The sequence below is a fragment of the Hyla sarda genome, chromosome 1 (genome assembly GCF_029499605.1).
Source record: "Hyla sarda isolate aHylSar1 chromosome 1, aHylSar1.hap1, whole genome shotgun sequence".
Lineage (NCBI taxonomy): Eukaryota > Metazoa > Chordata > Amphibia > Anura > Hylidae > Hyla > Hyla sarda.
This window is the reverse complement of record NC_079189.1, coordinates 215,717,743-215,783,791: the sequence shown is the minus strand read 5'-3', so window position 1 is coordinate 215,783,791 and position 66,049 is coordinate 215,717,743. Positions and strand designations below refer to the sequence as shown.

Genomic DNA, 66,049 nt, shown 5'->3' with positions numbered 1-66,049 from the left:
TAATATGCTTACTCCAGTGTTGTGCCTGTAGCGCATCACTAAAAGGTGAGTCTAACCGCTCATATCTATATGTCACATCTGCTATGCATGACAAGCACCCAACCTCAGTAATGGCACTTAGATAGCGCCACCTCTGTTTCCTTTCTTTTTCTTTTTATATGCTACAAACTTGATGTAATAGGGTTTAAATGATAGTAATAAAATTATGTGTTTTATCTCAATGTGGATAGTGTTTTGGTCGAAGTAGCTAACCGACACTAGTGTGTCAATTTTGTGAGTGATAGTGTAAATGGAAAAAGTAGTAAAATTCTCAGCTCACCTGGGTAGTGCACAGCAACCTCCAAATGCAGACAGGAAAAATAGTAGAAAAAGGCAGCACACATAGGATAAAAACATGAAAAATCTTTAATGAAAAAATTCCACAAAAGTCATAGGGACGGCAGAACAGTGCAGACATACAAAAAATGTGTATACAAAAAAGCACAAGGAGAAGAACCCCAGACTGCAAAAGCTGACGCGTTTCAGGTCCAATGACCTTTACTCATAGCATACTTCACATCAAATGCAGAATCTTTATATACTAAAGGTAACACCCTATTCCAACAGCAAGGGGAGGGGTCTAGAACAATCTAGTCTTGTGCAATTTACAAAAAGCAAACAGGGCAAAAAATTATATAAAACAATACTGGGGGAGATTAAGGGAAAAAAATATTAATAATGCAGTATCAGATCAGCTTTACTGTTTAAACCAAGAGGTTGAATGCAATTCAATAACTAAATCCACAGGATCTAAAGATTGCGGAGAGACCACAAACGATCACCCCCTCTTTTCCATTTATGTACCTTTTCGATACCTGAGAAACAAAGGCATGATAAATCTGAATTATAGCATGTCAAAACGTTTAGAAACATTGGAAATGTTAGTGGTCATAGGACCTGCTGCCTAAAGGATGTGCTCTTGTAATCTTTTTTCAGAGGTTTTTTTGTGCTCCCGATATATGTAACATGACATTCCGTGCCCTGTTTGCTTTTTGTAAATTGCACTGGTGTGTTCTAGACCCCTTCCCTTCCTGTAAGAATAGGGTGTTACCTTTACTATATAAAGATTCTGCATTTGATGTGAAGTATGCTATAAGTAAAGGTCATTGGACCTGAAACGTGTCAGCTTTTGGGGTCTGGGGTTCCTCACCTTGTGCTTTTTTGTATACACATTTTTTGTATGTTCGTTCTGTTCTGCCGTCCCTATGGCTTTTATAGAATTTTTTCATGTTTTTATCCTGAGTGCTGGCCTTTTCTACAATTTTTTCTCTTTCTTTATATTAAACCTATGAACTTCCTCAGTGCTTTGTTTAATCATAATCCTCTGTCTTGCATAATAAATTCCAGTTTTTGACTGCAGTATGGACTATATCCAGTGGAAAGTATATCAGAAAATTTGTAAGTTTCCTGGTACAAACAATGAGACAGGACAAAATAAACCCTAACATTTACGTGGCAGCCAAAGGGAGTGCAGATCTTGCCGAGGGAGAAGAATGCCTTTGGTATGGCTGGAACCTGTGGTTGCATGCAGGCTTGGTGCAAGGATTTTTGCCACCCTAGGCAAAAGCTAATTTTGCCACCCCTTGACCTTGCCCATTGGCTCCGCCATTTGACATAACCATTTTACTATTGGGGTGACTGTAACAAACCACCTCCTCATGTAAACACCTTACTACTGGGGTGACACACCACGGATGTATGGAGACGTGTGCGATGTCACCTGATCTTAGTGATACCACCAGTCTGCCTAGGAGGTGGTGCTGTGCTCCTCAAGCAGGCTGAAAAATGCAGATTATTATGGTATCGGGGGGGAAGTTTGTTGGATGGGCGGGTTCATCGATTACTGGCTAACTTTATTGCAGAAGGCAGAGCGCCACTCCCATCAGGAGAGCACTCTAGGTGGCTGCCTATTTTGCCTATTGGCAGAACCGGCCCTGGGCTGGCATAGGGAAAGTGGGGCATAGATGGAGATAGTTCCCCTGGGGCATGCCCTATAAAGTTCCTGGCATCTTCAATGCTTTTATAGTTGTGGTGCAGTTATCAAACCAGACAAGAGGATTGTAAAAAGGAAATTGTCTTTAAGTAGCATTTGGAACATAAGAAGATATTTTAATGGCAGCACTCACTGTAAAGTAAACAATCTTTTATTAAAGCATTAGGTCAGGATACAATGATAGAGGATTGCAACACTTTTAATATTTACATTTTTCATGAAAAAGGTTACACTTACACATGTCAAATGAATTTGATTATAAACTCTCTCTCTCTCCTGAAAGAAGAAAAGTTTTTTTTTTCTTTAAACTTGAAAAGAATGCATTTAAAAAACAAACTTACCCACTAGCATAATAATATACCCTATACTTAAAATAAGACTCCTGGAACACAGTAAAAATACCACACAAAAGTTTACAATCATGTATTTGTGCATCAAAGTGTATAAAAACAACATTAAATTCATGTTTGTTGCTAAAAGTCCATACACACATGCACATGTTTACATGTTCATTGGAACCTAATAGACCAAGAAGCTTTCCATTAAACTTGGTAAATCCTGCTGTATATATTAAAGGGGTTTTCTGGGCAAATGTAACCCTTAACCCCATGCCTTCCAGTGCAATGAAAAAAATAAAAGAAGAGATGTATGCCTTCTTTTGTTTTTTATTACACAGGAAGTCATAGGGTTAAAGTGGTATTCAGGTATCAAAAAATTGTATTTAAATATGACTATAACACCAAGAGAAATAACTTACTAATATATAGTTATCACAAATTCCATTGGCTTCAGTATATTTTTCTGTGATTCACTTATGGCAGGAAGTTATGTAGTCCTTTCCTTTTCAATGTGCTATTGTCTCAGAAGCTCACTGACTCATCCCTCTCTCACAAGATGATGAATTATTCTCTGCTATTTCAGGAGGCATGGCTGTATCTTGTCTCAAAACTCAAGGTCTACCCCATGAGTGATGTTACTACGTCTTGCTAGCCCCTACAGCCTACATAACCATCTCCCTCTCATATACATTTTTATCTTCATTGTGACAATTAGGAAGAATGAGATATGTTTAAAGCATGCTGACTTGTAATAAACAATGCCACATGGCACAAGAGTAGCAGACAAGGAATGAATAGAAGGTGCTGCAACCTCAACCTGCTGTGAAATCAGATGTTCTACAACAGCTTTGGGCATGGAACTGGCAGGGGTGCTCTGGAAGGACTGTGATGAAGAGCTTAGGGAAGGCAATGTAATCTGGCAATTTTTGCACTGAGCAACTTCTCAATCAGGAAGTACAGGATTAGACCCACAAAACCAATGGATTTTTGATCATCTTAGAACTGGGGCAATCTGTTTGTGACAAAAATGTGTCTGATTTTCCTGACACTTATCCTGCTTGGTAAGGCAGTCCCTGGCCGCCACAACCAGCCAGAGTAGAGCCAAGTGTAGACTGAACACTTCTATGTGAGTAATAGGGGTTATAGAAGGTTCTATTTCTTTGTTAAAATTGAATGGAGAGAGAAATGTTTGACTACTTCTCTATCCTTTCTCTGTCTGGATGTGGTGGCTAGTGCCTGCCCCACTGGCTCCAATTATACATGTCTTTTATTAGATTAGACCAATGTATGTGGAGGGTTAACTTTTATTATTAACTTATAGATTCCCCTAGGGGAACCCCAAAAAATCCCTATTTTCCCATATACCTATTTTCTTTATGGTATTCCCACAAGCTTTATTAATTAATTGAAAAACTTGCATTAAAGAAAAACAGAACTTCACACCATTAAAATTATAGCTCAGCTGCAGCTCGGTCTTGCTGCTTTGCTACTAAGTATATTGTTCTATATATATAGAGGCTTTCTGACTTGTCCTCTATTGTTCAATGATCCCTGCCTGGTTTGCTGACTGTGCCTGCAGTGCACGTCTTATAAACGGAGCTGCTGCTGAGCTGTAGGCTAAAGACTTCCCTACTCTGCCCCCCTCAACATGTTTCGCTGCTCCCGCAGCTTTGTCAAGAGGTTTTGTCAAAAGCTGCGGGAGCAGCGAAACATGTTGAGGGGGGCAGAGTAGGGAAGTTTTTAGCCTACAGCTCAGCAGCAGCTCCGTTTATAAGACGTGCACTGCAGGCACAGTCAGCAAACCAGGCAGGGATCATTGAACAATAGAGGACAAGTCAGAAAGCCTCTATATATAGAACAATATACTTAGTAGCAAAGCAGCAAGACCGAGCTGCAGCTGAGCTATAATTTTAATGGTGTGAAGTTCTGTTTTTCTTTAATGCACTTTTTTCAATTAATTAATAAAGCTTGTGGGAATACAATAAAGAAAATAGGTATATGGGAAAATAGGGATTTTTTGGGGTTCCCCTAGGGGAATCGATAGGTTAATAATTATATATAAGGATGAAAGATCGGGATAAAGGTGCGTTGGAGATCCTGTCCCAGTTTGTTGGTCTGTATGCACTCTGCTCAATTATTGTTCTCTTCATTGAAAAGCAGTTTAATAATAGTGTTGAGCGGCATAGGCCATATTCGAATTCGCGAATATTCGCGAATATATGGACGAATATTCGTCATATATTCGCGAATATTCACATATTTCTCGGTTTATTTTCGCATACGCGAACATTCGTGTATGTGAAAATTAACATATGTGAATATTAGCATATACAAAATTAGCATAGTGCGAATATTCGCATATGCGAAAATTAGCATATGCGAATTTTCACACGCCAGTCTCACACAGTAGTATTACAGCCTTCTTTACACCACACAAGCTGGAAGCAGAGAGGGATGATCACTGTGATGTGTACTGTGAAAAAAAAAAAAATAATAAAAAAAAGCGAATATTCGTAATTACGAATATATAGCGCTATATTCGCGAAATTCGCGAATTCGCGAATATGCGATATTCGCGAATAACATTCGAATTGCGAATATTCGTGAGCAACACTATTTAATAATAATTGAGAAAGATCATCTTATAATATTATTATATATTATAAAATATTATTATTAAAAATATATTAAAAACATAAGGCTGAAGTAAAAGTCAATAAATAGGTCAGTCACAGAAAATGAATATATGCCACTACCTAAAAATTAATACAATCACAACTTATTTGGAAATCAATATATAGAATGGATATATACATGTATGTTAGTAGTAAGTAGTAGTGAGGAGGGATTAATCCTTAAAGGGGTAATCAACCTAGACATCTTATCCTCTATCCAAAGGATAGGGATAAGATGTCTGATCGAGGGGGGCCCGCCGCTGGGAATCCCTGCAATCTCCTGCATGACATGAATGGAGGGGGCGTGGCATGATGTCATGACCACGGCCTCGAACCCAGCTTTCAGAACAAAAAGTTCAGAATGACGGGGTGGTGTGCAGAAGATTTTGGGAGTTACCAGTGGTGGGGATAAGGGATAAGATGTCTAGGGGCTGAGTACCCCTTTAAGGATGAATCCTTCCTTACTACTACTTCCTACTGAACTTTAAGTAGGATACGTGTACACATACATTCTCTATATTGATTTTAAAATAAATTTTTTAGGTAGTGGCATATATTTATTGACTTTTACTTTAGTGGTTTGTTTTAGGTTTGGGAGGCCCCACCTATTGTATGGTTACATGGCCCTTATTGTATGGGTGAAATGATGGTGTTTCCAATGATGAGTGTCAACAAAGAAAACTGGTAGTATTATTCTTCTCCGTGTACCACGTCGCTTTCACTATCTGAAATACATAAACAAGTTATAAGAAGAATAACATCCGTTTCATATAACATTTGCAAGAACATATTTACAACTTGAAGAGCCAGTATAAAGATCACATTTTTTTTTGTATTTTCATCTCTGCATTCCGATGGTCATAACTTTTCAAATTTTTAGGCCGGCATTGAATGAGATCCTATAATGACCAGGCACATTTTTGTTTTTGCACTTTCATTTTTTTTTACCCTGCCTTCTAAGAGCCTTAAAGGGGTACTCCCCTGGAAAACATTTTCCTTTAAATCAACTAGTGGTGGGAAGTTAAACAGATGTGCAAATTACTTATATTATAAAATCTTAATCCTTCCAGTACTAATCAGCTGCTGTATACTACAGAGGAAGTTCTTTTCTTTTTGAATTTCCTTTCTGCCTGACCACAGTGCTCTCTGCCGACACCTCTGCCCATGTTAGGAACTGTCCAGAGTAAGAGCAAATGCCCATAGCAAACCTCTCCTGCTCTGGACAGTACATCTTACATGGACCGAGGTGTCAACAGAGAGCACTTGTGTTCAGACCGAAAGGAAATTCAAAAATAAAAGACCTTCCCCTGTAGTGTACAGCAGCTGATAAGTACTGGAAGGATTTAGATTTTTTTATAGTAATTTTTTTTTAAAGTAATTTACAAATCTGTTAAACTTTCTTGCACCAGTTTATTTAAAATAAATAGTTTTCCAGTGGAGTACCCCCTTAAGGACCCGGGCATTTTTTGCACATCTGACCACTGTCACTTTAAGCATTAATAACTCTGAGATGCTTTTACTTGCCCCCAAAATGTGTAACCCCATCTCTTCTGAGTATGGAAATATCCCAAGTGTAGACGTCAAGTGCACTGCGGGCGCTCTACAATGCTCAGAAAAGAAGAAGTCACATTTGGTTATGGAAAGCAAATTTTGCTAAAATGGTTTTTGGGGGGCATGTCGCATTCAGATGGCATTCTATTTTGAAAACTACACCCCTCAAGGAATGTAACAAGGGGTACAGTGAGCCTTAACACCCACAGGTGTTTGACAAATTTCCGCTAAAGTTGGACGTGAAAATGAAAAATTAGATTTTTTTCACTAAGATGCTGGTTACCACAAATTTTTAATTTTCACAAGGGGTAATAGGACAAAAAAAACTCCCACAATTTGTAACTCCATTTCTTCTGAGTATGGAAATACCCCATATGTGGATGTAAAGTGCTCTGCGGGTGAACTACAATGCTCAGAAGAGAAGGAGCGCCACTGAGCTTTTGGAGAGAGAGAATTTGCTTGGAATGGAAGTCGGGGGCCATGTGCGTTTACAAAGCCCCCCCGTGGTGCCAGAACAGTGGACCCCCCCCCACATGTGACCACATTTTGTCAAACACCTGTGGGGTGTTAAGGCTCTCTATACCCCTTGTTACATTCCGTGAGGGGTGTAGTTTCCAAAATGGGGTCACATGTGGGTATTATTGTTTTGCGTTTATGTCAGAACCACTGTAAAATCAGCCACCCCTGTGCAAATCACCAATGTAGACCTCAAATGTACATGGTACGCTCTCACTTCTGAGCCTTGTTGTGCGTCTGCAGATCACTTAACACCCACATATGGGGTATTTCCGTACTCAGGAGAAATTGTGTTACAAATTTTGGGGGTCTTTTTTTCCTTTTACCGCTTGTGAAAATTATAAGTATGGGGCAACACCAGCAAGTGTGTGAAAATTATTTTACACTAACATGCTGTTGTAGACTTCAACTTTACCATTTCATAAGGGGTAAAAGGAGAAAAAGCCCCCCAAAATGTGTAACGCAAATTCTCCCGAGTACAGAAATACCACATATGTGGCACTAAACTGTTGCCTTGAAATACGACCGGGCTCCAAAGCGAGAGAGCGCCATGCGCATTTGAGGCCTATTTTGGGGATTTGCATCCGCCAGCAAAATACCCTACGGCAGTGTTTTCCAAACAGGGTGTCTCCAGCTGTTGCAAAACTCCTAGCATACCTTGACAGTCAATGGCTGTCCAGCAATACTGGGAGTTGTTGTTTTTTTAACAGCAGGAGGCACCGTTTTGTAAACAGTGCCGTGCAAGACTTTTTTCTTTGGGGGGGGGGACTGTGAAAGGGTATATGTAGTATTTTACTTTTTATTTTGTGTAGTGTAGTGTTTTTAGGGTACATTTACACAGTTGGGTTTACAGTGAGTATCTCGCTGGGAGTTTGAGCTGTGGCGGAAAATTTGCCGCATCTCAAACTTGCAGCAGAAAACTCGCTGTAAACCCCCTCCTGTGTGAATGTACCCTGTACATTCACATGAGGGGGGGGGGCAAACCTCCAGCTGTTGCAAAACTACAACTTCCAGCATGCACTGACAGACCATACATGTTGGGAGTTGTAGTTATGCAACAGCTGGAGGCACATTGGTTACTTAACTCAGTGTTTCACAACCATCGTACCTCCAGCTGTTGCAAAACTAGAACTCCCAGCATGTACAGTCTCTCAGTGCATGCTGGGAGTTGTATTTTTGCAACAGCTGGAGGCATACTGGTTGCAAAACTTTGTTTCACAACCAATGTGTCTCCAGCTGTTGCAAAACTGCAACACTCAGCATGCATTGACAGTCGAAGGGCATGCTGAGAGTTGTAGTTTTGCAACAGCTGGAGGCACACTGCTACAACTCCCAGCATACCCTTTGGTAGTTTGTGCATGCTGGGAGTTGTAGTTATGCAACAGCTGGATGCACACTTTTTCATTGAAGTAACTAACTACAACCACCAGTATGCACAAACTACCAAAGGGCATGCTGGGAGTTGTAGTTGGAACTCCAGCAGTTGCAAAACTACAACTCCCAGCATGCCCTTTGGTTGTGCATGCTGGGAGTTGTTGCTAAGAAACAGCAGGAGGTGAACAGGCCTCACCTCTGCTGTATCCTGCCGCCGGGACCGCCGCTGCCGCTCCTGAGGGGACCCCCGCCAGGCCAGGGAGAGGTAGGAGACCCCCGCCGGCCCCAATCACTGCCCAGCAGGACAGTGATTGGTTGGTCGTTCCGCCCGATCAATCACGTGATCGTGAGGTGGCACCCGTGCTACCTCACTCCTGCTGGGTAAGGGTAAATGGAGCTGTCTCGGACAGCCCCATTCACCCTTTTTTTTCCAGGTCACCAGAGATCCGATTGATCCGGAATCGCCACAAATCAGCAGTCTGAATTGACATGGGGGTCTCAGGACCCCCCAGGGGTTTGCACGGGGCGGGGACCAAAATTCCCATGGGCATATAGGTACGCCCTGGGTCCTTAAGTACCAGGGCGTCTTAGCGTACCTGTACGCCCTGGGTCCCTATGTGGTTTAAAGGGGTACTCCAGCCCTAAGACATCTTATCCTCTATCCAAAGGATAGGGGATAAGATGCCTGATCGCGGAGTTCCTGCCACTGAGGGGGCGGAACGTGACGTCACATGGGGTGGAGCCATGACGTCACGATAATCCGTCCCCATGAACGTGATTCATCAGACCCGGAGTGATGTTTGCTCTAGAGGCTGATGATAGGGGGGTTCTGCAGGAAAGATTGCTGGGGTCCCCAGTGGCGGGACCTTAGCGATCAGGCATCTTATCCCCTATCCTTTGGATAGGGGATAAGATGCCTTAGGGCCGGAGTCCCCCTTTAAGTCTGATCACCTGTTCAGTTCACTTCAATACCTATGGTTTGCAGTAAGCTGTCAAATTGGTCATTAGTATTAGAGGCATGACAGGAACAGCACCTGTCATCTAACTGCCTAGATGCTGCAGTTGTTATAGACTGAGGCAATTGGTGTGTTAAACACCTGACATCAGGGTTAACCGTAGCTGTTGCATATAAGAACAAAAAAATCATAGCTAATAGACTGGCAGACTGTTATTGTCTGGAAAAGAGTCTGCCATGTTTTAAATTTTCCGTACATGGGCCTTTTTGGGGCTCATTTTTTGTACCGTGATCTGTAGTTTTCACTCTTATCACTTATGTTTAGAAGTGACTTCATGATCATTCTTAATTTTTTTTCCTGATTTATTACCTGCCAAAAACCCAGCAATTCTGCTTTTCTTTTTACATTTATGCCATTCACCGTGCAGTTCTATTAATGTGACATTTAAATAGTTCAGACAATTCCGCATGTAGCATGCGATGCCAAATATGTTTATGTTCATTTTTGTTTACAGATTTTTAATTAAAGGGGTACTCCAGTGGGGAAAGAAAATTTCAAATCAACTGGCTCCATAACGTTAAACAGATTTGTAAATTACTTCTATTTAAAAATATCAACCCTTCCAGTACTTATCAGCTGCGTAAACTACAGATATACAACAGAGAAATTTGTGAAGTTCTTTCCGATCTGACCACAGTGCTCTCTGCTCACACCTCTGTCCATGTCATAAACTGTCTGGAGCAGTAGAGGTTTGCTATGAGGATTTGCTTCTTCTCTGGACAGTTCCTGACATGGACAGAGGTGTCAGCACAGAGCACTGTTGTCAGACTGGAAAGAACTTTACAAATTTCTCTGAAGTATACAGCAGTTGATAAGTACTGGAAGGTTTCAGATTTTTTAATAGAAGTAATTTACAAATCTGTTAAACTTTCTGGCACCAGTTGATTTGAAAATATTTGTTTTCCACTTGTTTCAACTGGAGTTCCTCTTTAAAGAATTGGAAAAGAGCGGTGATTTGAATTTTCTTAGGGGAGAGACTTATTTATAAGTGCTTTCTGCTGACACCTCTGTCTGTCTCAGGAACTGTGCAAAGCAGGATAGGTTTGCTATGGGGATTTGCTCCTGCTCTGGACAGTTCCTGACATATACAAAGGTGTCAGCAGAGAGCATTGTGGTCAAACAGAAAATAAATTCTAAAGGAATTTTCTGTGGAGTATACAGCAGCTGATAAGTACTGGAACAATTAAAATTTTTAAATAGATGTAATTTACAAATCTGTTTAACTTTCTGGCACCAGTTGATTTTAAATATTTTTTTCGACCGGAGTACCCATTTACGTGCACAGTATCCCTGTGGTCGGACCCTCCGTGATCTTGAGGGATTCTCACCTTCAAAAAGGATAGTCTCCTTTCTCACCTTCGAAAAGGATAGTCTCCTCTCTCACTATAGATCTGTCTTAATTGCTTGAAAACTGAAGAACTAGGAACAACACTAAACCTATTCTCAGAGTTTTCTAGTTTTTTTTGTTCCTGATTTTGTTTGGCCAACAGAGACATTGAATGGTAATCCACAGCGATGGTCACCTATTCAATGGGTTTTAATAAAGATCGCCTTTGGCAGGTGAGCCCTGTGTGTCAATCGAACAGAAGTAAAATCACAGGGTAGAGGCATCTTTGACACTCTGGAACAGTAATGCAATCTATTGTCATACTGTAGGCATATAAGGGATAAATGAGCTTCTCATATTTGCTCCTATGCATTTTTTTATCTGACTCTTTTTGCTTCACGTCCAAATGCAGAGTAAACCTGCTGTTCATACTTACCTATCCCTGACATGACTAATCGGAGTTATTCATTTAAAAGACATCGGTACACAGACATTCCTGATGAACTCGGTACACAGACATTCCTGATGAACTCGGTACACAGACGTTCCTGATGAACTTGGTACACAGACGTTCCTGATGAACTCGGTACACAGACGTTCCTGATGAACTCGGTACACAGACGTTCCTGATGAACTTGGTACACAGATGTTCCTGATGAACTTGGTACACAGACATTCCTGATGAACTCGGTACACAGACATGCCTGATGAACTTGGTACACAGACATTCCTGATGAACTCGGTACACAGACATTCCTGATGAACTCGGTACACAGACATTCCTGATGAACTCGGTACACAGACATTCCTGATGAACTTGGTACACAAACGTTCCTGATGAACTCGGTACACAGACATTCCTGGTGAACTCGGTACACAGACGTTCCTGATGAACTTGGTACACAGACATTCCGGATGAACTTGGTACACAGACATTCCTGGTGAACTTGGTACACAGACGTTCCTGATGATTGTTGCCAATTTGGACTGCATTACATGTTCTGTTGCTACCATAATTTTTACTTCTGCCTATTACTAATTATTTTCTCAAATTTCAGGACTTTTTCTATCCAACAGTAATTTTTTTTTTAAACCTGTTTTATTGAAGTTTGAATAAATGCAAATACAATAGCTCCGCAGAGTATCATAATAGACAACAGAATAACAGCGACTGACAAAATAGCTATCACAGTATAACAGAGATTGTACAGCACAATCAATGCAGAGCAACTGAGGCCCAGTAAAACCTAACTATAAAACAGTAACAGAACTTAACACATTCCCTCCTGGTGTAGTGTGACATTACAGAGACACCTCATCAGAGATTTAAAATATATAGAACGCAAGATAATGGGGAAAGTAAGAGAGATTATATCCAGAGCAGCCACCCCTTAATGAAGAGCCATAGGGATATAAAAGGAGAGGCCTAGGAGGAGAAGAAATAGGGAGATACAAGGTGATCGGGGGTGTAGGCTACACTCCCTATCACCCACTGTATCTATGGGAGGTGGCGATTTCGTCTACCCCCCCAGGATCGCTGCTATTGTCCAGCCAATAGCAGCCGGCAGGGGAGGGGTTAACAGCATCCTCCTGCAGCTCCCTCAGCTGGCTGGGTTCAGTCAGCGGTCAGAGCTGCTGGAGGAAGCTCTGCCCCCCTCTGCCGAGATCGGAGCCCCCTCAGAAGAAAAGAAGCCTCCCATAGATCAGGGAAAGAATACAGCCCAGGGAAAGGTAGCGTAAATAGTAAAAAAAAAAATCCCCCCCTGACCCCCTAATAGGTCCCCAAGGGTCCGCCACAGTTTTTCCAGTGTGACCTGGGCCCTATTAGGGGTTCAGAGCGCTGCGATTTTCCCCCATTTTTTTTTGGGCCATATAACGGTGTGTGATTTCTAATCACACACCGTTATATATAGTATACACCAAGCACACACACAGTACATAACCCCCCACCCACACACGATCACTTTGGGGACAAATTTTTGGAGGCCTACGTACCCCTCAGGGAGCTCTCGGTTGATGAGTCTCTTATCAGTTTTAAGGGGAGACTCATCGAAGCGGGCGTGGTATGGTGTGAAGCTCTATAAACTTTGTGAGAGTACCTCTGGGTACACTCTCAAGTTTAGAGTGTATGAGGGACGAGATTCCCGTATTGAACCCCCAGATTGTTCCCCCACTCTGGGTGTTAGCGGGAAAATTGCTGGATAAGGGTTACCACCTTTACGTGGACAACTTTTATACCAGCATCCCTCTGTTCACATCCCTTTCTGCCAAATCCACGTCCGCTTGTGGGACCGTGCGGAAAAGCCAGAGAGGCCTCCCTCTAAATTTTCTGCAGACACCTATGCCCAAGGGTGAGTCCGGTGCCCTTACCAATGAAAACCTGTTGCTGGTCAGGCATAAGGATAAGAGGGATGTCCTTATACTGACCACTATTCATGGTAACGGCAGCTCACCTGTCCCTGTGCGAGGTACCACAACACCGGTCCTCAAGCCCGATTGTATTCTGGACTACAATCGGTATATGAGGGGAGTTGATCTTTCTGATCAACTCCTCAAGCCATACAACGCTATGTGGAAAACACGGGTATGGTACAAAAAAGTTGCGGTCTACTTGGTACAGGTTGCCATGTACAACGCTTTTGTACTGTTCCAGTATGCTGGCAACACAGGGACATACCTTCAGTTCCAAGAAGAAGTCCTAAAGGTCCTGATCTTTGCTGACCAGGAAAGAGCAGGCCGGACTTCCCAAGGAACTGGAAATATAGGTGCCAGGATCATCCCAGGCCAACACTTTCCAGGTGAGGTCCCCCACACTGGGAAGAAGGGACGAACCCAGAAAAGATGCAAAGTGTGTTACAAAAGGGGGATACAGGAGGATACCACCACTCAATGTGGCACTTGCCCCGATCATCTTGGCCTCTGCATTAAGGATTGCTTCAGGGAGTATCACATTTCCATGCAGTACTAAATGTTCCCTATTCATTTTAATTCTCCATAATTTGACCCCAATGAACCAAGTCCAGAGTACATTGCAAATTTTAAGCCCATAAAACCTCTAAATTGCCACAAAAACTCTTATAAAAAAAAAAAAAAACCTCATAAGGTACTTTTTCCAAAAATGGGTCATGGGTCACTGAGTCACTATCATCGGGGACTTTTTATGTTGCCTCAAATGTGCAGCAACGCTCTCTTTCCACCTGAGCGGGGTGCACATTTGAGGCAACAGGGACGGCCACACACATCACATTCCCAGAATGATGATTCAGAGCATAGGGTTTGTGGTGGGCATATTCTTTAGTTTCGGCTATGCTCTGGGTCATCATTCTGGGAACATAACCTGTTTTATTTTTATTTTTTTTACATCCCACTGTACCCCATTTTAGTTACTTAGTTTACCCCAGTTTTTTACCCCATGTAATGCCCCTTGAGGGGGGGTCCCACTGTTCCTCCTCCATAGGCAGCAACGCGATAGCTCAAGACCCTGACTGATCTCCTCCTCCTAAGAGTACAGTGTGCACCCGTCGAGCTCCTGTCATCCAGACATGAGGTATGTCCTTACTCCAAAGAAATGTATCTACAAATTTACGGCGACATTTTCTCTTGTTACCACTTGCGAAAATGAACAATTTGGGGTAACCCCAGCATTTTAGTGTAAAAAATCAAATTTTTCCTTTTCACATCTCATCATAATGAACATTTATCAAACACCTGTGAGGTTTTAAAGCTCACTGTACCCCTTGTTACATTCCTTGGGGGGGGCAGTTTTCAAAATAGTAGGCCATGTGTTTTTTTTTTTTTGCTGTTATGGCACCATAGGGGCTTCAAAAATGTGACATGACCCCCCCCCCCCCCCCCCATTTCAGCAAAATTTGCAAATGCGACTCCTTCTCTTCTGAGCATTGTAGTGCATCCCCAGTGCAATTGACATCCACACAAGGGGTACTTCCATACTCAGAAGAGATGGGGTTACAAATTTTGGGGGGCATTTTTTCCTATTACCCCTTATAAAAATAAAAAAATTTGGGGGAAAACCAGCATTTTAGTGAAAAATAAATAAATCATTTGCACATCCAACTTTAACGAAAAGTCGTCAAACACCTGTGAGGTGTTAAGGTTCACTGTACCTCTTGTTACGTTCCTTGAGGGGTGTAGTTTCCAAAATATTATGCCATGTGTTTTTTTTTTGCTGTCCTGGCACCATAGGGGCTTCCTAAAGGTGACATGCCCCCCAAAAACCGTTTCAGAAAAACTCACTCTCCAAAATCCCACTGTCGCTCCTTCCCTTCTGTGCCCTCTACTGCGCCTGCCGAACACTTGACATACACATATGAGGTATTTCCTTACTCGAGAGAAATTGGGTTACAAATTTTAGGAAGATATCTCTCCTTTTTCCACTTGTAAAAATTCAAAAACTGGGTCTACAAGAACATGCGAGTGTAAAAAATGAAGATTTTGAATTTTCTCCTTTACCTTGCTGCTATTCCTGTGAAAAACCTAAAGGGTTAACACACTTACTGAATGTCATTTTGAATACTTTGAGGGGTGCAGTTTTCATAATGGGGTCATTTGTGGGGTATTTCTAATAGGAAGGCCCTTCAAATCCACTTCAAAACTGAACTGGTCCCTGAAAAATTCCAATTTTGAAAATGTTTTGAAAAATTGGAAAATTGCTGCTGAACTTTGAAGCCCTCTGATGTCTTCCAAAAGTAAAAACATGTCAACTTTATGATGCAAATATAAAGTAGACATATTGTATATGTGAATCAATATATAATTTATTTGGAATGTTCATTTTCCTTATAAGCAGAGAGCTTCAAAGTTTAAAAAAAATGCAAAATTTTCAATTTTTTCATCAAATTTTTGAATTTTTCACCAAGAAATGATGCAAGTATCGACAAAATTTTACCTCTAACATGAAGTAGAATATGGCACGAAAAAACAACCTCGGAATCAGAATGAAAGGTAAAACCATCCCAGGGTTATTAATGCTTAAATTGACAGTGGTCAGATGCGCAAAAAACGCTCTGGTCCTTAAGGCCAAAATGGGCCTGTTCCTTAAGGGGTTACAAACCAACTGTTCATACGGAAGAGTGGCATTGACTAACTTCCTCCATTGTGGAAGAGAGGGAGGACGGGGATCCATCCACCGCAGAGCTATAGCCTTCCTAGCCATGAATAGTCCCTCACGGAGGAAAATCTTCATATGATGTTGCCAGGACTTCTCGGGTAACAGACCAAAGAGGCATAGCAGGATCTAGCGGGATGGGGATGGATATTAGGGAAAACAAAAAATTAGTGATATCCTGCCAGTAAGTCTGAAGGAAGGGACACTGCCATATCATGTGCCAAAAATCGGCTCTAGGGGAATGACATCTGTGACCGGCATCGGAAGGCATCCGCCCCATTCTGAAAAGTCTCACCAGAGTGAGATAGCAGTGATGAATAATATACAGCTGAATTAATTTGTTATTAACAGCCGGAGAGACCGTTAAATGAGAAGACAAAATCTCTGACCAATCCTCCGTTCTAAGAGAAGGGACGCATGCCTTCTAATAAACCTCTGCCAAGTCAACAGTGTCAGCAATTTTAGTCCTGGTGAGATGGGTGTACAAAATAGAAATTAAGCCTTTCGGTCCTTGGGAAAGAAGGATCCCGATAAGCAGAGATAGGAGGTCTCGGGGTGGGAAATTGAGCAGTCAAAGCGGTGGCAGAGTTGGAGATACCCATAAAATGCCTCCCGGGGGATCCCAATGTCAGTCTTGACCAGTGTAAAAGATTTCAGTATGTCATCCCGAAACATGTCTCCCAATTGAGCGAGCCCATGAGCTATTCAGAAAGGGGGGGGGTCTAAATCGTCCGTCAGGTGTGGGAGGTGAGGGTTATTCCAGAGGGAGATATCTTCTTTAAAATCAGTAAAAGAAGTGACCGTCTGTGACTGCCGTCATACCTGCAGGGCTAGTTTGTGAAGGGGGAGGAGTCTGCGAACCAGAAGGGGGGGGGCGCCCTCCAGAAATGCATGCATAGAAGTAAGATCCAAAAAAAGGCTAAGTGGTGCTCTCCATTCGGCAGGGGATCCGAAGAGACCAAATGCTGAAGATACCGGAGCTGACCCACCAAATAGTATAATTTAAAATCACGAAGTGCGGCCCCCCCAGGTCTTTGGGGCGTTGCATGGTGGAGAGTTTCAATTTGGATCTACCAGTTCCCCAGATAAAGGTAGGGAGGAGAGAGTCCAGGGACTTAAAGAAGGACATCGGGACTGGGTTAGAGAAATGTTCTGGGAGATAAAGGAGTTTGGGCAAAACTATCATCTGAACAAAATTGATTCTACCAGGGACTGCCAAGGGTAGAGCCCCCCCGCCCATACTCAGAATTTAGTTTTAACATAAGATAGAAGAGATAGCACATTAACTTGGAGATCTAGAGAGGAGTCCCTATGAATGACAATGCCCAGGTACTTAAAATGGGAAACAACAGCCAGGCCACAGAGAGTGGAGGGCCCAGGTCGCAGCTGTAGGGGCATATAAGCGGATTTTGCCCAGTTAATTCGCAAACCTGAAAATTTCCCAAATCTATCAATGATTGAAATAGCACGAGGGAGTGTCTCAAGGGGTCGGGACATAAATAGAATCAAGTCATCCGCATAGCGTCCGAGTTGGTCCTCCCTCCCACCTATAGTAATGGCTGACTATATGGGGTCCTGGGGCCAGGGGCTCCACCGCCACCGAGAACAGGAGCGATGACAGGGGGCACCCCCTGGCGTGTTCCCCTGCCTAGTGTAAACACATCAGAAGAGAGGCCATTAACGACTACTTGGGCCCGGGGGGGGGGGGGGGGTATAGAATTGATACCCAGTAAATAAAGTGGGGACCAAAGCCAAAATGAACTAGAACCCCCCTGAAGACATCCCCATTCTACAGAATCGAAAGCCTTGGCCGCATCTAGGGAGGCAAAGGCCCAGTTTTCATCCACTGCCATCCCAATTTGGACTGCGACCTAAACCCTCCTGACATTGTCGGAAGTGGACTTGCTGGGCATATAGCCCGATTGGTCTGCATGGATAATAGAGAGGATAACCCTGTTTAGGCGATTGGCAAGCACTTTCGTGAGTATTTTGTAATCTACGTTAACTAAGGAGATGGGTCTTATAGGAGCCACATTCCAGTGGGTCCTTGTCTGGTTTAAGAAGGACTGCTATGTTAGCATCATACATGGTAGGTGGAAGGCGGCCAGCCTCAAAAGAATCATCATACATGTCCTTCAAAGGACCCCGCAGAAGATCTGCATATCGTAATAAACCTCCACAGGGAGGCCGTCAGGACCAGGCACCTTACCACTCTGCATATCCGCAAGGGCCTCGGAGATCTCCTCCACCGTAATAGGAGAGTCCAGCAGGGAGACAGAGTCATGGGAGAGCTCAGGGAACTAAATAGAATCCAGGTAGGAGAGTAGATCCCCTTCGGAGTAATGCGTCTGGGAAGCATAAAAGGGAGGAATAGAATTAAGCAAAGCGCCGAGCAATAAGCGCATTATCTACCAATACTTGACCAGTCTCAGAGGCTATCCTAAGAATTGGGGGGGGGGGCCTGGTTTTGTTTGACCAGGTGCGCCAATAATTTACTAGACGGGTTACCATGCTCAAAATAAAATCATAAAAACAATTTACGATTCATTTTTTCATTAAGGTGAAGCATATACTGTCTACCAGGGGTAAGCCAGGCATGCTTGTTAGATTCAGTCGTATCAGCCACATAGACAGCCTCCAGATCTGCGCACATGCGAGCCAGCTCTGTCTCCCTAATCGACGTCTCCCTCTTAATGTAGGAGATAGTAGATTTTAAACAACCTCGTAAATAGGCCTTGAGGGATCCCATACAAGAACAGCAGTGCCCGAAGGCTGATTAACCTGAAGAAATGTTTGAAGTTGGTCGGGGATCCCATCATGAGGGCCAATCACTGCAGCCAAAAAGGATGCACCTTCCATTTCCAAACATAGGACGCCTGAGACAGCGAAATCTCCACCAGCAAAGGGGAATGGTCAGAGATTGCGCAGGTTCCAAAAGATATATTAGACACCAGAGAGAAGAAGAGGGGATTACAGCAAGTTAGATCAATACAAGATAAAGCATTACACCCAATGTAATAACACGAACACTTCATCAGACGGGGGAATTTACATCTAAAAATATCTAACCTGCCCACCTCAGAAAAAAAGGAGGATAAGGGAGTATGAGTAGACATCGGAGACAATGGAGGCGTCACATGGAAACGATCCATCACAGGTGTGAGATTGTAGCCCCCCAAACAGATCACCCTAGAGTAAGGAAACCACGCTGCAAAGGTGACCGCAAGATGTGGCACCTCCAGTGTGGCCGGATGGGGATTGTAAATACCTCATAAGACAAAAGGAGTATTATTAATAAAAGCATGTACAAATACATAGCGACCAAGAGGATCCACACATAATTGATCAACTTTCCACCTTAGTGACCTATGAACAAGTAAGGAGACTCCCATCGAAAATGTGGAATGGCACGAGTGGCTAGCCCATTGGACCCATGGTTTCCTAAACACCCCAAATTATCAGGCATCATGTGGGTCTCCTGGAGACATACAATGTGTGGGTTACATTACTTTTTTTTTCCTTCAATGGGTGGAGTGACCGCTAGGTGGGATGAAGATTATTCTGTTTTGCAACAGCAGGAGGCACCCTGGTCAGAAAACACTGATCTATTACATTAAAGGAATCACAGGTGTGTTTCAGTTGGTAGGGGAGGGGGGCTGATGTGTGGGAGGGAGAAAAGTGACCTCACACTTACAAACAAATAATGATGGGATTTATAGTTTAAGAGAACAAACTCCAAACGGAAATAGCCAGTTTACAAAAAGATAGCCTCAGCTTTATGGTAATCTCAAAACATAGCCATTTAGACCCAAGACAAGTGCTAATCCTTCCTTAGCATGTCCATTACTGGCAGGCATGTACTAAAATCACCTTATGGTGGATAACCTCTTTAAGGTTATGTACATATTTTTGTTCAGTTATACTGTATTACTTACCATGATGATCCTTACTCTTTATCCAGGTCTGATACAAATGTGGATATTCTGCAGTCATTATGGTTGTATAGACAGTAGACCTAGAACAGTTGGGGGACAATACATCAGTCCTGGTTAAGTATTAAAACCTTTAAAAGTTTAAGAGGTTTCCAGAATCTTTACTGAATATTGAATTTAAATGAGTATATAGGGTGAGATAGAAATGCTTCCAGCCTTTTATCAAAGTAGTGTTTTATGTGGCTACAAACAAATTACATTTATCATAAAGAGAAGATCTTGGAAAGTGCGTAGGCAGTTTTAGGACTTGTGGACATTTTTTATTTTTGCATTTTAGTTTTCTCTTTCTCGCCTTTTAAAAGCCATAACTCTTGTTTCTTCCATCCACAGAGCCATACTTCATTTATGGGACCAATTGTACTTTGCAATGACACTGTCCTATATCCTATATCTATAGAGTTTATTACATTACAAAAGTGTTTCTGTGTTTTTATTTGTATTACATACATGCATTAAAGGGGTACTCCGGCCCTCAGACATCTTATCCCCTATCCAAAGGATAGTGGATAAGATGTCTCACCGTGGGGGGTCATCACGCCCCCTCCCATAGACTTGCATAGCGGGGGGCAGGGGGGTGACGTTACGATACTCCAGCCCCGTGGTCGCCACCCGGCTGTTTGTGAGTTTGCACCGCGGCATGCAGCTCAAACAGGTGGGTGGCGAATACAATATTGTGGGGGTCCCCAGCGGCGGGACCCCTGCGGTGAGACATCTTATCCCCTATGCTTTGGATAGGGGATAAGATGTCTCCGGGCTGGAGTACCCCTTTAAGTCTTAAACAGAGCATCAGATGATCCGAATACCTTATGTTCAGTCTAATTCTGTCCTCTGAGCAATGAGCATGTTAGTCAGAGTGTGAGCTAGGGCCCCAAGGTGAGCATATGGTCTGCAGCTCTCTTACCTTATAAGAGAGTTTATCTACATCACCAGCACTGTCCCATTTTGGTTTACCTGCCTAGCTTGTCCCGCTACAGAGTTAGCACTAAGGAGAAACATGTTCAATGACTCATATTGGAAAGAAGTGTTCATTCCTCAGGACCTGGCCTAGTTAGCAACAGACTAATGTCTGGGGATTACCTTTTAGACACACTCGCAGCATTGTCCATACAATAAGAAGGAAGGGATCTTTGGAGACCTTTGATAGCTTGATTAGTAAATTGGCCCTAACAGGCTATAAAAATATATTTTACTAGCTCATATTAACATGCAGAAATAGTGATTGGGTCAAAAACATGACTTACAATAGCTGTGTGCCCAGATTTGATATACATGCACAATCAGTAATAGACATTTTTATGTTATGATATGTTTAGGGGCAAAAAAATCTGAATTAACCCCCCCCCCCCAAATGTTCATACAATACTGACACCAAACACATTGTCCCACTTAGAATTTTAATGCAATTGATGTCAATATTCAATAAAAGTTAATGTGGGGGTTGTTATTCATATTCTTATACCAGAAATATATGGTTATTAAAATGTAATATAGCACCAAAATTGTGTATATAACAATATTGGGCACATTGTTATTTTAAGTCACATTTGACCTAATCAAATTTTAATTTGAGTTCAAAAAACTTTTTTGCAGCCTGTTACCTGAGGGTTGGGTCTGTAGTGGGGCTATATGTCCTTTTGGAAATATAGTTTTTGTTCCAGATGCATAAACAAAAATCTCTCAGAGACCTGTAGCCACCAGCAGCACTCTGCTATGGCAGCAGACGTTTTAGAGGATTGCTTTAACCATCTTATTCACTACTGTTTATCAGGAATCATAAATGTGACGTGTACACATGAGGCTGTATGGTATCAAGCAACAGATAATATTAAGAATTAGCATGTGTTGGAGTATATCCTGACATGCATGATGATAAAAAATGATTAAAAAAAAACTTGTATTGAAATATACAGCACCATCATCTCTTACTTACTCATTAAACACGGGAAAGCTTGTTAAAATCTGTTTAAAAAAATAAAATGTATATTAGCAAATATCAGAAATATGAAGCTTATGTGAGCATAGCGTGGCAACACACAATCATATAAAAGTATAAAACATCACAGATCATATCACAGCCCCAGATGGGAGATGTTGTTAATTTGTGACAAAGATGGTGGGGGACATTTATCCTGGTTTGCTTTGGAAAGCAAGTTCTGACATCTTGGTTTTTTTTTTTGCTTTAGTTTTGCTTATGTGCTATATATTTACATACAATCACAGGGGGTTGATGAATTTAGAGCACATAATCAAAACACAAAATTCGCAGGGAACACTTTTGTGAGATTTTTTTGCAACTTTTTAAATTTGCTCACGTACAGGAGTTTTGTACTCCAGGTCAGACCTGGAGTAGACTTTTTTTTAAAGGGGTTTGTGACTTTTTTTTTTTTTTTTCCTACATGCTACATTTAAAGATAATAAATTTGTGACTACTGAAAAATGAAATTTTCTTATGTAAAGCTGTTTGCAACTTTATGCTTTCACACAAAAAAAAATACTTAGTTGTACATGCAACTTTTTGAGCGCACAGAGGAAGCAAAAAATAAAACAAATAAAAAATGTCACCCGTTGTGTTTTTTTGTGATAAACTATGTATTCGATTTATATTTTTTTCATATGCAGGCTAAAGCACAGTTCACATAAACTTCATAGATTCCACTCAGCTATGAAGGATCAGTTCTCCAATAGATCCAATCGACAATGTAATTTATCATGCATAGATTTTTTATGGCAAGTTTAGCACTGCATTTTTGCTTATATAAAGAAGAGGGAAGACAAAATAATGAGGAATGACAATAGTATCAATATAATCATAGAGGGGGAAAGGAAGCAAGACAAACTGGGACTTTTTGTCAACTTTTTGTTTTTTTGGGTTCCTGCTCTCTACAAAACATGTCATTTAACAAAGTTTTAGAATATTAAAATTTACCTTGTGCATGTTACTAGTGGAGAGTTTCTTTTGGCCTTTTTTAATTGCAATCAGTGCTTTAGTTGTAGCAGCTCTGATTTTGGGTAAAAAAAGATAATTAATTGAAGAGGTTTTCCGGGAACAAGAGATATTTTATTGCATTTTAAGTGGATTTTTAAATTTAAATACCGTAAAATCCCTTTCTCGTAGCCTTCATTGGGGGACACAGACCATGGGTATACGCTCTTGCCACTAGGAGCTGACCCTAAGGAACAAAGAAGTTTGTCCCCCAAAGAAAGCTATGAGAAATTGATTTTATGGTAAGTAATTAAAAAAATCCACTTTTCTTATTGACTTCATTGGGGGACACAGACAGTGGGACGTCTGAAAGAAGGACGGAACCAGACAGAGGAAGACCTTATCCTGATGGAGAACCAAACAGGGAGGGGGGCATTAAAGCGCTGCAAGCTCCGAAACACAACGTATCGAGGTGATGGCGACCAAGAAGGCCAACTTCCAGGAGAGAAGGGTGAGGGAAACTCCCCCGAGGGGCTCAAAGGGAGAACCCCATAACACCAAAGAAAGAGAAATACTGTATAGAGTGCACACCACATAAATATAATATAATCAATAATCTTTATTATTTACCAAATACAATACAAAATACACATAAAGGGCTAAAACCAATTAAAAAGCTAAACAAAGCATGACCCAACATGGGAGAGGGGCCATGAACCCCCCCTCACCAATGTCCTGTCCCTGTAATATACTCACTCTGTGTGGCTGTAGGTGCACAATATCAAGTCAATGTATAGCAACCGCTAAACAACTCTGAATAGTAACAAGCAGGTACAATATGACTACTGAATAGAAAGAATAAAATAAATGCAAACAGAGTATATAATATCACCAAATATTGGCAGCCACAGACAGAGGATCCATAACAATGTACACAGGGGCAGGACCCCAGAGCCCCACGCGTTCTGTCACAATCGGTGACTTCCTCAGGAAGACGCATGGGGGCATCCATGACCAGATTTCCAACCTCCGAGTAACACATGCGCCGGGGCCACCAGACTTGATCTTGTACATGACACCGAGAAGAAGGTTAAGAGGAGGAAACAGGTAGGGAGGAGAGAAGCTCCCCACGGAACAACTAGTGCATCCGGTGCCACGGCGAGAGGATCCCTGGACCTGGCGACGAACTTGGGAACCTGGTGGTTCAACTGGGTCGCCATCAGATCCACAACCAGGGTCCCCCAACATCAGCAAATGTCAGTGAACACCTTTGGGTCGAGGGCACACTCACCGGGGTTTTGAGCAGACAAAGGAAAATGGCTTGGAGTTCCAACACATTGATCGGAAAGGAGGGTCTCTAGAGAGAACCAACGCCCCTGGACCATCCCGTCTCGAAAGATCCTTCCCCAGCTGAGTAGGCTTACGTAGGTCATCAGGAGCTGTCAGTGGACCGGCAGGAAGGAACGCCTGAGAAGAATAAGGGGAGATTGGAGCCACCGTGGGGAGAGAAGGACCTTGCGCTGGAGAGACAGAGGAGATCGATCCCAAAAGGGACAGAATGGCCAACTGAAGGGGGTGGCAATGAAACTGCGTGAAGAGGACTGCCTTGATGGCCGCAACCATCCTCCCTAGCTTCTGCATGCAAACCGGAGAGAAAACGGTTGAGGGCAGTGGAGGACCCTGACTCCCGCCGTCAAAACAAGTCACTTTTCCCTGGGCATAGATACCCTAGAGTGTGATCTGAAGACTTTACCAATTGTGCCCACGGTAAGGAGCTTTTACAAGAAGGTCTTCCAAATAAGGGAGGATGGTCTACCCCCTGGAATGCAGGACAGTTACAACCACCACCAAGACCTTCGTAAAAACACAAGGCGCGGTGGCAAGCTTGAAGTGGAGGGCTACAAATTGGAAATGTCCCTCTGAAAGTGGAGAAACCGCAGATGACCCGGAAAAATGGGCATGTGTAAGTACGCATCCTGGATATCTACAGAAGAGAGGAACAATCCTGGGTCCATGCAGGCGATAACCGACCTCAGAGATTCCATCTGAAAACGTCCAAAGTGCTGGTGGCAGTTGAGCCGTTTCAGGTCAAGGGTGGGACGAACAGACCTGTAAAACCTGGAAAAATGTTCCTATGGAAGAACTGGGACAACTACACCCTGCAGCAGAAGGGAACGTAGGGCGGGAAGAAAACCAGCTGCCAGGTCGGGACTGAAAGTAACGGTCTCGAGGTATAGAAGAGAATTCTATTTTGTAACCCCGCGTGACCACCTCCAGAACCAAAGCATCGTCCATGTGAGAGCCACTCGTCCCGAAAAAGAGTACGACCACCCACCCGAGAAGGAGACTCGAAAGAGGGTCTCCCTTCATACTTAGCCAGCTTGGAGGAGAAACAGACGGATTTAGGGCTGGACTTACAGAATGGGCGGTACTTGACAGACAGAACCTTCTTGCCCTGAAATGCCTGGGCCTTGTCTGTATGGCCTGAGGCCAAAAGGACAAAAGACTTAAGACGAGGATCAGAACGCCGAGCTCGATTCTGATGCATGAGAGCTCTTGCCCCCAGTGGCTTCTTGCCAAGGCACTCACTGAAAAGTCAGTCTCCCAGGAAGGCAAGGTCAATTAGGGATCGTTTGGAGGCGGGGTCCACATACCAGGCATTAAGCCAGAGGGAACACCGGATGGTAACCAAATTAGCAGAAGCAGTGGCCCAGCACTTGGCCGCTGTCAAGAAGGCAGTGCAGAATGTCCCCTTGCAGAGGCGATCTGATGGGCCAGATCAGCCAGAAGAAGCACCAGAGATGATCTTATGACTGAGCTGAAAAGCCCAGGTAGAGAGTGCCTTGGCAACCCAGACTGAGGCAAAGATTGGCAGGAGGGCAGAGTCTGCCACCTAAAAGGCAGACTTAGAGAGGCCATCAATGTACCTGTCTGACGGATTCAGGGAAGCTGCGCCCGCCAGAGGTAGGGTGGTGGATTTGGACAGACAGGACACCGAAGGATCCACAGAAGCGGGCGAGGTCCACTTAGAGACCCGATCTTGAGGAAACAGAAAGAGGGTTCAAAAACTGGAGATGCTTTCTGGATGTTTCTAAACCATGTCTAAAGACCTTTGGAGGCTGACGAGAGCAGCGGAAGGAAATCTAAGGGACAGAGTCCGAGTGTACCGGGTCCTGCAGGTGGAAGGTGTCCTTTATTGCCACAATAAGGCTGTCCACCACATCTGTCATGGCGTGGTCAGAGTCAAACTCTGGAGGGGCCTGGAGGGAGGCTCCTTGGAAAGAACTAGTGGACAGGGAGTGAGACCGATGGAAGGAGCTCTTGGAAACCTGGAATGACTGGTAGGGGAGCTGACAGACTGCAACCGATTACAAAATTGCAGAGGCACCTTGTACAGGGGACTCTGAGGAAGAGCCAGAGGAGAAGACCCTATAATGTTTACGGATGGATTGGCGATCAACCCGGGGCAGAACAGTCCAGTGCAGACACCATGGCCTGGAGATCCACGCTAGATCAGTGACAGACTGGGAAAGGGAAGAGACCCAAACCAGGGCAGGATCAACAGCCGGTACAACAAGGATGTCCAGGGCAGTTGGCAGAGGGGGGCTGGGCTGAGTCAGTGTGGTGCGCAACCTAGGAACACCAGAGACAGGAGTGCTGGAAACGTTGGAGCCAGGAGCGCTGCAGCTAGGAACACTGTTGGAGCCAGTCACACCAGAGACAAGCCAGGAACGCCATGAACGCAGGCAGAGCTCTAATGAAGTGATGAGGAAGAAGACTGCTTGTTGCACACAGTAGGAGAAGGAGGGGGGAGAAGGACCAACCTTCCGTCTGCATTCTTACAGGACCAGAGAGGGGGCGCGGCAGCCTGGTAGGCTGTCAATGATCCCTGCTGGTGTGCGTGAACAGAAAGAGAGGAGCTACATAACCCACTGCTTCGAGCACTGCCAGGGGAAGAAAGAGTGGCAGAGCAAACCCGCTGCCATTAGACAGAGCTGTGGCCGTCCTGAAAATTGCTGCTCTTAGCCGACAGACCATGTGGCCAGCGCAGCTAACCACCCTGGGCCGGACTAATATAGAAGCGCTGTGCTTCCAGGACCCGCACCGGCACTCCGGTAATCTGGCAAAGAAGGGAAATGCTACCAGAGACCCTTCCTCACCACCTCCCACTGCCCTAATAAAGACTCCCACTGCAAGAAAGAAGAGAAGATCCCAGAGTCAGACAGGCACCCCTGAAAAAGGGGGAAGGGGGGGGGGGACATACTCGCCTATGAAAACATGCTTACCCTGAAGTCTTTAGCCAGCTTATGACCCCACTGCATAAGCTTGGCTAAAAGTGAGGTGAGCAGGGACAAGTGAGGGGTCTGCCTCCTGCTGGCACTAAGCTTAAACTGATTAGCTTATTGTCAGTGGGCGGGAGCCTGCCAGGGAGGAGCTGACGTCTTTGTTCCTTGTGACAGCCTCGCAGTGGCAAGAGCGTATACCCATTGTATGTGTCCCCCAATGAAGCGGCCAAAAAAAATACATTTTCTTTAGTATGTAAACCCCTTTAATTACTACACATGATCATAAAAAAACATTGTAAACATGTAAATACATTTACAGTGCGGTGGGAAGTACTAAGTGGTTAAAACATATATTCAATAACACAAGTCATTTTATGATTTAAGCAGAACATTCAAAACTACGTCTTATAAGTTGAAGATAGTATAACATTAAGCATTCTGTCCACTGCACAGCCTGGCTCTTCATGTGCACAATTTCTCATTTCCAGGGACTGATGGTCAATGCCTATATTAGGTTTATCTAAGGGTGATTGGTAAAACATCGGCATAGGGAGTTGCAACATGTAGTTAACTAGATTTAACCTGGTTCCCCATAAATCACTGATTCTGGCAACAATGGCCAGTATAAGTTCATTAAAATGTGCAATCAACATGGCAAATGAAGTGGCACTTACTGATAAGTTGCAACTTCATTTCTTTATTTAAAGTGTACCTGTCATTAGCAAAAACTTTTTATATAATGAAGAAAATTACATTATGTATATTTGTAATATACATTGGTTAAAATTTGTATATTGCTGTCCATGCAGCTATTGTCTGTGTGTCTCTGTAAAGAGACCAAATACAGGAAGTGTGAGTGGGATAAGCAGGACTCTGTGCAGTGAGGTTCTGTGACACACGCCCAGCTCACACATCAGGATGATTGACAAGTCAGGAGCCTGCACAGAGCCCCGCTTGTCTTGCCCTAACTTCCTGTATTTGGTCTCCTCACAGAGAAACACAGGCAATAGCTTCAGGGACACATTTTTTCCTCCCAAAATATACACATTTTTTAACCAACGTATATTACAAATATACATATAATGTAGTATCTACTTTATTAAAAAGTTTTTGCTCATGACAGGTAAACTTTAAATAAAAAACTTCAGTGGGGAATATACAACAGTAGGAAGATGCATGGCTGGCAAGATTGCAAATGATCAGTCACTAACACTTTGTTTGCCACATTGCTTGGCATAGACATATTGACAATGATATTCATCATAATTAAAAAGGAAAGTAATTACCTTTTCTTTTAAACCAATTCAGACCAAATTCTGATACATATTTTTTTTTCTAATCTGTTCTTATGGGGGCCTCATGACACCATCCAAAGTTCTCAACTATTTGTACAATTCTGGACAATCTGTGATTTTTTTTAATAAGTTGTCCAGAAAGAGAGAAAAATTAAGTTTGGCCCCATCTTGCCACAGATGCTGTTGACAGCATTCATCTAGACATGCTCTGTGACCTGTGTAGAGGTTACTGAGCAGAGAGGTGAGCTTTGTCCATCACCTATTGTGAAGATGGATCCTGGGTTATCTTTTCTAGCAGCAACCTTTCATTGGAATCCTGTTTGTGATAATAAAGTGGTCTCTACAGAAAAGGTGTCAGATTATTATAAGGCTCAGGAGCCAGAGCAAACATGGTGTGATTTTAGGATTTTTCGGTACAACAGATAGACATAAAAAAAGAAAGAAAACAAAAAAAAAATTGCTGCTGCTTTTACAAATATTATTTGTCGAGATGTTAATAAAATAAATTCATTGATGGGTGTTGTAAACTATAGAGCCATACAACTCTATAGTTCTTAACGAAACATTGTATTCTGTAAGACTCAAGATTTATAGTTACAGCATACATACCTACGGGGATACGTGCGACATGATTTGGAATAACTGTCACATTGTGTTTGAACAAGATACCATCTATTAAAAAATAAATAAAAAAAACATACATACAGATCATATGGAAATATTTATTTTTTGACTAATTATCATAGTAAGATTACATTTACTTTACTTATTTTATTTTGAAACAGCTACACAACATATTTCAGTCCCATGCTTATTCAGTCCTTTAACCAAAGGTTAACCAATATTTGTTGTTAAGGGAACAACTTTTCTTAAAAAGTGTTAGAAGGTTTCTTCAGGGTGAAATGCAGATCAAAAATATAGTTATGTATATGCACCTTTAAAGGGATTGTGCGCTGCCCTGCCTTTCGGAGCTCCGCACGCAGCGTCCGGAAGTTCCTTACTCCGAACGCTGTGTGAGGGCCTTCGTGTTCGCGGCCACCGGGCGTGACGTCACGCCCGGCCCCCTCGTGATGTCACTCCCGCCCCCTATACCAAAGTCTATGGGAAGGGGCGTGACAGCGGTCGCGCCCCCTTCCCATAGACTTTCGTTGAGGGGGCGGGCGTGACGTCACGCCCGGCCGCTGGGAACACGGAAGCCCGCACACAGCGTTCGGAGTAATGAACTTCCGGACGCTGCGTGCGGAGCTCCGAAAGGCAGGGCAGCGCAAAACCTTTTTTTATATATATCAACTGGCTCCGGAAAGTTAAACAGATTTGTAAATTACTTCTATTAAAAAATCTTAATCCTTCCAATAGTTATTAGCTTCTGAAGTTTTCTGTCTAACTGATCAATGATGATGTCACATCCCGGGCGTGAGTCATCAGAGAGCAGTTAGACAGAAAACAACAACTCAACTTCAGAAGCTAATAACTATTTGAAGGATTAAGATTTTTTACTAGATTTACAAATCTGTTTAACTTTCCGGAGCCAGTTGATATATAAAAAAAAGTTTTGGCCTGGAATTCCCCTTTAAATATTACATTTCACTGTTAGATCAGACAAAACACAATAGAACATATTTACTATTCCAAATGCATCAGAATTCTAATAAAATTTTCATAAAAAAACACCACACTCATATGTTTTAGACACTGTTTACCCCTTTCAGTGTGGCAGGTGTCGTAGTCACCCCTAAGCGAACAAGATTGTCTGCCAGCAACATTGAAAAATTCACATTTGTTAAAATGAATCAGGCATCAATCAATCGGATTGCAAACCATAGAGGTGTAACTTGTAACTTCTGGGCCCCGATGCAATATCTGCAACAGGGCCCCATGGGGCAATTAAAATACTGATCTTTTATGGTGTAGATGTGCTTTGAAGCCTTCCGTCAAAAAAGTTAATCACAGAATGTAGACTAAAACATAACTTTTAATAATACTGCTTATTAAAAGTAGGGTTGACATCTTTCTTGCAAAAAAAATAGCGGCCATGGTAATTTGCATAATTAATTATATATGCATGACATCACAGGAATCTACGCCCATGCTCATACACGGCACGGGGGGGGGGGGGGGGGGGAGAGAAGGAGATTAGAGAAGGAGATCAAAATGGCACGGGGGGATGGTCCAGAGGGGGGGGGGGGCACTTGAAATGGCACACGGGAATCAGAGGGGGGCAATTGAAATGGCACAGGGGGATCAGAGGGGGCAATTGAAATGGCACGGGGGGGGGGGGTGGATCAGATGGGTGGATCAGATGGGGGAGATTGAAATGGTACAGGGGGGTCAGAAAAGGGATCAGAAAGGGATTAAAATGGCACGGGGGGAATTTAAATGGCACGGAGAGATCAGAGGGAGGATTAAAATGGCACAGAGCACCCAGTACTAGTCATACTATTTCCAGTACTAAACTACAGAGCACCCAGTACTAGTCATACTACTCCCATTACTAAGTATAGAGCAGTCAGTACCAACCACAGTGCCCCTAGTATTAACCACAGCCCCCCTAGTACCAGCCAGCATGCACCCAGTTAGAATATCTTTCCATTAATTAAAACATCCCCGTTTCACACAAACACATCAGAGATTCTACATAATCTGCATTTCAGCAGATAACAGACTCTTTTTGACTCTGTGGAAGACACCCGGAGATAATATGCACTGCAGCCAGAATCAAGTAGCCCCATCCCCTGGTGCAGCAGCAGCCACCGCTGCTTGCTGTACTAAGTGGCCTCAGCCAGAGATGCTGTACAGGCAGCGCGGCTGCCACTTCAAAGGGGTATTACGGTGAAAGACTTTTTTTTTAAATTAAATGAACTGGTGCCAGAAAGTTAAACAGATTTATAAATTAGTAAACTTGCTACAAGAGTGAAAAGTCGGCACTCACCAGTTCTTCCAGTTCAGCAGTTTTTTTTGCATATACTCACAGCCTTAGTGCATTCTTAAGGGAGGACAACAGATGGTAATAGGGGGGGGGGGTACCACAGAGAGGCGACACCGATGTTTTGCACTGATAAGTGCTTCAACAGGCCCGTTGAAGCACTAATCAGTGCGAAACATCGGTGTCGCCTCTCTGTGGTACCCCCCCTGTTACCATCTGTTGTCCTCCCTTAAGAATGCACTAAGGCTGTGAGTATATGCAATAAAAACTGCTGAACTGGAAGAACTGGTGAGTGCTGACTTTTCACTCTTCTATCAAGTTTACTGAGGTTACGTCTATTATGTGTCAGAGCACCACCTAACCCAATACCGCAACAGTGATTTAGTGTCTGTCCGCTTAGAGGTGCAGAAGTAAGCAGTGCCGAACGTCTTGAGTATAGATTTGTAAATTACTTCTGTTTAAAAATCTCAATCCTTTCAGTACTTATTAGCAGCTGTATGCTACAGAGGAAATTCTTTTCTTTTTGAATTTCTTTTTTGTCTTGTCTACAGTGCTCTCTGCTGACACCTCTGTCCGTGTCAGGAACTGTCCAGAGCAGCATATGTTTCCTATGTGGATTTTCTCCTGCTCTGGACAGTTCCTGATACGTGCATCAGGTGTCAGCAGAGAGCACTGTGGACAAGACAAAAAAGAAATTCAAAAAGAAAAGAATTTCCTCAGTAGCAGAGAGCTGCTAATAAGTACTGGAAGGATTAAGATTTTTTTTAATAGAAGTAATCTACAAATCTTTTTAACTTTCTGGCACTAGTTGATTTAAAAAGAAAAGTTTACCCCTTCAAATCAGTGAGCTGCGGCTGTCTAATAGATGTCGTTGCCGCCGCTGTGTGAGAGGTTTTGGTCCTCGGTACTCTCCGTACTGACCCCCTGAGCGCTTGGGAGGAGGCGGAGGAGGCGGAGGGCGCCGCCATGGTGTCCAAGGTGAGTGCCGGCTCTGTAGAGAAGCTAGAGTTGTGTCCTGACAGACCACTTAGTACCGGGGGATCAGGCTTATTTGATTCTGGCCGAGGCGGGCGCATCTTAATGAAAAATACCGGCCATTGCATGGCCGGTATCTTTCATATGAAATTACCGGCGGCAACATAGAAATGCCGGCTGCGTCGGTAAATTACCGGCTGGGTGGCAACCCTAATAAAAAGAGGCAAATACCTCAAAAACACACAAATCACGCTCAGCCGAGCAATACGTATAAAAAGATCGATACCAGTGGGAGAAACACTTCCCAAAAAACAGATGTTACTACTGATAAGCAAATGACACAGCAGTAATAATAAACTTACAACAAACAAACAAAAAGTAGTTGGTGATACTATTATACCCTATCCGGTGGATATGGTGTCACGGGATGGGACAACTGGGGGGAGGGGAAATGAACCTACTAGACTATAGGATAGGACTAACCTAGGTAGGGTGGTCACCCTAATAAGGACAGTCCCGCACAGTCCCTAGCCTACACTTCTGTTAAATCCCTATAGTAGGCTAACTTACTTACTAAGGCTATCTCCCTATCTGGCCAATTCCCTACACTGAATAGCCACCAGATCTGGTATACCTGGTGTGTCTGGAGTGACTAACATAGAGAGGGTATTATAATCCCTAGTACAGACAGAGATGCATTGTCAGGCATATATTGCCCCCAATAATATATAGATATAATAAGTATTATCAGTAGTACTAGTATCGCAGGTGGTATAAATAACACTAGTGTGTACCAAGTATGGGTTATTTGATATAAGAGGGCTATCAATAAATACACTGCAGATTACCCCACATAATATCTGGTAAAGCAAGGAGTTTACTGGAGTACGTCACCTTTTGCTGTATGCTGCTGTAGACTACAACTTCCACCAATCTGACACCTCCTGCTGTACGCTGGATACTAATACAAAATCCACCAAATCCACCACTGCCTGCTGTCCACCGGCTACTACAACTCTCACCAGTCAACCACCATTGCTGCAATGCTACTACTAACTAAACCTACACATATACAACCCATGATCCCTCCCCCCCCCCCCCCCCCAAAAAAAGAAAAAAAAAACACACAAAAACAGCTATTTTTTTCTTCACTATTTTGGAACACCAATCCTGTTGAAAGATTTTTGGAATGCATTAAAAACTCCATTGCATCTTTTCCACTTGCCAGACTCAAAACCTGTTGCTATTCCCGAAAAGGGAGAAATTTTGGAGTGCTTGGAAAAAGCCATTTAATTACCATGGATTACTGCATGTTGCCATAATTTAGCCTTAAAGTTTGACGAACCCGCTAAGCCAAACTTGGGAAAAATTTGCTTAACTGTGGCTTGGATTCATCTTGCGGTCTGCTCTAAGTTCTGAATAAGGTCTAAATGAGTACTGACAATAAATGAGCTCTCAATTAATTTTGGTGTTTGGATAGGTGCATAGAAAATGTTGGGTTCTAAATTAATTAACTAGTTTAGAGATTGTGCAGGTTATATACGTGCTACATGTGAGCAGATACTTTGTCCAGCCATGCTGCGGGGGTGGCTGACCATAGAACCTGCAGGAGCTAAAAGCAGAATCCAGGACTGCCTCGTGAAGAGTAAAAATGCTCTGCACAGGCCGAATCTTCAATGCAATTATTATTTTTATGCTGCCCCCACCTAAATCCCCAAAGTATGTTACCCCTTTCCCACTGTGTCCACTCTGTTGTTTGACTTTATGGAAATTCCTAGCCTAAATTCTAAGGTTAGTTTAACAGACACCACAATCTATACAAAAAACATAAAAGACAATAATTTGTAATAACCCCACAATTAATGCCACTTAGCTCAAATGTATCATAACCCACATTGCCATCTAAGCATTCACTTAGAGACAGAGTGGCAGCTTGAATAGAAGCTCCAATATATACATTATGAAGCTCTCAAAGCAGATTTCCTTAGACACTGTTTGGGACATAAGATGTGACATACTTACGGTTTTTTGAAAGGATCCAAATAACTGACAAAAATAGTTTTGAACTTATCGCGAGTAATAACTACGCCATCCCTTGTGCCAGCCAACATAAAGTAGGCATTATTAAGAAGTGGAGTCTTCGTTAGCTTCACATAAGCATTTATGAAATGATTGGCTTCACTCAGAGTCTGTTATATATATATATATATATATAAAAACAAAAGAAAAAAAGGAACTTGATGAATAAATGCATAATTAAATATATTTAGCTTCTGAATAGTTGTGATCTATCATTGTAGAGATGTTAAATTGGTGTCTTATTTGCAGAGATAAAAGAAACCTAAATTACAGAGACTATGGAGAGAATTTATTAAACAGTTTATGTTTACCTAAGATTATGATGTTAAAAAGTGCTTCTTCACAACATATTTCTCTTTATCATGTAACATAGTAATGTGGTGTCCCGGTACCGTACGTGTACTGTACCTTGTGTAATAAGCCCCCAAAGTCAGAGTTCCTCCGTACTGATAGGATGCTCTTAGTGGGATAACCCCTAGTCGCCTCTTCCTTCTTTAATTTTATGTATATATTTTGCATATTGTATATTGTATATTGTAAATGTTGCTTCCAGGACCTTAGGTCACATGATTGATAATTGTTCTGCTAAGGTTAAGGACCTTTCAGGTCAGGTGCTCATGTCACGTGATGTACCACAATGCTTTGTGTTAGGACTGACATGTTTGGGAACCAATAAGCTTGAAGCCTGCCCCTTTAGATATAAGGGCGCTGTTATCCAATCCTCGCTCTCTTGGGTTTCGGACTAGCAAAGAGAGAGAAGCTCCGTGTATACCTTCAAGACAAATCTAGGCCTGAAGCCTGCTACCTACAGCCAAATACAAAACCGTGAGTTCAATCTAACTCAATCCTAATCCTACGTGACTGTTGGACCTAAACTATACCCTAAATCCAGTGGAACAGTGTAAAGCAAATCCTTCAAGCTTATTCCCAATAAGGTCCCAACCAAACCTGTGAGGAGCCTAAAGTCCGGTCCTCTGTAAAGACTGTTACTATGTTTAACCAGTAAAGTTATCTTCAGTTTACTAAAATTCCGGTTGTGGACAATCCTTTATTCCTCCCTATCGTTCCTGGGATGGGAGGCGGTAGGATACATATATAGAGAGGAACCCGCACCCTGGCGTCACGACAGTTAAGGGTTAATCTAACACCCTTTCATCACTGCACAGCTACACCCTACCTACCCTACACCCCCAAACTACCACAGTAACATGGTAACATAGTTCATAAGGTTGATAAACGACCAGAGTCCACCTAGTTCACCCTATAACACTAATGAGTCCCTACTGAGTTGATCCAGAGGAAGGCAAAAAACCCTCATACAAGAGGTAAAAATTCAGAATAAATCTCTGGATCAACATGCTGTTCCTAAATATCTAGTATACGTAACCATCAATGTTATTATTATCCAAAAATGCATCCAGACCTCTTTTGAACTCTTTTACAGAGTTCACCATAACCACCTCCTCCGGGAGAGAATTCCACAGTGTCACTGCTCTTACAGTAAAGAACCCCCCCCCCCATAGAGGATGTCCCCTTGTTATAGATACAGTCCTGGGTATAAATAGATCATGGGAGAGATCTCTGTAGGGTCCCCAGATATATTTATACATAGTTATTAAGTCTCCCCAAAGCCTTTTTTTTTCTAAACTAAATAACCCTAATTCTGATAATCTTTCTGGGTACTGTAGTCCTCCTATTCCTCGTATTACTCTGGTTGCCCATCTTTGAACCCTCTCCAGCTCCACTATATTTTTCTTGTACACTGGTGCCCAGTACTGTACACAGTATTCCATGTGTGGTCTGACTAGTGATTTGTATAGTGGTAGAATTATTTCCTTGTTGTGGGCATCTATGCCCCTATTGATGCACCCCATGATTTTATTTGCCTTGGCAGCAGCTGCCCGACACTGGTCATTACAGCTAAGTTTACTATTAACTAAGACCCCTAAGTCCTTTTCCACGTCATGTATTACTGATTAAAGCGTACCTGTCATAGTGCCAAAAAAAAAAAAAAAGAAAAAAGTGATATATTACTCAGGACCCAATCCTGATCATGTGCATATAATTTTTATGTGTCTCGGACCTATATATCCAGAGATATAAGCATTTATCTGCTGGTGAGTTACTTTTTCATTGTGCAGGCTGGAGGGGGCGTGTCAGTCTGTCTCCCTCACAAGAGCAAGCCTGGGCACTCAGCCAATCAGTACTCTCTACTCTGTAACCCTTTCCTCTCTGGTTTTATGCTGTGTCATGTGTCAGAGGAAGATACTTGGAGCTTGCCTGCAGTAATCAAAAGACATTATGGTGAATTCATAACAGGATAAAATTGATAAATATAAGAATAGATCTTTATAAAATTAGTGCAAGGATTTTTTTTAGATAAAAGTACAGCATTTTTATGAATGCATGTTCTATCTGTTTAATCTTCTCCTAGTAAAGCTTGATGCTAATCAGCATAGCTGTCACTATGTGTGTCATTCATCTTTCACAGACTTCTGAATGTCTGATCAACTTCTTTGTCATTCAGAAGTCCGAGAAAGCTTTGACTATTTCAGCATGCTGAGAGTTGTAGTTTAGTAACAACTGAAGCTGCAATGTTTGTAAATAACTGTGTTAGAGCAGTGTTGCCTCCAGCTGTTGTAAAACTACAGCTCCCAGCATGTCCACACATCCTTTATCTGTAGTTTTGCATACACAATAGAAATCTCCTATACTGGATACCGGTATGCTTTACAGCCGGTATCCAGTATGCTGTAAAATCTAGACTAGTCTGTCTGGCTAAAAGACAGGCGACCCCTAGTGGTGGCTATTTTGAGCTTGAATTTCAGGTGAAAATAAAAAAAATTTTTAACAGGTGTATATTGTGTAATGTCATATTATAATGAGTCCTGCAATATATGAAAAGTTTTAAACAATGACAGTGCCTCTTTAAAGGAAAACTGTCAGCTGATCAGTTTGGTCATTACTGTGCTCGGATCCGTTGCGCCGTTCCGCCGTAATCTTCTATTTTTGGAATATGCAAATGAGGTGCTAATTTAAACCGGCCGGGATAACTGGCCCTCTGACGTCAGTGCCGCTGGCCGCAGCGCCGCCCAGCTCATCCATATTCCTCCCCTCTCTCTTCATTACAGAGCGAGGAGAAGAGGGAGAGGCGGAGGGAGGGGAGGAATATTGATGAGCTGGTTGGCGCTGCGGCCAGCGACACTGACGTCAGAGTGCCAGTTAGCTTGGCCGGTGCAAGTTAGCACCTCATTTGCATATTTTGAAAATAGAAGATTACGGCGGAACGGCACAGAGGATCCGGGCACGGTAAGGAGCAAATTGATCAGCGTCCCCCGCACTACCAGCCAGTACCGCTGGTTAGTGCAGGGGGAAAAATCTGTTTTTCCTTTATGGTGCCCCTGTCATTTAACAAAGCTTTTGACATATCACAGACACAATCGATAGGGGTCCTGAACACTCAGATCCTAAGTGATCAAAACTTTTGACATGTCAAAAGTTTTGATAAATGACAGTGACCTGTATGGCAAAAATAATATGACTGAACATGGTTGCGTGATTGTTAGAAAAAAAATAATAAAAAATAACCTATTAAGTGAGAGAATAAACATCTATAACTGGCTACGATAATTATAAGAAAATTATTTTAATTAATATTCTGACCCCTAAACTTTTATATATTTTTGTTACTCTTTATTCAGGCATTGCGCATTACTTTTTCCTTTTCAGTTATCAACATCATCATCACATGAACTTTATGGTGGATAAAATAAAGGACTACAGATTTAAAAATATCCTGGGCCTCTTACATGTCTTACATGTTTGTTAAAATGTTTGGTAAAGGACTAGTAATGCTGTTTGAGAATGTCAGGTCATGAAATTCCAATAGTTTAACAGTGTTGCTAGACTTCTCATCCCCTATCAAAGGATCGGGGATAAGATGTCTGATCGCAGGGGTTTGGCCTGTAGGAAGGGGGAGACGTGATTTCACCATCCTGGCCTCGTGAACATAATGTTAAGAACACCAGGGTCTACACAGCCAGACTCTCGCCAGCAGATATCTTATCCCCTATCCTTTGGAAAGGGGATAAGATGTCTAGCAACGGAGTACTCCTTTAAAGCCAAAACATTTCTCATGCAACAGCTAGTCTACTTGGATTACTGCATACTGTATGCAGCTGTTTTTTTTCCACAGCAAAACTATAGCTATAAATGCATTGGACATCTATATAGAACAGTAATGGTGCGGCCATGAAAAGACATCAGATTGGAATCTTTCGTTATTAGAATGTTCCTCATAACATTGCACATTGTATTGTATTCTTTCTCATCGGATACATATTATTAGCAAATGTACAGCGCTGTGGAAAAGGCCTGGGCTTGTTTAATCTCTAAAATAAACAACCACTGCTAGGATTATCTACTAAAGTAATATCATACAATATGAAATACAGTACCCTATTTGTGGTTTGTATTTTCTACTTACATCTCTTATTAGCCAACTATCTGGAAATCCTTTTGCCAGGAAAGAGGTTAAATAATCCAGCCAATTCATGTGGCCTGCAAAAATACATTCATGTGATCAAATGTAAATTACAATAAACACAAAGAAAAAGATGGGGGACGGCACTACAAGCTTCTACTCAATCAGAATCATCCCGGAGGTACAGGTGCGGTTCCCAGCATATTCCACACAAAGCGGTGCTCTATCCTAATGGCAAAGAGCAAGGGGTAATAATCCCAATAAGACAGATGTGGATGGCACTCGCAAGTTGGATACAAAAAGTATAACAATTTTATTCACTCACATGAGTCAGGCGGGTACAATGGTACGGGAAGGATCAGACTGAATGGAACGATGTTCGTTTCACGACTACCTGCCGCTTCTACTGGTTCCTACAGGTACACATCAGAGCACACCTCTTAAAGGGGTTCTCCGGCGCTAAGACATCTTATCCCCTATCCAAAGATCCGTGATCTTCCACGCCGCACCCTGTTAGAATCAGCCCCCGGAGCGTGCTCGCTCCAGGTCTGATTACTTGCCATCACGCCCCCTCCTGAAAGCTGTCATGCCCCCTCCATAGGCTTGCATTAAGGGGGGGATCGCCAGTAATCAGACCCGGAGCGAGCACGCTCCGGGGGCTGATTCTAACAGGGTGCGGCGTGGAAGATCACGGAGGTCCCCAGCAGCGGGACCCCCACGATCAGGCATCTTATCCCCTATCCTTTGGATAGGGGATAAGATGTCTTAGCGCCGGAGTACCCCTTTAAGGATCCTGGAAGGGCTAGAGGCAGAGGCTAATTAGCCTTCAGACGTGTAACCTGTGTCAACTCCGTATTACATACAAATTTTAACATTTTGTGCTGTCACGCCCCCTTCCCATAGACTTTGGTAGAGGGGGCGGGCGTGAAGTCACGAGAGGGCGGGCGAGGGGAAGTCACGCCCGGCGGCCGTGAACACAGAAGCTCGCACACAGCGTTCGGAGTAATGAACTTCCGGACGCTGTGAGCGGAGCTCCAAAAATTGGGGCAGCGCACAACTCCTTTAAAGGGATACTCCACTGGAAAACATTTCTTTTTTAAATCAACTGGTTAAAGTTAAACATATTTGTAAATTACTTCTATTAAAAAATCTTAATCCTTCCAGTACTTATTAGCTGCTATATTCTCCACAGGAAGTTCTTTTTCTTTTTGAATTTTCTTTCTGTCTGACCACAGTACTCCCTATAGCAAACATCTCCGTACTGAACAGTTCCTAAAAAGGACAGTGGTGCCAGCAGAGAGCACTGTGGTCAGACAAAAAGGAAATGAAAAAAGAAAAGAACTTCCTGTGGAGCATTTAGCAGCTAAGTACAGGAAGGATTAAGATTTTTTAATAGAAGTCATTTACAAATCTGTATAAAATTCTGCCACCAGTTGATTTAAAAATAAATATTTTCCAGTGGAACACCCCTTTAAGAGGCGTGCTCTGATGTGTACCTGTAGGAACCAGTAGAAAAGGCAGGTGGCCGCGAAACGGACATCGTTCCATTCAGTCTGCTCCTTCCCGTACCATTGTACCTGCCTGATTCATGTGAGTGAATAAAATTGTTATACTTTTTGTATCCAACTTGCGAGTGCCATCCACATTTCTAAATTACAATTAAAATGTAAAAATTTATGAAGTGAAGAAGTTGAACAACCATATTAGCAATCTATCCTAGTTTGCCTAAAGTACTAAAGAATAACACAGAAACTGTCTGAAATACTGAAGTGAAGATCAGTCCCATTTAAGACACAACCACAATGCTATGTACTATGTGTAGCTGTTCGGCAAGTACACCGGAGAGCTGAACCCCACAGAATGATGGATGGCATAGCCTAAGGATATTATATCGTATAGTGAAAATTACAGTTACTTAATCCCAGTCCAACAACAACAATAAAAATAGCTGAACACAACTAATCTAACAAGCAGTTTCTCCAAATTCAAATTCAACATGACCTAGTTTTTAGGGTCAGAGAGTAATTCTGGTAATTTGTTTCCCCCGAGCCATGACTGCACCACCTGAAAGTAGGACTCCGCCCCTAGGAACAGGAAACCTGGAGAATAAAAGGAAGTGCCCTCTTCAAACTCCGAGACCAGAAGAGCCTTCCTCATTGATTAACATAAGCATACAAAAAGTATAACATAAGATGGAGATTATCCACAAAACAATATACATCTAAGGTGGACCCTACCAAAATGCATTTAAAGAGGTATTCCACTGGAAAAAAAATTAAATCAACTGGTGACAGAAAGTTAAATAGATTTGTCAATTACTTCTATCTACTTCTTATCTAGCTGATAAGTACTGGAAGGATTAAGATTTTTTTTAAATAAAAGTAATTAACAAATCTGTTTAACTTTCTGGCATTAGTTGATTAAAATAATGTTTTCCAGTGTAGTGCCCCTTTAACCCCTTAGGGACTCAGCTAATTTTCACCTTAAAGGGACACTCTGGTGGAAAACGTAAAAAAATCAAAAAAAAAATCAACTGGTGCCAGAAAGTTAAACAGATTTGTAAATTACTTCTATTAAAAAATCTTAATCCTTCCAGTACTTATTAGCTGCTGAATACTACAGAGGAAATTTTCTTCTTTTTGGAACACAGAGCTCTCTGCTTACATCATGAGCACAGTGCTTTCTGCTGACATCTCTGTCCATTTTAAGAACTGTCCAGAGTAGGAGAAAATCCCCATAGCAAACATATGCTGCTTTGGTCAGTTCCTAAAATGGACAGAGATATCAGCAGAGAGCTCTGTGCTCGTGATGTCAGCAGAGAGGTCTGTGTTCCAAAAAGAAAAGAATTTCCCCTGTAGTATTCAGCAGCTAATAAGTCCTGGAAGGATTTTTTTTTTAATAGAAGTAATTTACAAATCTGTTTAACTTTCTGGCACCAGTTGATTTAAAAAAAAAAGTTTTCCACCCCTTTAACTCCTTAACCCCTTAAGGACTTAGCCCTTTTTCACCTTAAGGACTCGGCCATTTTTTGCAATTCTGACCACTGTCACTTTAAACATTAATAACTCTGGAATGCTTTTAGTTATCATTCTGATTCCGAGACTGTTTTTTCGTGACATATTCTACATTAACATAGCAATACATTTTTGTGGTAACTTGCATCCTTTCTTGGTGAAAAATCCCAAAATTTGATGAAAAAATTGAAAATTTAGCATTTTTCTAACTTTGAAGCTCTCTGCTTGTAAGGAAAATGGATATTCAAAATACATTTTTTTGGATTCACATATACAATATGTCTACTTTATATTTGCATCATAAAATTGACAAGTTTTTACTTTTGGAAGACACCAGAGGGCTTCAAAGTTCAGCAGCAATTTTCAAATTTTTCACTAAATTTTCAAACTCACTATTTTTCAGGGACCAGTTCAGGTTTGAAGTGGATTTGAAGGGTCTTCATCTTAGAAATACCACCTAAATGACCCCATAATAAAAACTGCACCCCCAAAGTATTCAAAATGACATTTAGTCAGCGTTTTAACCCTTTAGGTGTTTCACAGGAATAGCAGCAAAGTGAAGGAGAAAATTCACAATCTTTATTTTTTCCACTCGAATGTTCTTGTAGACCCAATTTTTGCAAGGGGTAAAAAGGAGAAAATTTTTACTTGTATTTGTAGCCCAATTTCTCTCGAGTAAGCACATACCTCATATGTCTATGTAAAGTGTTCGGCGGGCGCAGTAAAAAAAAATTTTTACCTAAAATGCTTGGTTTCCCAAAAAATTTACATTTTTAAAAAGGGTAATAGCAGAAAATACCCTCGAAATTTGAAGCCCAATTTCTCCCGATTCAGAAAACACCCCAAATGGGGGTGAAAAGTGCTCTGCTGGCGCACTACAGGTCTCAGAAGAGAAGGAGTCACATTTGGCTTTTTGAAAGCAAATTTTGCTTGGGGGGCATTTCCGCATTTAGGAAGCCCCTATGGTGCCAGAACAGAAAAAAAAAACCCCACATGGCATACAATTTTGGAAACTAGACCCCTCGGGGAACACAACAAGGGGTAAAGTGAACCTTAATACCCCACAGGCGTTTCACGACTTTTGCATATGTAAAAACATTATTATTTTTTTTTTACCTAAAATGCTTGTTTTCTCAAAAACTTTACATTTTTAAAAAGGGTAAAAGCAGAAATACCCCCCAAAATTTGTAACACAATTTCTCCCGAGTACGGCGATACCCCATATGTGACCCTAAACTGTTGCCTTGAAATACGACAGGGCTCCAAAGTGAGAGCGCCATGTGCATTTGAGGCCTAAATTAGGGACTTGCATAGGGGTGAACATAGGGGTATTCTACGCCAGTGATTCCCAAACAGGGTGCCTCCAGCTGTTGTAAAACTCCCAGCATGCCTGGACAGTCAGTGACTGTCTGGTAATACTGGGAGTAGTTGTTTTGCAACAGCTGGAGGCTCCGTTTTGGAAACAGTGGCGTACCAGACGTTTTTCATTTTTATTGGGGAGGGGGCTGTGTAGGGGGCTGTGTATATGTAGTGTTTTTTACCTACATGTGATACCATTACAGAAAGTACCCACCCTGAGGAATGGGTATAGGGGTAAAGAGGACATTTTGAACACACAGGTGTTTCCTAAATTTATTTTCCAGGAATGGATGAAGGGTAGCTTTTGAAAATTGCAATTTTCAAGCTATACTCTGCTTCATCATTCTGTGAACAACTAACATGTGACTCCGAATTGTCTCCTGGAAATACGTCAGAGCTCATGAGCGAGAACTCTTCGCATTTGAGGCCGATGTTTTTTTTACGGACCTAACTGACAGTTACATACATTCAGAGGAAAATACAGGAACACCAATATGTGAGCCTATTACAAACAGTACACCCCCTAGGGAAGGTGTATAGGGAGGAAGTGGACATCTGGAACAGACGGGTGTTCCCTAAATTTATTTCCAGGAATGGATGAAATGTCGTTTGGGAAAATGAAAATTGCAATTTTAGTACTGATATGCCAATTATATTCCCAGAATGATGAGCCAGAGTATAGCCAAAAATAAAAATGATGCCCGCCCCAAACCCTATGCTCTGAATCATCATTCTGGGAATGTGATGTGTGTGGCCGTCCCTATTATGTTACCTCAAATGCGCACTCCGCTCAGGTGGGGAGAGCGGTGCGCATTTGAGGCAACTGCAAACCCCCAATGCTGTTGACTCTGTGTCCCATGACCCATCTTTTGGGGGGGGGGGGGAAGATAAGGGATATTGGGAAATGTTTATTTTTTATTTTTTGGGGGGGGGGGGGGTGTTTGGTTTTAAAATTTGGAAGACAATGTACTCTGGACTGGTACATTGGAGTCGAATTCTGGGGAATTAAAATCAGGGAAAAGGATTAAAATTTAGTGCTCCATGGAAGTGTGATACTTCCTGAAGCAATCCTTAAAGCAGAGGCCCGGATGATCGGGGCAAGTGTCGCACACACTGCATTTTTTCCGGGATCGTCCCTTCTTTCCAGTGTGGGGACCTCACCTGGAAAGTGTTGGCAGGATGATCCGGGAAAACCGAAGTTCCAGAGGTCACCAAAGATGAGGGCCTTTAGAACTTCCTCTTGGAACTCCAGGAATGTCTCTGTGTTGCCAGCACGCTGGGACAGTACAAAAGAGTTATACATGGCAACCTGTACCATGTAGACTGCAACTTTTTTGTACCATGCCCGTGTTTTGCGCATGGCATTATATGGCTTGAGGACTTGATTAGAAAGATCAACTCTCCCCATGTACCGATTGTAGTCCAGAACACAATCGGGCTTGGGGACCGGTCCCACGGCACCTTGCACAGAGACAGGGCTGCTGCCGTTCCCATGAATTGTGGACAGCATAAGGACATCCCTCTTGTCCTTATACCGGACCAGAAACAGGTTTTCATGGGTAAGGGCACGGGGCTCACCCCTGGGATACTAGGAGAGGGATACTTGTATAAAAGTTATCCACGTAAAGATGGTAACCTTTATCTAGCAATGGATGCAAAAGGCCCCAAACGATTTTCCCCCTAACACTCAGAGTGGGGGGGACATTCTGGGGGTTCAAAACGGGAATCTCGTCCCTCATAAACTATAAACTTGCAAGTGTACCCTGAGGTACTCTCGCAAAGTTTATACATCTTCACGCCATACTGCGCTCGCTTGGTTGGGATGTATTGGCGGAAGCTGAGTCTCCCCTTAAAGCTGATGAGAGACTCATCAATAGTGACCTCCCTTCTAGGGACATAGGCCTCCCAAAATTTGCCACCGAAGTGATTGATCACCGGCCTGTTTTTATATAGACGGTCATACGCGGGATCAGTTCGGGGGGGGGGGGGGGTTGGGGGGGACATGCCACATTATCAGCATAATGTAAACATTTCCGAATGGCCTCAAACCAGGGACGGGTCATGGCCATACTGTAGAGGCTGGTCTGGTAGAGGATGTCCCCACTCTAGTACTGCCTGACCTTTCTTTTTTTAACTAGGCCCATATGCAGCATGAGGCCCCAAAAGTTCCCTCTTTTCGGCTGCATCAACTGGGAATCAACCGCCGGGCCTAGCTAAAAAGAAGCCCGGGTTTGCGGTGACAAACTGTTGGGCGTACAGGTTCGTCTGGTCAACCAGCAGATTGACAAAGTAGTCACTGAAAAAAAAACTAAAATAGTCCATTTCAGTGAACCACACGATGTCAATCTTGATTACTGAGTCGCCAACAAACTCGGGAATCATGGTCCGCTGGCTCAGTCCAGACAAGTTCACTGGTACCAGGCACCAGTAAACTTGGCTGGGGGGCTTGACTAGTAGGAGCATCAGGGGGACTCATACTAGCATGGGGCACAGGGTCAGGAGCAGTGGAAGTTTGCAGCCTCGCATGGCGGCATTCCTTGGTGGCTACTCATCAGAAGATGATGAGGAGGATGATGTGGAAGAAATAAGGAAGCTGAGGTCTTCCTCGTCCTCTGAGGCACTTTCAGTGTCGGAGGCAGGTATGGCATATGCCTCCTCTGCTGAAAATGCCCTGCAGGACATTTCCCTACTCTAATGGGGGTGAAGTGTATATATGTGAGGGGAAAAACTTTATTGGTGTGTGTGATGCATGTGGTGTGGTGCGATACTACCTCCCTAACCCTCCGTAACCTAACTAACTAAACCCGCCCTGACAGAAAAAATAAAAAGGGGGAAAAAAGGAAAAACTTTTTTTTTCTTTTTAAATAGACTTCTAACGCAAAAAAGCCCTGCACCAAACAAAAAGCGTTTACCTAATCAGTGGTGTGCACACAGATTAGCGCTTGGTGCCGGCAGGGAGCGCAGAAGTCAGTGGGGGGGTCCAGACACTCAGCCCAGAACAGTGGCTGGTGGCACATACAGACCCCCACAAAAAAATACCTGAAAAATAAAATAAAAAAAACACTTAACCCCGAAAAAATGCACCCGCCTGAACCCCAAAAAACGCTGATCAGTGATAAATCACTGACAGCGGTGGGGCAGGCCGCACACAGAGGTACGGTCCATCCACACAGCACAGGCCTGCATTAGCTGCTATTGCCGATATGGTGGGACCTTGGGACCCCCCTCGGCGATGTGCCGGGATGCCTGCTGAATGATTTCAGCAAGCATCCCGGTCCGGTCCCCGTCCAGTAAGCGGCGGGGACCGGAAACGCTCAGGGCAGTCCTTAAGGATCGGGGATGCAGGGCATATGCATACGCCCTGCGTCCCCAAGAGTTTAATTAACTTAATCATCAAAAAAGATATAGGGTCGGAATACCCTGGTGCTGTCATGGCTCAAGAAAACAGAATTACTGTTAAGTAATTACCGACTTTCCCTATCGTCATGACAGCAGAGAAATATCAGAGAAAGAAACCTAGGGTGAGTTTACGACCTGTAAAACTTTACTGTCCAAAATAAAAACAGCAAAAGAAGAACATCCACCATTATCGTGACCACGCCCCCTTTACTTGGATGCCACGCACACTTTTCGGGTTTTTGTGGAAAATTGGAGGGTTTTGAGAAGCCTTGGATTTTTTGGGCCACAGACTTTTGCAAATTGTGTTGAATGCAGAGTGCAACACAATTTGGGTGCATAACCCGAGGAAAAAGTTAGTAAATCAAGGCCATTGTCTTATATCTAAGGTATTAAATAGTCATTCCTTATCATTAGAAGGATAGGAACAAAATAAATGCCAAAACAATGTTCTGCGGCACATAATACCTACAGACTACGATCGGAAGATATGCTGGGTTCAGATAGAAAACAATCCTATCATTTAAATGGGTTCTCCACCATAAGGTGATTTTAGTATGTACCTGGCAGACAGTAATGGACATGCTTAGGAAGGATCTGCACTTGTCTTGGGGCTAAATTGCTATGTTGTGAGATTACCATAACACTATGGCAAGCTTTTTGTGAGCTGGTATTTCCTGTTTGATTTTTCTTTTTTTGACTACAAATCCCATAGTTAGATTTTCCTCCCTCCCACACATCAGCCACTTCACCCATTGAAACATAAATGAGCTGCATCCATTCAAAAGACCTGTGGTTTTCAATCAGGGTGCCAACAGCTGTTGCATTAGTTGAAGATTGATCTCTCTCCCACCAAGCGATGGCTCCACCTATTGAAGCAGACAGGCTGCCTGTCGTCAGCTGATTAGTGAGTCAGGTCTCGGTCGCACTGCAAGCTGGAAAAAATCGGAGACAACACTCATTTTGTATGCTGTTAAAAATAAATATTGGGGTGAAAATCACAGAAGAATTGTGAGTAAACCGTCACACATAGGTACAGACACTATATTATGAACTACACTAACTTTACAGCCCCTGTAGCAACCCAGTCAAATAAAAAAAATTCCTGGAACACCCCTTTAAAACCTGAGTGTAAGGCTCTACGCTAGAAAGTGCTGACAAATCTTCTATCATTCTAGCCGACGTAACTACCAATAACAATACTATTTTTAGAAATGTAATGTCCCAGTACAGGACATCATCCTGCACTACACTTAGGCCCTGTCATTGACCCTCAGTGACCTGGGGGCTCTCCTGCTTTTATTATAAGTGTTACTTATTGTCACAGGATTATAGTCAGTGAATTAATGTATAGCTAGGTTAAAAGACCTGTGAAATGTCACATGTTATGTTATGTTGTCACATGATGTTTCCAAGAGGGCACCAGTTTAGCACATGACCCGCAGCTTGACCAATGGGCTTTGGCTCAGCCCCCCCTCTATATAAGGGGGCGGCCAATGAGAACCAGCCAGTACAGATGTCTCAGTGCTAGTGCCCAGCACCTGGAAGGCCTCAAATCTACAGTTATCCCAGTAAGTCAAGTCTATGTCTGCTGTCACTACTACCTATAGTCAAGTCTAGCCTAAAGTCAAGATTCTAAAGTCTATCACAAGTCTAATTGGTCCCAGCAAGCTGTGTTCCTGGCCACCTCTCTGGGATTCTGGCCTAGCTGTGAAGAAAACAACACATATCTGACATCAGTAAAGCCTCTGTTAAACCATAATTTGGTTGTGGACTCTCCTTTTACTGCCTAGCTATTGGAATAGCAGAGATACCGTTTGGGTGGTTCCTGTACCCAAAAACAACTCTGGCGTCACGAACATTAGGTGATAATAACACCTTGCCCCTGGGGTTAATACCATCTTGACGCATCCACCTACACCGCTGCACCCCGTGGGTCACCACAGAACTAAGTTCCTCAGGGAAATGGACTTAATAGGCTCATGTGGAAAACATGTGGATTAATTTAAGTAATACATTGTTTTACCCCTGTTCACCCGCACTATAATGTAGTGTATTGGGTTTAGTGCAAGTCTGTTCACTCGCACTTAACCCAATATACTGGGTTATAGTGCGGGTGAAGAGGGGTAAAACAATGTATTACTTACTTAAATTAATCAACATGAGAAATAACTATGCAGCATGGAGGGGGCTCTCAGTAACTCAATAAAAGCAGCAAGAGAACTAAAATCAAATTGGACCACTCTAAAGCACTCTCAAAACCATGTAGGTTTATAAGGTATTATGGTACTTAAAATGAACTTTTGACATGTAAAAGTTTTAAAACATTTTAAAAGTGTAAGAAATTTTAAAAGTTCAAAATCTTCTCCTAAAATAAACATTTAGTAAATAATGAAAGTGTAAGCAAATCTGCAAATATTTGTTATTAACAAAAAAAAATTGCTTACTTATGTTGTTACGTTGTGCCCATTCTCTGTTCTCATTGTTGACTAGGACACCGTCCACTGCTCCGCTGTTGAAGCAGATTGCCAGGCTGCTGACTTCATGCCCTCTCTGCAGAACCTTATTTGTGGAACAATCTCATCACAGATGGCTCACAGAGGACTTGTGTATTGCCCCTGGAGCCATCTGGCTAAGTGATAGTGGGAAAACCCCTTCAACCTCTTAACCCCTTAAGGACTGAGCGTTTTTTCGTTTTTGCACCTTTGTTTTTTTCCTCCTTACCTTTTAAAAATCATAACCCTTTCAATTTTGCACCTACACGGCTTGTTTTTTGCGCCACCAATTTTACTTTGTAATGACATCAGTCATTTTACCCAAAATCTATGGCGAAACGAAAAATAGAAAAAAATATTTGTGGGACAAAATTGAAAATAAATAAATAAGTAAACGCCAATTTGTGACTTTTTGGGGGCTTCCGTTTCTACGCAGTAAATTTTTTTGGTAAAAATGACACCTTATCTTTATTTTGTAGTTAAAATTATACCCTACTTATATAGGTTTGATTTTGTTTTACTTCTGGTAAAATCATAACTACATGCACAAAATATATATGTTTAAAAATGTCCTCTTCTGAACTTTTTTTTTTACTTTTCTGCATGTATGAGGGCTCATTTTTTTATCTGAAGATTTTATCGGTAACATTTTTGTTTTGATTGGACTTTTTGATCGCTTTTTAAATTTTTTTTATGGTATAAAAAGTGATCAAAAATATGCTATTTTGATGGGAAAAGGGGGATTGCAAACTTTTATTAGGAAGGGGTTAATTCACTTTAATCTTTTTTTTCACAATTTTTTTTTTAGTCCCCATAGCGAGCTATACCCAACCAATATTAACTTTTGACATGACTGTGCAAAAAAGTTCATTTAAATGACAGTATGGTTCTTTAACCGCTTCAGGACACAGTGTGTATGGATATGCACTGCATTCCGAGTCCTTAAGGACGAAGGGCGTATCCATACGCCCGTGGGAATTCCAGTCCTCGCCGCTAGCCGGTTGGGGACCGGAGCCGGATGCCTGCTGAAATCGTTCAGCAGGCATCCCGGCATATCGCCCAGGGGGGTCATTATGCCCCCCCATGTCGGCGATGGCCGCAGATCGCTGGACAATTCAGTCCAGCGATCTGCGGCAATTCCGGGTCAATTGGGTCTCCAGTGACCCGGAATTACTGGCTGATCGGGGCCGTCTCTGACGGCCCCGAACAGCCAGAGCCAGCAGGGGTGAGGTGGTTTACCGGCCGACCAATCAGGGCGCCTGCTGCGGGTGTCACTCCCGCAACCCGCTCCGCCCCTCTTCCGGAGGACGTGAGCGGGTTCGAACAGCTGGATGTTCCCCCCCCCCCGCCAATGTGAATGTACAGGGTACACTCACATGGGCGGAGGTTTACAGTAAGTATCCGGCTGCAAGTTTGAGCTGCGGCAAATTTTCTGCCGCAGCTCAAACTGCCAGAGAGAAACTACTGTGAACCCCCACTCGTGCGACTGTACCCTAAAAACACTACACTACACTACACTAACACAAAATAAAAAGTAAAAAACACTACATATACACATACCCCTATACAACCCCCTCCCCTCCCCAATAAAAATGAAAAACGTCTGGTACGCCACGGTTTCCAAAACGGAGCCTCCAGCTGTTGCAAAACAACTACTCCCAGTATTACCAGACAGCCACTGACTGTCCAGGCATGCTGGGAGTTTTACAACAGCTGGAGGCCCCCTGTTTGGGAATCACTGGTGTAGAGAATGTCCACCACTATGCAATCCCTAATTTAGGCATTTTAGGTAAAAAAAAATTTTTTTTTTTACATATGCAAAAGTCGTGAAACACCTGTGGGGTATTAAGGTTCACTTAACCCCTTGTTACGTTCCCCGAGGGATCTAGTTTCCAAAATAGTATGTTTCCAAAAGCAAAATGTGACTCCTTCTCTTCTGAGACCTGTAGTGCGCCAGCAGAGCACTTTTCACCCCCGTATGGGGTGTTTCCTGAATCGGGATAAATTGGGCTTAAAATTTTGGGGGGTATTTTCTGCTTTAACCCTTTGTAAAAATGTTAATTTTTGGGGAAACCAAGCATTTTAGGTAACATTTTTTTTTTTTTTTACATATGCAAAAGTTGTGAAACCCCTGTGGGGTATTAAGGTTCACTTTACCCCTTGTTATGTTCCCCAAGGGGTCTAGTTTCCAAAATGGTATGGCATGTGTTTTTTTTTTTTTTTGCTGTCCTGGCACAATAGGGCTTCCTAAATGCGGCATGCCCCCAGAGCAAAATTTCCTTCAAAAAAGCCAAATGTGACTCCTTCTCTTCTGAGACCTGTAGTGCGCTAGCAGAGCACTTTTCACCCCCATATGGGGTGTTTTCTGAATCGGGAGAAATTGGGCTTCAAATTTTGGGGGGTATTTTCTGCTATTACCCTTTTTAAAAATGTAAAACTTTTGGGAAACCAAGCATTTTAAGAATTTTTTTTTTTACATATGCAAAAGTCGTGAATCACCTGTGGGGTATTAAGGTTCACTTTACCCCTTGTTATGTTCCCCGAGGGGTCTAGTTTCCAAAATTGTATGCCATGTGTTTTTTTTTTTGCTGTTTTGGCACCATAGGGGCTTCCTAAACGTGACATGCCCCCCAAAAATCATTTGTCGCTCCTTCGCTTCTGAGCCCTCTACTGCGCCTGCCGAACAATTAACATAGACATATGAGGTATGTGCTTTACTTGTTTCAAATACAAGTAAAAATTTTCTCCTTTTTACCCCTTGCAAAAATAAAAAAATTGGGTCTACAAGAACATGCGAGTGTAAAAAATGAAGATTGTGAATTTTCTCCTTCACTTTGCTGCTATTCCTGTGAAACCCCTAAAGGGTTAAAATGCTGATGGAATGTCATTTTGAATACTTTGGGGGGTGCAGTTTTTATAATGGGGTAATTTATGGGGTATTTCTAATATGAATACCCTTCAAATCCACTTCAAACCTGGACTGGTTCCTGAAAAAAAGCGAGTTTCAAAATTTTGTGAAAAATTGGAAAATTGCTGCTGGACTTTGAAGCCCTCTGGTGTCTTCCAAAAGTAAAAACACGTAAATTTTATTATGCAAACATAAAGTAGACATATTGTATATGTGAATAAAAAAAATTATTTGGAATATCCATTTTCCTTACAAGCAGAGAGCTTCAAAGTTCGAAAAATGCAAAATTTTCACATTTTTCATCAAATTTTTGGATTTTTCACCAAGAAAGGATGCAAGTTACCAAAAAAATTTACCACTATGTTAAAGTAGAATATGTCACGAAAAAACAATCTCGGAATCAGATTGATAACTAAAAGCATTCCAGAGTTATTAATGTTTAAAGTGACAGTGGTCAGAATTGCAAAAAATGGCCGAGTCCTTAAGGGGTTAAGTTTATGGATAATTGGTTGTGTGTGTGATATATTTATCTATCTATATGTAAATTGTACTATACCTCTGGCATTTCCTGATATGGTAAACTTGTAGGGACTTTGCCCAGTCCACAGACCAACGTAACCCACAAAGGTTGTCCCTGTGTATGCAATCTAAAACGAAAAAAAAATAAAAAATGAAAGGTTGCTGAAAAACTGTCATTGTTTTTACGTAAACATATATGTAAGCGCTTTTGCATCCTTGTATTATTCCTAAGAGACAGATTAATATTTATGACTATTTGCCCCAAAGCAACTTTAGCAGCAGTGAATTGAAAATTGATTCAGCATTAAAAACAATTATAATCTTTACAATATGATATGCATATTAGTCTCTTTTTAATCAGTTTCATGTTGTCTTTATTTAGAAATGAATTTATGGATACAGACTTAAAGGGGTACTCTGCCCCTAGACATCTTATCCCCTATCCAAAGGAGTAACCCTTTAAATGATCATAAAATAAAAAATACTCCAACATCACAAGTAAATGAAAGCTATTAATTCTAATGGACAGAGCTTACATTAATGGAAGCTTTCAGGACCGTGTTATGCAAATTTTATTTTAAAAAGTTTTAAATCACAAATACACATATATGATACTACTGCAATTGAGACAACCTTTATAATAAAGTTTGTGTCTTTTTAAAAGGGTAGTCTTTATCTTTGTCTATATTTGGTTTTCCATGCACTTTTAAAACTTAAATTTAAGCCAAAAAGCCTGCCTGCGTGTTATACGCCGATAAATCTTCTGGTCACTGATTTAAAGCGGCTGCTTGTTAAGTATTAGCAGCACAGCCGCGTCCACTTTAAATCAGTGACCAGTGGCTTCTCCTCCCCTCTCTACTTTAAAGTAAAACTGTCACTTGTTTTCTCCAGCACTATCCACAGGTACTGGTGGATAGTGCAGGAGACTCTGATTAAAATGAGCCTAACCTTGTCCGGATCTGCGCTGCCGTTCTCCCGCAATTGTAGTTTTATTATGTGTTGTAATCTTCCTGTAACTGGCACGGGCGGGGCTTCTGCACTGACGTCAGCGCCGCTTATGAATATTCATCCCCCCAGTTAGAAGCGGCGAAGGGAGGCAGAACTGGAGGGAGGGGGGATGAATATTCATAAGGGGCGCTGACATCAGTGCAGAAGCCCCGCCCGTGCCAGTTACAGGAAGATTACAACACATAATAAAACTACAATTGTGGGAGAACGGCGGCGCAGATACAGACAAGGTAGGGCTCACTTTAATCAGCGTCTTCCGCACTATCCACCAGTACCTGTGGATAGTGCAGGAGAAAACAAGTGACAGTTTTACTTTTAATTTTTCTTACCTCCCCCTCTCTCATCATTCCCCCTTTTCCCTGCTATTTATAGTTTGTTTTATTTTCTTTACCTGGCTGCGCTTCGGCAGGCCAGGTCAGGTGGAGGGTCTTGCGGGCTGTGGTCAGTGAAGCAGATGAGTGACGTCCTCTGCGCGGCATCAGTGACGTCACTTTTCATTTCCTGTAGTCACCGCATTCTGAACTCTGACTCGCGGCGGTTACAGGAAATGAAAAGGGACGTCACTGATGCCGCGCAGAGGAGCCGGGAGAGGACGTCATTCATCTGCTTCATGACCACACAGCCCGCAAGACAGCCGAAGCGCAGCCAGGTAAGGAAAATAAAATAAACTATGAAAAGCAAGGAAAAGGGGGGAATAATGAGGGAGGGGAAGAATAGCATAGGAGGAACATGATGGGGGGGATGATGAGACAGGGTGGGAGGATGATGATACAGGGGGAAATTATGAGGGATGGGGGAAATGATGGGGGGATGATGAGACAGGGGGAAATGATGAGTGGGGAATGATGGGGGACATGATGAGACAGGGGGAAATGATGGGGGACATGATGAGACAGGGTGGGGGATGATGAGAGGGGGGGAAATGATGGTGGGGGAGGCACTAAAGGCTTAATGTCTGTATGGCTAGTGGTTGTCTATGACAGGGGGAAATGATGAGACATGGGGGGGGGGGGGCGATGAGAGGGGTAAATTTAATTTCCCTGTTAAAATGGGGGTGCGTGTTATACACCGATAAATACGGTATATTTACTGGTCTCCTAAACACAAGGAAATTTCCCCTCAGTCTATAACTGGCTGAGGTGGGTCATACTTCACCCAGTGATTAGCTGATTGGCCACTTTATTGTATCGAGTCATCACCAAAAAGTGGTAAACAGAGTAGAATGGGCACTGTTGTAACAGCGGTGGCTTGGATTCGTGGCAGGTGGCAACAAGCCCTATACAGGGAAATTGATGGACAAAGAAAAACGTCATGGCTTTTGGAATGTGATGGCATAAAGAAAACTTTTTTTTCATAAAATGAAAAAAAAAAAGGAGTAAAAAGAAAAAAAAAACAACTAAAAACTATACACACTTGGTATAAACAAAACTACATGTTATGGTGGACTGCATACAATTTTAAATGCTAAATTAGAAAAATACAGGCAGAAAAAGTTAGTTCCAGAAAATGTTAATAAAATAAAAGTAGTACCCTTAAAGTATCAAACATTATACCTTTCCCTTTTTCACAAATTCTACATCAATAGTCAAATCTCTTATCGAAGTTTTAGAGTTCACATCCAAGTTTCTTCCATGGAAAATCCTTCCTTCTGTATCTTCAACCATTATATGAGTGCCAAAACTGCATTGTCAAAAAAAAAAAAAAACACAGCAACAGATTAAGATATTAGCTGACACAAGACAGAAACTGCAACAATGTACAAAAAGCAGTCTGATCACAATATTATCTTTGTAATGTTGACTGTAAGTCTATGGCAGTGTTTCCCAACCTTTTTCGGGTCGGGGCACAGCTCAGAAACAATTTTTTCCACCGGGCACCCCTACAGAGGTTGACGAGCAAAAAAAAAAAAAGGAAAAAACTGTAAAAACGCAATGCACTATATCTATTTATCAGTGGGTATGAAGTTTGGACAGGGTTGAGAAGGGGTAACAGAGGGGTGGAAAGGGTACATTACCTTAAGCAAGCCGGCCCGCGAAGCTTGCAGTTCCACGGCAGGCACGGAAGTCCGGCGCAGATGCAGCTCGTTCCACCCCAGGGCACCATTTTCGTCTCACTGCGCAGCAAGGGAGAGGGGGACACAGAGGGACGCTGTGTGTGCACGCAGGCTTCCCTTCCCCCCTGCGGCGTCAGTCATAAGCACACTGGCCAGGGCGGGACATTTAAAAAAAAAAAAAGACAAAATCCATGGGGTACCGCGGTTGGGAATCACTGGTCTATAGAGTGTGTCAGCAGATAAGAACCATTTGACCCACCTAATCTGCCCAATATTCTGAATACTATAAATAGTCCCTGGCGCTATCTTATATGAAGGATAGCCTTATGCCTATCCCATGCATGCCTAAACTCCTTCACTGTATTCCACAGCAGGAAGGCTATTCCATGCATCCACTACTCTCTTAGTAAAGTAATACTTCCTGATATTACTGCATAAACCTTTGTCCTAGTTTAAGGCTAAATGTACTTTAAATGTTGATATAAAAATATAATGAGGAACTTACAAGAAAGTGTCAAAGTACATATTTAATAAAGTCACATCACCAACATTCATGTTCAGCACTCTGGAAATGCCTTGCAGCTCTTTAGCATACTCATGAGGGTGATTCTGAATAAACCTTTCTAACAGGCTGTGGATTAGCTCTTTTTCATTACTAAGGAAACCTCTGAAAGAGATAATGCATAGACAAATCTTCAATACATACATCAATACCAATTATCTAGCTATTAAATCCTGTAAAAGTAGAGTGTGTTATTGACTATGTTATTCGTCCTTCTTAAAAGGATAGCCCAACTTTTCATCCATCAGCCCTGGGCTGCCGGCCTATAAAACAACAACCTGGACTTACCTGCCGCTGCTCCCTTGGTGCCCAAGGATCCCTTCTCCCATCCTCCATTGCAGTCTTCTTTCTGCTGGCCGATAGTTGACCCATCACACTGTTGATCAGCTAATCACCATCTGCTGTAATGTTTCACCTCTAGCACCAGGAAGTAGATCGGTAATATCTGACATTAGCCGTTGGTCTTGGTAGCCTGGTGTCCAGTTCCTGGGCATGCTTCATACAGCGGGAGCAGGATGTACATATAAGGCTGGGTTCACATCACGTTTTCTCCTATACGGGAGCGCATACGGCAGGGGGAGCTAAAACCTCGCGCTCCCGTATGCGCTCCCGTATGTAATTAATTTCAATGAGCCGGCCGGAGTGAAACGTTTGGTCGGCTCATTTTTGCTCCGTATGCGCTTTTTCCCCGGACCTAAAGCTATGGTCAACCACGGTTTTAGGTCCGGTTGTAAAAGCGCATACGGGGCAAAAATGAGCCGACCGGACCGAACGTTTCACTCCGGCCAGCTCATTGAAATGAATTACATACTGGAGCGCATACAAAAGCATACGGGAGCGCAAGGTTTTAGCTCCCCCCTGCCATATGCGCTCCCGTATGGGAGAAAACATGATGTGAACCAGCCCTAAGTCCTGCGTCCTCTAGGAGTTAATAAAGTACCTGTCATTTAAAAAAAAAAAAAAAACTTTTGACATGTCACAGAGATAAGTCAAAAGTTTTTATCGGTCAGAGTCTCAGCAATCTTTGTCTCGCTGCAATAGACTTATAATAGTGCAACAAGACAATGATCGTTGAGAGCCGGGGGAGTAAAGTGTCCTACTGCAAGCTTACGAACACTTGTTCTCTTAATTGGTAGGGTGCACAGGGACTTCGACGACCAACAACATTTTCAACATGTTTCTGTTTAAAATTAAAGGCATACTTTAACCCAGATCACAGCATTTGAAGGGTTAATACCGGGCATTAGCAGCTAGTACTCGCAGGTATGAAATGCACTGAGCTTGTGATCATGCTTCATACACCTGTACCACGACCAGGGTATACAAGTACGTTAAGGTGTTGAAATAATGAAAGATCATTCCAGGATTTCTTTTCTCCAGCCATTACTTCAGTAAATCCCTCCCACCTTGCTATTCACCTACCAATGACAGCTGTCCCTTGGGCAGCTTGTCTTTACAATAAAAAGCAGCAGTTTACAGCTTTGACTATGGCTATTTTTGTGATATACCGTATTTTTCGCCCTATAGGACGCACCGGCGTATAAGACGCACCCAATTTTTTGGGGCAAAATCTAAAAAAAATTAAGATTTTGAACCCAATAGTAGGTCTTCAACCTGCGGACCTCCAGATGTTGCAAAACTACAACTCCCAGCATGCCCGGACAGCCGTTGGCTGTCCGGGCATGCTGGGAGTTGTAGTTTTGCAACATCTAGAGGTCCGCAGGTTGAAGACCACTATTGGGTTCAAAATCTTTATTTTTTTAGACCCGTCACCGCTGCCCTGGATGTCGCTCCATCGCTGTCGCCGCGTCCCGTCGCTCTGGAACGTCTCTGCTGCTGGCCGGGTATCCTCGCTCTCCGTCGCCGCCATCACGTCGTGACGCACGTACGCAACAACGTGATGACGAGGAAGGAGAGCGCCGGCCATACAGGGGATCCCTGAATGGAGAAGACACCAAGGAGGCAGGTAAGGTCCCTCCCGGTGTCCTGTAAGCACTAACCCGGCTATTCAGTCGGTCTGTTCGGGACCGCCTCGGTGAAATCGCGGCGGTCCCGAACAGTCTGACTGAGCAGCCGGGTTAGTGTCACTTTCCCTTCAGACGCGGCGGTCAGCTTTGATCGCCGCGTCTGAAGGGTTAATACAGGGCATCACCGCGATCGGTGATGTCCTGTATTAGCCGCGGGTCCTGGCCGTTGATGGCGGCAGGGACCACCGCGATAGGGGTGTATTCGCCGTATAAGACGCACCGACTTTTTCCCCCCAGTTTTGGGGAAGAAAAAGTGCGTCTTATACGGCGAAAAATACGGTACCTCTCCTTAGCTTATCATGTAATTATTATCTTGTTTATTACTTAGGCAAGGGATGCTTTGTGATGTAACCCCTACTTTTCTAGGATCATGTTGCTGTTCTCCTTTCTGCTCACACAGCACCTTGAAAAGCCAATAACCCCCATAAATAACCCCCTTCTCACCCCCATGTAGTCAATAATGCTGTAAATCATCACCCAGAACGGTGCCAGCCTGTTCAGTCCAGTGCACTTTCTCTAGCACTATGTTATGGTATAGCAATGAATATTAGTTGTTCTCCTGAAATTTGGCAGTAACACTCCATTTACAAATAAAGTCTCTGTGTGAGTACTGCTGGCAAACAACTTTGTGAGTTTGTTAGTTAACTTGTCTATATATTTTCAAAGTGAGTGCTGAAGCTGGGATAGCAGGAAATCCAATGAAGTCTGAATAAAATGCCTTATTATTAGGGCAAGTATGCCAATTTCTCACAGCCTTTTACGACCCTTGTTTCAATAAAATCACATATTTATTGGTATGCATTAAAATATACCTCTGTGACAAAAAAGAAAAAGTTATTATATAGTCACATCAATAATATCCCCTATTATCTGGGCTTAGGTGTACAATGGTGAACAGAGGAAACTGTAATGTTTTTTTAAATTTCACAATTTTCAGAGGTGTTTATTGTTTTCCATGTCTGGTGCCTTTTGGTGAGTGAAAACATCCACACGTATCATAATGGGTTATATCCGTAGGTGAACATCTTCTATTGGTACATGTGCTGATACTTATTAGGTACATAGGTCTAATGAGATATGGCACCATAAATTGATGCATTAACATGAGACTATGATATGATATGATTCTTGGATGTTATCAGTAGACTGAATAATCACCATTGTACACCTAAGCCCAGACATTAGGGGAAATTAATGTCACTATAATTTATTTATTTTTTTGTCATAGAAGTATATTTTAATGCATACCAATAAATGGGTGATTTTATTGAAAAAAAAAAAAAAAAAAGGTCGTAAAAGGCTTTGAGAAATAGTTATAATGTTGACCTTTTGGATGTCTTTTTCTGCGAATTACAGTAAGATTGCAGTTTTAAAGTCAATTCACATAAAATGTCAGCAAACCCATTTAACTGAAACACATGAACTCACTCTCACTTGTCTATTTGCATCCACTCCGGACTGTGTCTTAAAAAAAACTAAAAGTTTTTAAGGGCTACGACTTGATTAAATTCTGGTGGTATGGTAAATCCCACGGTATAATTGTATAAGATAAAGTGACCCATTGTAATAAATTGATTGTATAATGTATACAGTTATTTTAATGACATCTGATGTACATGTACGTCACGATGTTGTGGCAGGGAGTATGAAGCTGGCTCAGGAGCTGAGCCTTCTCCATACAAGAAGGTTCTGGCTGTGAACTACTGCGATTGCAAGGGTGCCAAATGGCTAAGATGGCAACCGGGGGGTGTCAGGTGAAGGCCTGCCATCGTAGTACTCCCTAGTATTAAGAGTGCTAGTGCCACAAAAAAAAAACCCTCATATGGCTCTTGGTTAATAAAGTAGCAACATTATTTGCAATAGGATTAAAGGGGTACTCCGGTGAAAACCTTTTTCTTTTAAATCAACTGGTGGCAGAAAGTTAAACATATTTGTAAATTACTTCTGTTAAAAAATCTTAATCCTTCCAGTACTTATTAGCTGCTGAATGCTACAGAGGAAATTCCTTTCTTTTTGGACCCCTAATGACATCACGAGCACAGTGCTCTCTGCTGACATCTCTGTCCATTTTAGCCACCATGCATAGCAGATGCATAGCAGATGCATGCTAAGGGCAGCATGGTGGCTTAGTGGTTAGCACTGCTGCCTTGCAGTGCTGGGGACTTGCGTTCAAATCCCACTAAGGACAACAATAAATAAAGCGTTATTATTATTATTATAATAACGTCAGCAGAGAGAACTGTGGTCGTGATGTCATCAGAAAGCATTCCAAAAAGAAAAGAATTTCCTCTGTACTATTCAGCAGCTAATAAGTACAGGAAGGATTAAGATTTTTTAATAGAAGTAATTTACAAATATGTTTAACTTTCTGCCACCAGTTGATTTAAAAGAAAAAAGGTTTTCACCGGAGTACCCCTTTAAAAGCAATTTCTTTTAATGTCTAACCAGACAAAATTGTCTAACCATACAAAATTGTCTAACCATACAAAATTGATCATATACCCCCCCCCCCTTCAAATAATTTAATACATTTGGTGCATGTACACATTAGCACCACACAAAACATAGGTGGACAAAAATTGTTCACAACAATGATACCTTCCCTTCATGCACTTTTTATATCCATTTTGAAATAAGTAAGGTTTTACCAATTCAAAGTGCAAATACTTTGTAGTTTTTATGAAAATTGCAAGAAGATACACAAACTAAGTTACCCATTAGGGTAAGGTTGTTTTCCAATATAAAGAGTATAAAAAGAATCACTTACGATAAAAAATGTTTTGCAATCTCACGCAGGTGTGTGCGGTAATCTTTCAGAACAGGCTCCCAGCGTTTTTCAGCCTTCTGGTCCAGGTCAATAGTATATCGAGGGGCTGCATGGAACTTGCCATCAGAAGAGGGAACATATGACCACAGGATCAACAGAAAGTATAGCCAAACCATGGCATGGCAGGGAAGGATTACAACAAGAAAGAAAAAAAAGTATTATTGTGCTTTCTTAAGACAACAGCACTTGCCCGGGACTTCAAGCCCATTTAATAGGGTATGAGTTCTTAGAGGAGTGGTTTTACTGATGAAGGTTAGAAAAGGGTAAGGTGACTTCAAAGCGCACGGTCTATTAGCTTGGCTGCATTTTCCAAGTGCATTTGGAGATTTACAGGAGGTAGTGTAAAAGTGCAAGCAACAAAAAAGTAAGATATGTTTGCTTAACATTACCTCTTTAAAAGGGCAGACTTGGCCAGAAAGTAATTTATGTGCATCCATTTTACTTTTTGCAAGTATGGAGACTATCTGATCTATATACCGTTCTCTTTACTGCAGAAAGAGATTGCATTTTTGAGATTTGTAAATTATCTGTTAAACTCTGACTGGAACTGTTGTAATGCCACTGCCACAAAGGTCCCCTAGTAATGGCAGATGGGTTACTGTATGTTCTGGTAAACTCAGAGTTGTGGATAGGTGGTGTGGTGAGGGGTGTGATGAAGGGAAGATGTTGTAACCCATAGGGCAGATGTTAATAATCATTAGTATTCATGTCGCCAGGGCATGGTTATCCTCTACACCCCCCAAGGTTTTGGCGACTGGTTCCAGGGCCAGGCGCGGGTCAAATAATCACTCCGAAGCAAGGTTACAGAACAACGGCAGCTTTACTGAGGCAGATGTTGAAGTCTTTACAGCTCAGTTAGGCCCAAGGAGATGACCAGTGACTTTAGGAGACTTGTGGGCTTGCTGGGACTTGGACTCAGTTATGCAGTCCCACTTACTTTAGACTTGACAGACTTGACTATATACTAGACTTCTCCCCTGTATTTGCTTACCAGGCTTTGACTTTCACCTAAAGTGGGTTCACTGTTGGTGGAAGCATGTCCCTCAGTACACCAGACACTTTTTTTTTTTTTAAATATATTTCTTTATTCATTTTTTAACATACAATAAATAAATAATATAAATCCTTACAAATTCATAATAACCCCTATCACCCCCCAACTACCCCCCCCCCCCACCCTTCCCTCTTAAGTCAGGTCTTTACTTGGCTGTACCTCAGAACAGAACCCAACTCGCTAGCTCCTCCCTGCTATTTTAAGGGAGCAATTTGGAGGACTCCCATAGGTCACCTACAAGTTACCTGGCACCTTCCTTAGGTTACAAAAGACTTAGTAACAACATTTAAAGGCACATTAACATGACTATAATACATTAAAGGGGTACTCCGGTGAAAACCTTTTTTCTTTTAAATCAACTGGTGGCAGAAAGTTAAACATATTTGTAAATTACTTCTATTAAAAAATCTTAATCCTTCCTGTATTATTAGCTGCTGAATACTACAGAGGAAATTCTTTTCTTTTTGGAATGCTCTCTGCTGACATCACGAGCACAGTTCTCTCTGCTGACGTTATTATAATAATAATAATGCTTTATTTATTTATTGTGGTCCTTAGTGGGATTTGAACCCAAGTACCCAGCACTGCAAGGCAGCAGTGCTAACCACTGAGCCACCATGCTGCCCTTAGCATACATCTGCTATGCATGGTTGCTAAAATGGACAGATGTCAGCAAAGAGCACTGTGCTCGTGATGTCATCAGTGTTCCAAAAAGAAAGGAATTTCTTCTGTATCATTCAGCAGCTAATAAGTACTGGAAGGATTAAGATTTTTTTAATAGAAGTAATTTACAAATATGTTTAACTTTCTGCCACCAGTTGATTTAAAAGAAAAAAGGTTTTCACCGGAGTACCCCTTTAACTCTTTATACAATAAAAGGGATGATGAGAGTTCTGAGGATTATGGAGGCCAGGGGACTGGGAATGAGTCCACCTGATAGGACCAACAGTGTACAGAAGGGCCACTTCTGTACTGGGCCACCGCAAAGACATGTCCCACAGCCTGTGGCTCTCTAAAAATCCTTTGCAGCACTGTCAAAGTGTAGTGGCAACATGGAAGTTTAAAGGTTGAGGAACCATAATCTCCTATGTCTAAGGTATGAAAGATTGCAGCCATTTACAAAAAGGACAAAAGGTGAGGTCTGATAGAAAGCACTTGTTAGGTGACTATCATAAAAGTATATACACAAAAAGAAAATCGAGTTCAAACAACTCCTTAATTAAAATCATGATTTTATTAGTACAATTTTAAAAAACAATGTGAACTGACGCCAATAATTGAAATTGGGATTAGGTTAGGTTCCAGTACAAAAAAATAGGGCTACTGCCAGCTGCAATGGGCTAACATATAATATGATGTAACAAGTAATTAATATAATATCTCAGTCTCTAAGAGAACTGCACTGCATATCAATTATTGCTACTAAAGTGCTCTATATACGGTATTTAAAGTATACACTGACCACAATTGTGGGTATAATAGAATATAAATCAGTGCAAACAAATACTAAAATAGATTTCAACTCGCATGTGCATATATATACAAAGATATAATATTGCGCAATGATAGTGTGATGATATAGTGGTAACACAATCGCTTATCTATGGATCCATGCAGACTGCAAAGAGACACAGAGACTAGTAAGATAAAGTGCATATAGTAAGCTTACCCATATTAAGCTGCAGAGCCCAGACCCCTACGATCGTTTCGGTTTCCCTTTATTAAGAGGTAAAGGGATACCGAAACGATCGTAGGGGTCTGGGCTCTGCAGCTTAATATGGGTAAGCTTACTATATGCACTTTATCTTACTAGTCTCTGTGTCTCTTTGCAGTCTGCATGGATCCATAGATAAGCGATTGTGTTACCACTATATCATCACACTATCATTGCGCAATATTATATCTTTGTATATATATGCACATGCGAGTTGAATTCTATTTTAGTATTTGTTTGCACTAATTTATATTCTATTATACCCACAATTGTGGTCAGTGTATACTTTAAATACCGTATATAGAGCACTTTAGTAGCAATAATTGATATGCAGTGCACTTCTCTTAGAGACTGAGATATTATATTAATTACTTGTTACATCATATTATATGTTAGCCCATTGCAGCTGGCAGTAGCCCTATTTTTTTGTACTGGAACCTAACCTAATCCCAATTTCAATTATTGGCGTCTGTTCACATTGTTTTTTAAAATTGTACTAATAAAATCATGATTTTAATTAAGGAGTTGTTTGAACTCGATTTTCTTTTTGTGTATATGGTATTATGAGTTCTCATGTGTCCATGCAGGAATTAGTGTGCCCCCGATTGTATGCCATAGAGGCAAGGGGTGATCATGCACGTTTAATGCTAGAACCTGTATTGACTATCATAAAAGGTCTGATCTGGAGTTGGAGGATTTGCGTGATGTCTTCATGGTCCTACTGCTCACAGAGATAGAAGACATTCTTAAAGGGAACCTGTCTGATTTTACCACATGTAGGCCCTGATTTAATAAGAGTGTTGGATTATTTTCAGTGTTTATTTTTCCCCCCTACTATTTTTTCTCACATATTTATCAATGTTTCGCAAATGTCAGGAAAATTCTGTTGCATATTAAATTCTGTCACATGGGGGAAAAAAAGGTGTCACACAGGAAAAATAAAGCATAAAGCAAATAAATAAAACAAAACTCTGTATGTAACTTTACATTCATGGTTGTTAATGGGTTAAACAAAGAGTAAAAAAAAAAAGCTACTAAGGGGACAAGAACAGGATTAAAAATAAAAAATAAAAAAATAAAAACTTTTTTACAGATTCCCCAAACCTCAAGGCAGTCGGGTTTCCAAGTTCAGTAATTCACAATTTTTCTAGTGGGTTTTTAAATACAACTGTGGGGTTTTCAGGAAAATATCGGGAACATGCCCCTAATTATGCAAACCACACCCCTTTAGTTGGGTTATAAAAAATACTCTGAGTAATTGGAAAACAGTCTGGTTGTTACCAGTAAAATGTGTCGCACAAAGAGTCGCAGAGGAAGTGCGACATAAATTGTGTCGCATAACCCGATAAAAAGAGTCATGATCAGGTTAGTAAATCAGGGCCATAATGCGTGGCAATGCGGTATATAAGGGGAAATGATCTTCTTCACCATCCCCGGGAGACATTCCTGGCTGCAGAAATGGTAAGGATATGATGTTAGCAAGTGTTCCCTCACAGCATGTAAGTAGTCCCCTGGGCAGGGAGCTATACTTACCTAGTCCTGTCTTCTCCTGTTGTAATCACACCCCCTCAGCATGATTGACAGCAGGCACAACCCACATCATCACTTTGCAGCTGGAATAGAAACTAGGTTAGAATAGGGACTACTTACAGGGCAGGAGGGGTATACACATTCTAACATCATATCTTCACTATCCCTGTGAGCAGAAACTAGGGGTTTTGCTTTGTGTCTCATGATAGCTCTTTTTGGAATAGAAAGATACTGTACAAAAAATGGTCTTCTGCATTTCTCTCTTAAAGGGGTACTCCCCTGGAAAACTTTTTTTTTTTTTTATCATCTGGTGCCAGAAAGTTAAACAGATTTGTAAATTACTTCTATTTAAAAATCTTAAAAGGGGTATTCCAGGCATTTTTTTTATTGGACTATGCTACAGGTGCTGTAAGAAATCTGCAAGTAATGCAACAGCTGGAGGCACTGATTAAAAACCACAGGTCTGCAGCTCATTTATGTTTCAATGGGTGGGGTAGCTGATGTGTTGGAGGGAGGAAAATAAAATCATGGGATTTGTAGGCAAACAAGAAAACTGAAAACAGGAAATAAAAGTTCACAGAAAGCTAGCCACAGTGTTATGGTAATCTCACAGCATAGCCATTTAGCCAAAGACAAGCGCAGATCCTTCTTAAGCATGTCCATTACTGTCTGT

At 42.1% G+C, this 66,049-nt stretch overlaps 1 protein-coding gene across 1 annotated transcript; it reads right to left on the bottom strand.

Moving 5' to 3' along the window:
• Positions 1-5,629: 5,629 nt before the first annotated feature.
• On the bottom strand, positions 5,630-56,617 carry LOC130304090 (N-acylethanolamine-hydrolyzing acid amidase-like). Its single transcript, XM_056551903.1, has 11 exons — positions 56,513-56,617; positions 56,168-56,329; positions 55,163-55,289; positions 52,639-52,729; positions 38,914-38,987; positions 34,371-34,537; positions 29,060-29,122; positions 22,873-22,945; positions 21,877-21,905; positions 19,890-19,969; positions 5,630-5,770 (listed from the first exon to the last, which is right to left on the bottom strand). The coding sequence occupies exons 1-11, from the start codon at positions 56,551-56,553 to the stop codon at positions 5,736-5,738; spliced, it is 942 nt and encodes a 313-aa protein (XP_056407878.1). The 5' UTR covers positions 56,554-56,617; the 3' UTR covers positions 5,630-5,735.
• Between the last annotated feature and the right edge of the window lie 9,432 nt (positions 56,618-66,049).

What these genes read in the sequence shown, in the direction of transcription:
- LOC130304090 (XM_056551903.1), bottom strand. Translation starts at nt 56,553, where the DNA reads ATGGGAGAAGGGATCCTTGGGCACCAAGGGAGCAGCGGCAG. An exon ending in AATTTGTGAAAAAGGGAAAG is followed by an intron (nt 52,730 to 55,162) that starts GTATAATGTTTG and finishes TTTTCGTTTTAG; the next exon opens with ATTGCATACACAGGGACAAC. An exon ending in ATAGTTGGCTAATAAGAGAT is followed by an intron (nt 34,538 to 38,913) that starts GTAAGTAGAAAA and finishes TATATATAACAG; the next exon opens with ACTCTGAGTGAAGCCAATCA.